The sequence below is a fragment of the Prunus avium genome, chromosome 2 (genome assembly GCF_965620075.1).
Source record: "Prunus avium chromosome 2, drPruAviu1.hap1.1, whole genome shotgun sequence".
Taxonomy (NCBI): Eukaryota; Viridiplantae; Streptophyta; class Magnoliopsida; order Rosales; family Rosaceae; genus Prunus; species Prunus avium.
In genome coordinates, this window is record NC_142285.1 from 6,422,301 (window position 1) to 6,484,099 (window position 61,799).

Sequence of the window (61,799 nt, forward strand, 5' to 3'; positions counted from 1 at the left end):
AAGACGAGATAGACGATAGGGGCACATTGGAACTTTCAAAAAGTTTTGGAAGAATAAAAACCAAACCGAAAGTTGAGCATGAGGAGGACTGTTTAACTTTTTCTTTTACCTTTTTCCAATAAAACAAATATGTGTGAGGTGTGGTACGAAGCTATGACGCTTTCCACTGACGAAGGGCTGTTCATGCCCTTGGCTCACCACATGAAACTTTTTCCCCCCATTAGGAAAGCATTTAATACAGTTTTTTTGGACTAACTGTTATTATTTTTAAATACCATTTTTACACCCTTAAAAAAACTCTTCATATATTAACCTTTAATTATTAAAAAATTAAGGGTAGTGTTGGAAACTTAATAACTTTTTATTCATAATATTGCACTAACCAAACATGGAAATGGGAAATAGTTTGATTTCCTAGTCCTCATTTCCCACCATTCCCAAACGTGGGAATGAACATCCTCCATTCCCATCTCGTGGGATTAGATATAAGAAATTTATTCCTAAGAAGTACAATCGTGAACCAAATGGGCCCAAAGGTGACTGTGTCTTTTGGATTTTGCTTTTGTTAGCCTTCGGCTTATTCATACTCATTCACAAAATAATATCATTTCACTATTAAACTTATATCGACGAGCCCAGCACGGCCCGTTTATTAAATAAGCTCTAAACAAACTGGGCCGGTCCAACACGGCCCATTTGACACCTCTAATTAAACACCTATAGAAACTCATGATCTACTTTTGTAACAATTTCTATTAATTTAACCACGCACACAAGACATGGCTTTCTTTTGAGAGACTTTTTTTGTTCGTTCCTCCACTAAACTCAATCCCTATTCGCAATTCCTTCTCTGGTCACCATTTCAAACAAAGACGAGATAGACGATAGGGGCACATTGGAACTTTCAAAAAGTTTTGGAAGAATAAAAACCAAACCGAAAGTTGAGCATGAGGAGGACTGTTAACTTTTTCTTTTACTTTTTTCCAATAAAACAAATCTGTGTGGGGTGTGGTACGAAGCTATGACGCTTTGCACTGACGAAGGGCTGACGATCCTAGTCAAACAAAGGGAGCATTTTTGCTCACCACCCTTAACTAGAGGTGTACCCTCACCACTACCTCCAAAGGGTGACACGTGTCCTATCATTAACCTTAGTTAACTTTTATGTGGAAATCTGAAAAAACAAATCAATAAGGGGCCCACAGCCTTCTCTCCCCTTCCTTCCTCCTTTTCCCCTTCCTTTTTTTTTTCTTTTTTTTCTTTCAGCCTCTCACGACCCAGTCTCTCTTCCTTCCTCCTTTTCCCCTTCTTTTTTTTTCTTTTCTTTCTTTCAGCCTCTTCTGACCCATTCTCTCTTCCTCATTCTGTATCTCTCCCTCTACCGACGCCGTACCCGATCCCAAACCATCCCTTCGACTCCACCGTCTCGCTACGGAAGCTCAGGCGCTTCAACTACCTCATCCTCGTCTTCCGAATCGCCTCCTTTAGCTTCTCTCTCGCTTCCTTCATCTTCATGCTCTCCACTTCTCGCGGCCCCAACTCCCCTCACCATTAGTTTTCCGTTTTTTTTTTAATCTCTCACTTTGTTTGGCTGCCGAGAAATTCACTGCAATTCCAAAAGAGAAAAAAAAAAAACAGAAAAGGTGAAAGAGATTAAATTATCATTTATATTTTTGCAAAGAGTGTAAGAGAGGGAGAGATACAGAATGAGGAAGAGAGAATGGGTCGGAAGAGGCTGAAAGAAAGAAAAGAAAAAAAAAGAAGGGGAAAAGGAGGAAGGAAGAGAGACTGGGTCGTGAGAGGCTGAAAGAAAAAAAAGAAAAAAAAAGGGAAGGGGAAAAGGAGGAAGGAAGGGGAGAGAAGGCTGTGGGCCCTTTATTGATTTGTTTTTTCAGATTTCCACATAAAAGTTAACTAAGGTTAATGATAGGACACGTGTCACCCTTTGGAGGTAGTGGTGAGGGTACACCTCTAGTTAAGGGTGGTGAGCAAAAATGCTCCCGTCAAACAAATGCTGTTGTGGCCAATATGATTATAGGATAGGACATCCATGTCCTACAGAATCAATTACACAAAACAAATCAAGCATAGTACATGGTTGGTTGTGGCCAATATGATTATAGGCCCCAGATAATCTGTAGTTCGACGACCAAGTCATTATACCTTGATTGGCTCGCCTAAATCTCGTGGATTTTGTCTAACTCTATTTTTTGCTTTTGTAAATATCTAACCCTTTTATTATTTTTACACCAATAATTCCTGTGGAGAAATTCATTTGATGACTAAAAAATATATTTAAGACTCATTTGACAAATGAAGACTGTATAGAAAAATTATTGTACTGTCTGGTTTTGTTCTTAATCAACTGAGTGCGCCGTACAACACTTTTTTTTTTTTAGTACAGCGCCGTACAACACTTTAACTTTTACTAACGAATGCTTTTTTGTTTGGTTCTTTAAACAAAACAAAAAAAAATGATTGAATTATATGTTTCTGAAACGTATTTATCACGATGTCATGTTCATGTCCTTGTGTCTTGCTCCTTTTTCCCCTCTCTGTTTTTATATGATTTACCAGTCTTTCTCTGCTAGGCAGAGGTGAGGTTTGCCTTTACCTACAACAAACTAGCTACCTTCGTTGGAGAGCATAAGACTCCTTCTTCTTTGTTTTTTTTTGTCTTTCAATTATATCTGAGTCTCAGAAAATGGGAGAAAAGAGAACTCAAACTGATTCAGGAAGCAGATCGTCAAGCATATCCATTTTACAAGATGATCAAGAAGGCTTTTCACCAACCTCATCAAACGCACTGGTACTTGTCCAAAACGCACCAATTGTCTCCTCCTACAATGAGAGAATCCGCCCCATGCTTGATGCCATTGACAAGCTCCGCAACCTCATGGTTATGGATGAAGGCATCCAGCTGCCCACCATTGTTGTTGTGGGAGACCAGTCATCTGGCAAATCCAGTGTTCTTGAGTCCCTCGCCGGCATCAGCCTGCCGCGTGGACAAGGCATCTGCACAAGGGTTCCTCTCGTAATGAGGCTTCAGCACCACTCTGATCCTGAACCAGAGCTTACACTGGAGTACAATGGCAGAGTTGAGCACACTGACGAGGACAACATTTCTGAGGACATTGTGAATGCCACCAATCTGATTGCTGGGGACAGTAAGGGAATTTCAAACACCCCATTGACCTTGATGGTGAAGAAGAATGGTGTGCCTGATTTGACCATGGTTGACCTCCCTGGAATCACTAGGGTTCCAGTTCGTGGCCAGCCTGAGAATATCTATGATCAAATCAAAGATATAATCATGAAGTATATCAAGCCCGAAGAGAGCATCATTTTGAATGTTTTATCTGCTTTTGCTGATTTTAGCACATGTGAGTCAATTAGTATGTCGCAGAGTGTGGATAAAACTGGTGAGAGGACTCTGGCTGTGGTTACAAAGGTTGATATGGCACCAGAGGGACTGCTGGAGAAGGTTACAGCTGATGATGTGCATATTGGTCTTGGCTATGTCTGCGTAAGGAACCGGATTCGAGATGAAACGTATGAGGAGGCGAGGGCTATTGCGGATCGATTATTTGAAACTGATCCTTTTCTTTCGAAGATTGATAAGTCTATGGTTGGAATTCAGGTTTTGGCTGACAAGTTGGTCCAAATTCAAGCTGCTAGCATAGCTAGAAACTTGCCTGATATTGTAAAGAAGATCAATGACAAGCTGAATTCTTACCTTTCAGAGCTCAACAAAATGCCGAAAAAGCTTTCATCTGTTGCTGAGGCCATGACTGCTGTTATGCAGATCATTGGAACATCCAAAGAATCACTTAAGAATATTCTTGTGAGGGGAGAATTTGATGAGTTCCCGGATGACAAACACATGCATTGCACGGCTAGGCTTGTTGAGATGCTCAATAAGTGCTCAGATCAGCTTCACGAGTGCAACAAGAGTGACTCCAAAAGTAATTTCTTATTGGAGGAGATTGCGATTTTGGAGGAGGCAAAAGGTATCCACCTTCCCAATTTTGTTCCGCGCAATGCTTTTCTTATAGTTTTGCAGGGTAAAGTTGAGGGGATTTCGAGCATACCTATTGGGTTTGTTGAGCAGGTTTGGAATTATATTGAGGGTGTGGTTTTGTCTGTGTTAATGAGAAATACAGAAAACTATTACCATGTTCAATTGACTGCCAGAAGAGCAGGCCCTAATCTTATTGAAAAGAAGAAAGAAAGATCGATTAATTGGATGACGGAGATAGTGGAAATGGAAAAACTAACTGATTATACATGTAATCCGGAATATCTATCCGAATGGCATAGGCTCATGACTGGACAAGAAACATTCATCCAAAACGTCTTGCGTGGCGCTGAGATAAACATAAATGTAGAGGGAATTGGGATGGTTAAAGTTGGAGGTCTAAGGAAGTACCCACATGTCCTATTGTCTCAAGCTTTCGACTTGAAAATGCGGATGACTGCTTATTGGAATGTTGTGCTGAAAAGGTTGATTGATATCATGGGTTTGCATTTGCAGCTAAGTGTTTCATACCTTGTGAACAAGGACATGGAGATGGAGATTATGAATGAGCTACTGGGACCGGGTGGGATTGAGAGGATGCTGGAGGAACCTCCATCAATGGCAGTGAAGCGCCAGAAGCTCATCAAGAGCATCAAAAAGCTCAAGTTGTCTAAAGAGGTTGTGTGTAAGATCATGGACGACCGGTTTACTTATGCCGATTACCTTGTGTGATAGATAACTAAGGAGTCCAGTTAAATTATGGTATGTTTCGTGTGAAAGAAGGCTTTTTGCCAATGATGTGTGGTCGATCTGTTTGTACTTAATTAAGGATCTGCATTTTGTTTATCATGTACCTGATTGGTTGATGTTCTTGTATGGATGATCTTTTTTCTACTTAATTATAAGCACATTCTATTTTTGTCTTTTGGGTTGCTAAACCTTCCTGGAATAGGAGGAAATTTATATCCTCTGTTCCTTCCTAGATCTCTTAATTGATGACACTGTGGGTGATGGTAGAAACACCTTCCTTTGCCATGATCACAATTTGAACCCTTTTGGGGGCTTTTCTCTTTGAGTTGGGACCCTTGTAGTCTTCCATTTGGTCAATGGGAATCTATTGGCATTTGCTTTTGCCAAGCTCAATGGGAATAATTAATCACTTCCCAATGGAGCTCTGGCCTTCTAGACACTTATTCTTTATAATGTTAAGAGCATCTACAATCATGCTCCCTATTTTTTAGTTAAAATTTAGTTAAAAACACACAAAAGTTATTTTAGGAGCTCTCTATAAAATTTGAACTCCAATCATATTGCCTAGTTTAGGGAGTCATAAATACTAAATTTATTTTTTAATTCAATATGATTGGTCTATCTCTATAAAAATTAATATAAAAAAATAGTTAACATTTATTAAAAGTTTAAACTATGCATAAAACAAAGCAACGTTAAATTATAGGGAGCCACTAGGAGTCCTTTATCTCTCCTTAGATTTAGGACCTCCTAGAGGTCTCCCTATTTTAGGAGGTGGATAGGGAGCATGGTTGGAGTTGTATTTTTCCAATTCCTCCTTAAAATTTGTCTAAGGAAATGATTTAAGGAGCCCATTATGGATGCTCTAAAGGCCCTGTTTGATGGGCCGGATTGGATTAGATAGATTCAATTAAAATGAATATGGATTCTAACCATTGTTTGGTGGACTTAAAATATATCACAGACTGGATATGGGTATTGGACACCAATCCAGAATAAGAGCGGCTCCATAACCCATCACCAGAGTGAAGACTTTTAGACCATCTCCAAAGGTAAAAGACTCAAACCCCAAATTTCACCTCCCAAAATACAACTTTTCATCTATACATAGGACTCAAACAGTATTACAACATTATGTATACACTTTACAAGTTTATGGAACGTTGATGTCCAAAGCATTGTGATATGTTCCTTAATATTGTAAACCCTTGTGTTTACAAGAATAACGACCACCTTTACTTCTCCAAGGCCAACTCTTTCCTCAGCCTTGTAATGGGGATCCTTTCTATTGTAAATCATAGTATTACAAGATTATAGATACATTTACAAGTTTGTGGAATGTTGAGGTCTAAAACATGGTAAAAAAAGGTCCTTAATATTGTAAACCCTTGTGTTTACAAGAATAAGGACCACATTTACTTATGTAAGGTCCACCATTACTTCTACAATTACCAAACTTGTATTTGAACCCAATTATTTTATAAGTAAACCCAACCAAGTAGACATGTTAATGGATCGGATTTTGAACCGAATCCAATGTGAATTTGATGTAATTAATAGGAGATGGATTGGACTTCTCAATCTGATAATTTGATTACAATCCGAATCCAATAATCCGATTATAAATGGATATGGATATGGATTATAATTAATAAGAACTGATAATAATCCGATATGACTTAGTATGAAGTATAATTTAGTTTTTCTAGGCTTTATATATTAATATTTTATATGTGTAAATGAGTAATTTTAGTTTTATATGCACTAATAATACACTTAAAACTAATTTTTATGATAAAATATCACAAATTGACATAAAAAGTAGATAAATACAATAAAAGAACGAGGCTACTAATAAAATTTTGATTTTGTACATCACAAAATAAATTAGATAATAATTCGATATGATCTGAATTCGATGCGTAACAAATATGAATTGATAGGTGCAATTCGCTAGTCCAAAAAAGATATGAATTCGATAATCCGATTATAAATGAATTTGAATTTAGATCAAGGTATATCTGATCCGAATCCGACCCGTTTACAGGTCTACAACCAATGTTTCTTTTATCCCAAAAAATATATATATATATATATATAGTGTTTCTTTTTGAAAAAAAAAAATTACATATTCGTTCATTATAAAAATATTGTTTTAAAATTTTCAGTATTACATTAATTTTATAAAAAAAAAGAAAAGAAAAAGGAAAACCACAACACCATGGGACTGTGAACAGTTGCGTGACGTTCTATGGGTTTGTCTTAAGTTCTTTTAGTTTTTTTTTTAATTTATGAGTAATCAAAATAATTATTTTATACCCAACAAATTTGTAGTTATTATTGTTTTTGGTTACAAGTTAACCACAAAAAAAAACAATTTGGTTGATTGGATTTATATATAAAGTTTTAAAATTTGATTGGGTTAGCTTATCTAAAAATTGAATAAGACAGTTCGGCCATAAAATTATGGGATTGTACTTTCTGGTTCTGGTCTTAATCAACTGAGTGCGCCGTACAACACTCTACCTCTTCCTCTTACTAAAGAATGCTTTGCCTTTTTGTTTGGTTCTTTAGACAAAAAAAAGAAGATTGAATGAATGAATTATATGTTTCTTAAACGTATTTATCATTATGTCATGTTCATGTCCTTGTGTCTTGCTCCTTTTTTTCCCCTCTGTTTTTCTATGATTTACCAATCTTTCTCTGTTAGGCAGAGGTGAGGCTTGCCTTTACATACAACAAACTAGCTACCTTCGTTGGAGAGCAGAAGACCCCTTCTTTCTTTTTCTTTTTTGTCTTTCAATTATATCTGAGTCTCAGAAAATGGGAGGAGAGAGAACTCAAACTGATTCAGGAAGCAGATCGTCAAGCTCATTCATTTTACAAGATGATCAAGAAGGCTTTTCACCAACCTCCTCAAACGCACTGGTACTCGTCCAAAACGCACCAATTGTCTGCTCCTACAATGAGAGAATCCACCCCATGCTTGATGCCATTGACAAGCTCCGCAGCCTCATGGTGATGGAGGAAGGCATTCAGCTCCCCACCATTGTTGTTGTGGGAGACCAGTCATCCGGCAAATCCAGCGTTCTTGAGTCCCTTGCCGGCATCAGCCTGCCGCGTGGACGGGGAATCTGCACAAGGGTTCCTCTTGTAATGAGGCTTCAGCACCACTCTGATCCTGAACCGGAGCTTTCACTGGAGTACAATGGCAGAGTTGAGCACACTGATGAGGACAACATTTCTGAAGACATTGTGAATGCCACTAATCTGATTGCAGGGGACAAAAAGGGAATTTCAGACACCCCACTGACCTTGTTGGTGAAGAAGAATGGTGTGCCTGATTTGACCATGGTTGACCTCCCTGGAATTACGAGAGTTCCAGTTCATGGCCAGCCTGAGAATATCTATGATCAAATCAAAGATATGATCATGAAGTATATAAAGCCCGAAGAGAGCATCATTTTGAATGTTTTATCTGCTTCTACTGATTTTAGCACATGTGAATCAATTAGTATGTCGCGGAGTGTGGACAAAACTGGTGAGAGGACTCTGGCTGTGGTTACAAAGGTTGATATGGCACCAGAGGGACTGCTGGAGAAGGTTACTGCTGATGATGTGGACATTGGTCTTGGCTATGTCTGTGTAAGGAACCGAATTCGCGATGAAACGTTTGAGGAGGCGAGGGCTATTGCGGATCGATTATTTGTAACTGATCCTTTTCTTTCGAAGATTGATAAGTCTATGGTTGGAATTCAGGTTTTGGCTGACAAGTTGGTCCAAATTCAAGCTGCTAGCATAGCTAGAAACTTGCCTGATATTGTAAAGAAGATCAATGACAAGCTGAATTCTTACCTTTCAGAGGTCAACAAAATGCCGAAAAAGCTGTCATCTGTTACTGAGGCCATGACTGCTGTTATGCAGATCATTGAAACATCCAAAGAATCACTTAAGAAAATTCTTGTTAGGGGAGAATTTGATGAGTTCCCGGATGACAAACACATGCATTGCAAGGCTAGGCTTGTTGAGATGCTCAATAAGTGCTCAGATCAGCTTCGCGAGTGCAATGTGAGTGACCCCAAAAGTAATTTCTTACTGGAGGAGATTACGATTTTGGAGGAGGCAAAAGGTATCAACCTTCCCAATTTTGTTCCGCGCAATGCTTTTCTTATAGTTTTGCAGGGTAAAGTTAAGGGGATTTCGAGCATACGTATTGGGTTTGTTGAGCAGGTTTGGAGTTATATTGAGGATGTGGTTTTGTCTGTGTTAATGAGAAATACAGAAAACTATTACCATGTTCAATTCTCTGCCAAAAGAGCAGGCCATAATCTTATTGAAAAGATGAAAGAAAGATCGATTAATTGGATGACGGAGATAGTGGAAATGGAGAAACTAACTGATTATACATGTAATCCGGAATATCTATCCGAATGGAATAGGCTCATGACTGAACAAGAAACATTCATTCAAAAGGTCTTGCGTGGCGCTGAGATAAACATAAATGTAGAGGGAATTGGGATGGTTGACGTTGGAGGTCTAAGGAAGTACTCACATGTCCTATTGTCTCAAGCTTTCGACTTGAAAATGCGGATGACTGCGTATTGGAATGTTGTCCTGAGAAGGTTGATTGATATCATGGGTTTGCATTTGCAGCTGAGTGTTTCAAACCTTGTGAACAAGGACATGGAGATGGAGATTATGAATGAGCTACTGGGACCTAACCATGGTGGTGGGATTGAGAGGATGCTGGAGGAACCTCCATCAATGGCAGTGAAGCGCCAGAAGCTCATCAAGAGCATCAAAAAGCTCAAGGAGTCTAAAGAGGTTGTGTGTAAGATCATGGACGACAGGTTTACTTACGCCGATTACCTTGTGTGATAGATAACTAAGAAGTCCAGTTAAATTATGGTATGTTTCGTGTGAAAGAAGGTTTTTTGCCAATGATGTGTGGTTGATCTATTTGTACTTAATTATGGATCTGCATTTTGTTTATCATGTACCTGGTTGGTTGATATTCTTGTATGGATGATCTGTTTCTGCTTAATTATAAGCACATTCTGTTTTTGTCTTTTGGGTTGCTAAACTTTCCCAGGCTTGTTCCTGGCATAAGAGGAAATTTCTATCCTCTGTTCCTTCCTGGATCTCTTAATTCATGACACTGTGGGTGATGGTAGAAACACCTTCCTTTGTCATGATCACAATTTGAACCCTTTTGGGGGCTTTTCTCTTTGAGTTGGGACCCTTGTTAGTCTTCCATTTGGTCAATGGGAATCTATTGGCATTTGCTTTTGCCAAGCTCAATGGGAATAATTAATCACGTCCCAATGGAGCTCCTTTTAGGCACTTGTTCTTTAGAATGTTATAGGCCCTTTTTGGTGGCTGGATTGGATTGGATAGATTGAATTAAAATGGACATGGATCCTAACCATTGTTTGGTGAGCTTAAAATATATCATGGATTGGATATAGGTATTGGACACTAGTCCAGAATAAGAGAGGCTCCAGAACCCATCACCAGACATGGGTTTATAACGAGTTTTTATAATTAAAAAAAGCCAAATTTTGACCCTTACTTTCTCAAATGTCAGTTTTTATATATATATAAAATTCAGATATAGCAAAAAACCCATTAAAAAGACACAAATATCCTCAAAATTAAAACTCACATAAACCTAAAAGTAAATAAATAAATCTCTTACCAGACTTGACAAGTTTTGTTGATCATCTCAAAATTAATACATTTTTCTTGCATATAAATTGCTTATGTTTGATCAAGCAGGCTTTTGGCTCATTTGTGTGGATTTATAGGTCTTGTGAGTAATATTTGTGCCAAACAAAACTCACCACTCAGACATGTCAGAAGGGATCCCAAGGAGTCCACCACTCCCACCACAACTGTCTTCAAGGTCGGCATCATAACAAGTAACACTATAAACAACACTCACATCAACACCAAGCTAATACCCATCCTCAAGAATCCAATTACCATGGTCATTACTACCACAAACAAGGGTTTAAACGTAGGGATAAAAAACTCATTGCAGTGAAATGATTTGAGAAGCTAGTCAAAGAAGGTAGGAAGGAGTTTCGTGCGGAGATGCAAGCAATCGATTTTACTTTGAAACTTTTTAGGTTTATGTGAGTTTTAATTTTTAGGGTATTTGTGACTTTTTAAGTAGGTTTTCTGTTATATTTGAATTTTTTTTTTTAATTGAAACTGATATTTATGAAAGTATGAGCCTAATTTTGGCTATTTTTGATAAGAGTGCTACTAAACGAACCCTAAAATTAATTGAGTACACCCTACTATCAAACTATTTATTGAATTACTAATTTACCCTAATATAAAATGACCAAAAAAGATATATTGAATTATGAAACTCCGCGTCGTCTCCTCCACCAGAGATAGCAACGCTTTCTTCATAACATCATCTCCTCCACCGTCACACTAACACCGTCGTCGCATCCGCTTCTCCACCGTTACAGCAATGCCGTCGTCGTACCATTATACTAGTGTCGTGGTCGTCTGATATTGGTAAATCTCATTTTGATTTTGTTATCAAATGGGTTATACTATCTTGATTTGTTCTTCACTGCCCACAATGTTTCGTAACCTTCCTCTGGAAATTGGTTTTAATTTGTTCTTCAAATGGAGCAGTTTCTGGGTTGTTTAATATTGATGATTTGAAGAGATCCACGACCATGTGGGTATGTTGCAGACTTGCTACAAACATCGGAAATGCCTTTATAGATTTTCTGGTTTAGATTCAAATAATATGTTGAGGGCCCATGAAAATTCCTTCATATAACTTGTGAAATCAAATAATAAGTTCAATGTTTGTGTCTATAAATTCAATACATTTATAAATATAAACATAGGGCACAAATTCATGTAAAAAGAGAAATTTGGTTTAGGACTTGTATTAAGGTGTTGTGTGATAGAGTGTATAGGTGTATCATGGGTATTTTTGGCAGTTAAATAGGGTGTACTTAGTTAATTTTATATTTTAATTAAAATATTATAGTGTACTTAGATCATAGGGTGTACTCAGTTAATTTTAGGGTTTGTTTAGCAGCACTCTTTTGATAAATACTCATTTATAACGAAATCGTCGTCTCTTTTTCAACACAAAGTCGTCTTCTCTGGTTTGCCTTATTCGTCATCATTGATTTTCCTTCTTCTCCTCTCTCCTCTCTTCTATTCTCTCTCTGTCTCCTGTCTTTCTCCCTCCTCTCTCTCTCTTTTATTCGGCTCAAACAAGCTTCAACTCTCTCTCTCTCTCTCTCTCTCTCTCTACTAAAAAAAGCTTTCAGATTTCTCTTTGAGTCTTTGTTTTTGATATTATTGTTAAATATTTTTATATTTTGATGATTGTTGTCTTGCTCTTTTGGGTTAGATGCCGAATGATGTATTTTTTTGTTTATAATTTTTTTTTATTGACCTCAGATTGGAAACTAATCATTGATATGAGTTTGAGTTTCTGGTTTAATTCTTGCAAAAGTTGGGGTTTTTCTTCAATTTGAGGCAAAAGGTTAGGAATTTGCATCTGATTCTTGTGAAGAAAAAAAAAATTGAACTCAATCCCAGTATGTTGTTTGGTGCAAAATTGAATGGGTACTGGACTTCAAATCCAAGCCAGCCCAGTCTAATGTTTCAAAACCCATCCTAACCAGTCCAAGCCAGTCTACCAAAAGGAGCTTTGTTAGCCATCAATCAAAGGTAGGCTAGCCACTGTAGACAGACTTTATGTGTTCTTTGTAATTCTTTCCTTGAGTTTCATGAACATTTGTTCTTTGTATAGAGGCTCACTCTGCAATTTTTGTTGCACAAAATAGTTAAAACTTATTTATTATAAAATACGAAAATTTAATTTGTAAAGAGACAAAATTTTGAAAATTTTGGTATTTAAATTGGCCGTTGACATCAGCTTGCCCAGGCAAGTCTTGCCTTCGGGCTTGCCCAGTTTCCTAGGCCCACTTCTTGCCAAGACAACTTTTCCTTTGTGGGGGTTGTTTTTGGAGCCTAGGCCCCCTTTTTACTATGGCAAAAGGCGATGGGTGGAAGTGCTCTAACACACCTGTAGAAGAAGAAGACATGACCGACCAAACACAAGCAAGCCTTCTACCCTCAATAAACCAAAATGCCCAAAGTATTAAATAGGGTTTAGCCACAAAATTCTCTGAGCTAAGACTTTTCTCAATATCCATACACATAATACCTACCTCGTTTTCTCATAACTATATTCCTATATTCATATCTTCTAAGATTCCTTGTTTTCCATATCTTCTAAGATTCCTACCTACATTAAAGTGTCTCATTAAAAAAAAAGATCAAACAAACAAAAAGGAATAGCCGTAAACTATGGTCTGTGTTTCACATTGTGCCCTTCAATTATTCTTTTATACAAGCGATGTTGGGCTTCAATTATTTGTCTGATCAACATGAGCTTGAGAAGTTTTTATTTGCCCTTTACCATTTCTATTAATTTAATCACGCACATAGCTTTTTTTTTAGTGACATTTTTGTTCATGCACCTCCACTTAACCCAAACCACAATTACAATATCCCTCTCTGCATCTCTCTCTCTACTTCCTTTCTTTTTCTCTGGTCACAATCGCTATGCGATAGGCCATCTACATGAAATATATATGCATCCTCATCATTTCAACAAACGGGTGAAATACAAGACGTACGAGGGAACATTGTGTTGGAAAAAATGGCTCACCTAAAAGGATACAAAGTTTTTGGCGCTCAAAGGATGATTTTGAATCTGCCTAAAAGCGACCGGTCGCTGGACATTTGCGACCGGTCGTTTTGAAGCAGATTCGAAGTCTCGTAAGTAATCGACGAGCGACCGGTCGCTAGTTCTTTGCGACCGGTCGCAGGAACACGAGCGACCGGTCGCTAGTTCTTTGCGACCGGTCGCAGGAACACGAGCGACCGGTCGCTTGACATTTGCGACCGGTCGCTTAGAAGCAGATTCAAAGTCTGGAGGGAAAACTTCTGGCGACCGGTCGCCCATTCCTGACGACCGGTCGCTCCAGTCGTGCTGTGACGTTTCCTTACGTGTTTTCAACTGTGTTTTCGATGGCTATCGCTTTCCACATGATTTCAGAAGCTTTGTGGGTCACTTCTGAGTTAATTGAATGTTGACTACGTGCTGGATAAGTTGGGAGAGCACTCATAGCTAGTTGGTTATCTTATTTCAAAGATATCACTCTCCATTTTCTGGTGTAAGTGGGAGGTGGCTGAGTTGGATTCTATTTACCTACTTGATCTGACATTTAGTCTAAGTGGTGACTAAAGGGAAGAACGTGGAGGACAAGCTGATATCTTATCTCTTGTCTATTGGCTTGTGTAGGAAATGGGGTGAAGTAAGATAACACAAGAGGAGAAAACAAGTTGGATAATTAGGAAGTGGCTGGAGCAGAAGCAAGAGAGTTTTCTTTAGAGAGCTTTGTTCAGAAAAACCAAGGTGAGAGCAAGAGAGTTCTCTAAGTGTATCAAGGTGTTGAGCAAGGGTGTGAGAGAAACAGATTGTGAGGGTAGTGTTCTAAGGGGGTTTCCTTTGTAAACCAAAGTTGTAACCTATCTTCATTAGTGAAATTTCTCAAGGTGATCACCAAAGAGGATGTAGGCAATTTGCTGAACCTCTATAAACACTTGTGTCATTTGTGCTTGGTTAATTTCTGTGTGTGTGTGTAAGACTCATCCATCATTGAGTTCTTTGTCTAAAAGTCCATCAACAACAAGATCTTAAAAGGGCAGTGAGTTAGTCATTATAATTCTCAACAAGTGGTATCAGAGCTGTGTTTGGCAGCTGGAGCTAGTTCTTCTCTTGGAGTGCTAGTGTGTTGAAGATGGCAAGTGACATGGAAGCTGAGAGTGGTAGCAGTTCACAGCATATGAAGCCACCACAGGCAGCAAGTATGAAGGTGGAGTTAAAGCCTTTCACAGGGAAGGAGAACTTCACTCTTTGGCAACGAAGGATGAAGTCAGCTCTTACACAACAACAGCTCCATGTTGTGTTGGTTGGCAAGGAGAAGAAGCCAGCAAGCATGACGGATGATGAGTGGGGAGTTCTTGACGAGTTAGCCAGAGGAGCTATCGAAAACTATCTCTCCGATGAGGTGCTCATCAACGTGATAAAGGATACAGCGAAGCAAACATGGGAGAAGCTCGAAGAGATATTTGCAGGGAAATCGTTGTCCAACAAACTCTTCCTCAAGGAAGAACTCCTGAATCTTAAGATGGAGGAGGGAGGAAATCTAATGGAACATCTAAGTAGTTTCAATAGATGTGTTGCTGACTTGCAGAGAATGGATGTGAATTATAGTCCGGAGGATAAGGCTCTCATGTTGTTGACATCCTTACCTTCGTCCTATAAACACTTCCGAACCACTCTTATGTTCGGAAAGGTTACTCTTGATTTTGAGCCTGTGGTGCAAGACATCATGACACACCATAGGATGACTCAACGTTCGGAGAAAACTCTCAAGGTGAAGGTCTAGTTGCAAAGACCGGAGAGAGAGGTCGTTCAAAGAGGCGTGAAGGCAAGAAAGGCAATAGAGGAAGGTCCAAATCCAAGGCGAAAGATGGTTGTTTCGAGTGTGGGTCAAAGGAGCATTGGAAAAAGAATTGCCCCATATGGAAGGAGAAGAAGAACAAAGGGAAGAATGCAGCAAACACAGCGGAGGATGTCACGGAAAGTGATGGTGAGCTTTTGTGTGTTAATAGCAATGTTAAAACAAATGCATTGGCTAATTCTTCAAGGTGTTCCTCTTCCGATTGGATTTTGGATTCCGGATGCTCATATCATATGTGCTCAAACAAGGAGTGGTTTGACACGTATGAGAAAGAAGATAGCAGTGAAGTGATGATGGGGGATGGCTCAATGTGTAGAGTCAAAGGAACCGGTACAATCAAGGTGAAGATGCATGATGGGGCTGTTAGGACGCTTGGAATGGTAAGGCATATTCCAAAGTTGCGTAAGAATCTCATTTCCCTTGGAACTCTTGATAAGAATGGTTATTCATTCAAAGCAAATGGAGGGAAACTCATAGTCTCAAAAGGTTCACTTGTGATTATGAAGGGAGAGATTCAACCTAATTGTCTATATAGGTTGTGTGGTACAACAATCATAGGTGGAGCAGCTGTATCTACAAGTAAGGACTCGGAAGATGAAACTCAGCTTTGGCATTTGAGGCTAGGGCACATGAGTGAGAGGGGCATGCAGGAACTACACAACAGAAAATTGTTGAAAGGTGTTCAAAGTTGCAAGCTTGAGTTCTGCAGATTTTGTACCATGGGAAAGCAATCAAAAATAGCTTTCAAGCAGCGAAACAAAGAGGAAGAAAGCACGGGTGTGCTAGATTATATTCACACGGATGTATGGGGGCCATCACCAGTTAAATCGAAGGGTGGAGCTCGCTATTTTGTGACTTTCTTGGATGATTTTTCCAGGAAGGTTTGGGTCTACTTCATGAAGGAGAAATCTGAGGTCTTCACCAAATTCAAAGAGTGGAAGGCGGAAGTAGAGAACCTAACCGGAAGAAAGATCAAGATCCTAAAGAGTGACAATGGTGGTGAATACAAGGACAGCAAGTTCCTTGAGTTTTGCAAAAGTGAAGGCATTAAGAGGCACTTTACCGTGAAGAAGACACCCCAACAAAATGGAGCTGCGGAGAGGATGAACCGAACTCTCATGGAGCGTGAGAGATGTATGAGAATTCATGCAGGGTTGCCCGAATCTTTTTGGGCAGAAACGGTTAACCACGCTGCCTATTTGGTTAACCGATCGCCTTCAAGAAATCTTGAGTTCAAGTGTGCAGAGGAGGTATGGTCTAAAAGGTCAATTGATTATTCGAATCTTTAAGGTGTTTGGGTGCAGTGCATATGCACTTATTCCTAGTGATGAAAGATCCAAGTTGAAGCCAAAGTCTCTTGAATGTATTTTCATCGGATTTGAGAGTGGTGTGAAGGGCTACAAGCTGTGGGATCCAGTGAACCACAAGAAGATACTCAGCAGAAATGTTGTGTTTGATGAGAAGACCATACCTATGAACAAAGTCAAGAATTCAGAGGCAAAAGAGGATGTTGTTGAGAAAGAAACAACCATTGAAGTTCCACTCAAGAAGGTGTCAAGAAAGACTTCACGGAAACAGCCAACTGAAGACGTTCAGGAGGAGGTGGAGTCTGACATTGAAGAGGAAGAAGCTGGGCAGCATCAACAACACACTCAAGAAGAAGAAGAGGCTCAAGAACAGGTGGAGCCATCATCTATAGCTCGGTCTAGGCCCAAGAGAACCATCAAACCACCTCAAAGGTTTGGATGGGAGACGGATGCAGTTCACTATGCCCTAAATGCTAGTGAAGAAGAACCAACCACGTTCCAAGAAGCTGTTGAGAACAAGGAACGGGAAAGTTGGATGGAAGCTATGATGCAAGAGATGGAATCTCTACACCAAAACTCAGTTTGGGAGTTAGTTCCTAAACCCAAAGGTCGCAAGGTTATTGGCTGCAAATGGGTGTTTAGGAAGAAAGAAGAAATGCATGAGAAGGGTGCCACCTTATTCAAAGCTCGGTTGGTGGCAAAAGGATTCTTACAAAAGGAGGGAGTTGATTATGATGAAATCTTCTCTCCGGTGGTGAAACATACTTCTATACGACTACTACTCTCCATAGTAGCACAAGAGGACATGGAGGTGGAGCAAATGGATGTGAAGACTGCTTTCCTTCATGGTGAATTGGAGGAAGACATCTACATGAGCCAACCTCAAGGGTTCATTGAAGCAGGGAAGGAAAATCTGGTTTGCAGGTTGAAGAAGTCTTTGTATGGGCTGAAGCAATCTCCAAGGCAGTGGAACAAGTGCTTCGATTCTTACATGATAAAGATTGGGTATAGAAGATGTGAATCTGATTGTTGTGTTTACTCTCATGCATTCAAGGATGGTAACTTCATCCTTTTGCTTCTTTATGTTGATGACATGCTAATTGCATGTAAGGACATGTCAAAAATCCAGAATTTGAAGACATTGCTTGGAAGGGAGTTTGACATGAAGGATCTTGGTGCTGCACAAAAGATCCTAGGAATGGAGATAAGGAGAGACAGAAAGGAAGGCAAGTTGTGGCTGTCACAAAGCAAGTACATTTCCAAGGTACTTGAAAGGTTTAATATGATGGATTGCAAACCGGTGTCTACTCCTTTGGCGGAGCATTTTAAGTTAAGTGCAAAAGAATGTCCTTCTACAAATGTGGAGAAGGAAGAAATGAGTAAAGTTCCATATGCAAGCTTGGTAGGGTGTCTCATGTATGCAATGGTGTGCACACGCCCCGACTTAGCCCAAGCCGTTAGTGTGGTGTCAAGGTATATGGCGAATCCTGGAAGGCAACATTGGACAGCAGCAAAATGGATTCTCAGGTACTTGAAGGGCACCAAAAGGCTTGGGATATTGTTTGAAAGACAACAAGGAAATGCATGTGTGTCGGGGTATGTAGATTCTGATTATGCAGGAGATTTAGACAAGAGGAGATCCACCACAGGATATGTCTTCACTTGTGGTGGAGGACCGATTAGTTGGAGAGCAGTGTTACAATCGGTTAGTGCCTTGTCTACTACGGAAGCGGAGTATATGGCGTTAACGGAAGCTTCAAAAGAAGCGGTATGGCTGAAGAGATTGGCAAAGGAATTCGGGATAGCTCAAGACTTGGTGGTGATTCTAAGTGACAGTCAAAGTGCTATTTGCTTAGTAAAGAATCAAGTGTTCCATGGGAGGTCCAAACACATTGATGTGAGATACCACCGGATAAGGGATTGGGTGAATGATGGAGACATCACAATAATGAAGGTTCATACAAATGAGAACGCTTCAGATTGCCTAACAAAGCCAGTCACAGCAGCAAAGTTCAAGCATTGTTTGAGCTTGCTCAATCTTGTTACATGCTAAAGATTGAGGTGGAGTTCTTGAGAGTTATCAGGGCGATTCTCAAGACATTACAGATGTCCTGGAAGGCAATGATGTCCACAAGGAGCATTAGGCTCACCATGGTGGAGATTGTTGGAAAAAATGGCTCACCTAAAAGGATACAAAGTTTTTGGCGCTCAAAGGATGATTTTGAATCTGCCTAAAAGCGACCGGTCGCTGGACATTTGCGACCGGTCGTTTTGAAGCAGATTCGAAGTCTCGTAAGTAATCGACGAGCGACCGGTCGCTAGTTATTTGCGACCGGTCGCAGGAACACGAGCGACCGGTCGCTTGACATTTGCGACCGGTCGCTTAGAAGCAGATTCAAAGTCTGGAGGGAAAACTTCTGGCGACCGGTCGCCCATTCCTGACGACCGGTCGCTCCAGTCGTGCTGTGACGTTTCCTTACGTGTTTTCAACTGTGTTTTCGATGGCTATCGCTTTCCACATGATTTCAGAAGCTTTGTGGGTCACTTCTGAGTTAATTGAATGTTGACTACGTGCTGGATAAGTTGGGAGAGCACTCATAGCTAGTTGGTTATCTTATTTCAAAGATATCACTCTCCATTTTCTGGTGTAAGTGGGAGGTGGCTGAGTTGGATTCTATTTACCTACTTGATCTGACATTTAGTCTAAGTGGTGACTAAAGGGAAGAACGTGGAGGACAAGCTGATATCTTATCTCTTGTCTATTGGCTTGTGTAGGAAATGGGGTGAAGTAAGATAACACAAGAGGAGAAAACAAGTTGGATAATTAGGAAGTGGCTGGAGCAGAAGCAAGAGAGTTTTCTTTAGAGAGCTTTGTTCAGAAAAACCAAGGTGAGAGCAAGAGAGTTCTCTAAGTGTATCAAGGTGTTGAGCAAGGGTGTGAGAGAAACAGATTGTGAGGGTAGTGTTCTAAGGGGGTTTCCTTTGTAAACCAAAGTTGTAACCTATCTTCATTAGTGAAATTTCTCAAGGTGATCACCAAAGAGGATGTAGGCAATTTGCTGAACCTCTATAAACACTTGTGTCATTTGTGCTTGGTTAATTTCTGTGTGTGTGTGTAAGACTCATCCATCATTGAGTTCTTTGTCTAAAAGTCCATCAACAACAAGATCTTAAAAGGGCAGTGAGTTAGTCATTATAATTCTCAACACATTGGAGCTTTCCAAAAGTTATGGAGGAATAAATACCAAAGTGAAAGTCTTAAGGTTAAACTGGAATATGGTTCTTTACTTTGGCCCCCCCCCCCCCCCCCCCCCGCGAAAAAAAAAAAAAGAAGTAGAAGAATATGGCTTTTTACCGAAAAAAAAAAAAAGGAATATGGTTCGAACACTATGATACTTTGCACTAAGAGCTTCCACAGTGGGAAGGTGTTCTATGGGGATAATGAACTGTACTCCCACATGTCTACTAAACACTATACTTGTCATATATGCGAAAGGTAAGTAAGCTGTCTTTTACTGAAAAGAATGCTATGTTTTGATTGTAATATAAAATAAGTTTAAGCTCATATGAGATCCTATGCTGATCAATGCAGGCAGCATCCTGGACAGTATGAATATTATAAGAATTACGATGACCTGGAGGCAAGTTATTGGTGATTTTGTTATTTATTTATTATTTATTTTGTTTGTGGTGCCTTGTATGAGTTTTGAATTTTTTTTTCATTGTTGTATTTGTTAACCGGCACAAATTAATGTGCAAACAACTAATTAAAAATACCTGCAAGTGCACGAATCTATTGAGGTATAGATTATGTAAGTACGGGGTCGATCCCACGAAGAACTGTCGGCTTCCTATAAGTTCTAATTTGAGTACGTAAAGAACACTAATTTAACACACCACACATGCACAAATGCAAATTGGAAACTAAAAATTGAGTAAAGAAAGGTAAAAGAAAAGAGACAAAATAAGAAACCAAGGAAAAACACACACAGTAATTTCTATCACCATTTTATCACCACTGTATCGCATGTTTATCACCTATGAACAATGATGCGAATAGTGAAATGACACAGTGACGACCGGTCGGTGAACAGTGACGACCGGTCATTTTTTAACAGATTCTTCGACGACCGGTCGGTTAATGGTGACAACCGGTCGCTTTCCCTTTTTTGCAGTTCCGACCTCTGTCCAGTTTTTAGCCCATAACTTTCCAACCGTGTGTCGAAATTTCTCGTTCTTTATACGGTTGGATTCAGCACACAAAAACAAAGAACACAGCATGGATCAAAATCCAAACACAAGCACAAAAATAGACAAAAAGCGATGACAAAAATACACCACGTTTCAAACATATGTAAACACACAAACACATTTTTTTTGGTGGGGGGAGGGTGGTGGTTTGGTTTGGTTGAAGTGACCTAATTCTAATGCATGAAAGTAAATGAACTTTAAATTTAAATGAGAATGGCAGAGATGAGTTATCAAAGTGTGAAAGTACAAAGTAACTGTTCACCCGTTTTGATTTGTTTCCTGTGATGGTAGGGTAAAGTTCCCCATTAATTCAAAGACCCTGGTTTGGTCAATAAATTAACTTTCTTTATGTGTTGAGCGTGCCACCGTTAGCAATTTTTCAATCCTAACAGACTTTGAGAGTAAGGATAACTTGCGCCCCAAGCTATTGACTCTAAACAAAACGATTGTGAATTTGGGTAAGGAATATCTCCCAAGTAAGTTCTTTTCTATGCCTTAGACAGCTAAGGACTTTATGATTTTTCTCAATATAAAACCGGTAGTTCTGGCAAGAGTAGATGGTAACAGATTGAACTAATTTCAGGCAGAACTAACCTTTACAAGGCTCAAAAAGAAAAAACTGACTATACAAAGATAAGAGGAGGGTTGTGCTTCCATTTCTGTCTGGGTAGTTGCCTCTGTTCTGGGCTGGACTGGATGTGTCTATGCTGGATTGGACTCTTAACAGCTTCAAGTGCTAGGCTTCAGTTGCAAATCGATACCAAGTTTGAATTTGGCAGAGCTTTAATTCATTTCAAGCCCTGGAAGGCATTTGGACGGGCATAACTGGGATTTCTCCGGTCTGAAAGGGACAGAAGTGGCTGGACGTGAGCTGGAGGTGTACTGTGGTACCTGTGCTGCTTAGTCAGGGCTCTCCATAAATTTGTTGAGGTTTTCGTATTTGAGAAAAACTCAAACTCTGCTTGTCTTGGCTTTTGCTGAACCAAATTTGTAACGAGAGAAGTCTCGTTATTGTTGACTTGTGAACTGGGATTCAAATCAGAAGCAGTATTCTAACTATCTTTGCTGGGAAAGGTAGGATGATTCTGCAAGCTTGTTGAAAAGCTTTTGAATATTGAAATGCTTCAGACTCTGGGTCTATTGGACTTTGTTTGGAATTTTTGTGATCAAGTGATCATTTTGAGTGTTTGTCTTTTGGCTGAGTTTTTTGTTGTGTTGATTGATCCTTTGCTCTGTTCACCCTCTCTCATATATATAAGAAATGTTCTTGAGTGGGAGTTTTTGATTCTTTTAATATTGGGCGGCAAATAATCTCAAAAGATCTTTAATTTTTTTTAAAAGAGAAAATAGGGGTTCTATCCATTTTTTGGCAAGCAAACACTCAACGATCAGTTCCTGAAGTGACCATTTTTCTGTATTTTGATGGGGTGTCATGCCCTTCTTCCTCTTCAACTGCTCTTGCAAGAGTCTGAAGTTTAAGATGGTAAGTTTTCAGTTTTTGAACAGCTCCCTGTTTCCTGCTTATCTTCTTTTCACAGAGGCTGAGTCTGCTTATCCCTTGAAAATGGTGTCTTCTCTGGAACAAGAAAATATCTTTTGAATAATTAAAACAGAGTTTGATCTCCTGGCAACAGAGTTTTTTCAGAGACGTCCTTCTTTATACCTGCCTCTTGTTCAATCTTTAATTTCAGCCGAAGTTATTGACTTTTCCAAGTCAGGGGTCACATGGGTCTATTCCTTTTGTGGTTTTTTTCTCTTTTTAATTAAAAGCTGCCAAGCCCATTTGTTCCTTTGGCTCAAACCTGTTTTTGGCTTCTTTCGAGGCCCAAGTTTCTTCTTGATCTTTTCCAGGCTTCTAGCGCTTTTGGGCCAAGTGATATTGCTTTGGCCTGTTTATTTTGTTTAATGGGCTGGGCGTGTTGATGGGCTGAGGGCGTTGAGGACGTCATTCTTAGCTCCAAAATAGCAGTCCAAAATGATGTTGGTTTTTATCTCTGGACCAGCCGCACCAAATTTAGGCCCAAACAATGCCCCCATTAAGTCTGAATCGTTTTTAAACGGTTTTCAGGCTTAATGTTTTTCGGCTATTTAATTTGTGCGCGCCAGTTTCAAGTTGTCCCACGCCTGTCACGTCCACCCACCACGAACTAGACTTCGTGGGGAACTGGTCAGTTACTAGCTAGTTACTAGCTTGTCATTATCAGCTATCAGGTGGCGTCTTGTCCTTCTCTTCCCTTGATTTCGAGTTTTTTTTTTTAAAAAAAAAAAAAGAAATTCAAAACTTCCTGTTCATCTCAAAACCCCAGCTTCCTTAGGCTTCGATTTCTTCGAATTTTCGCCAGAATCCTTCCTCTTTTCTTTGATTTAATCTTTTCTTTGTTTCTGGTCTGGACAAACAAAAATGTCTTCTCCAAAAACTCGTGCTCAAAGTGCTTCCTCCTCGGTTCCCCCAGATTACATTACTGGGGCTGGAATCGATGCTCATGCCATGGAGGTTCGAAGCAGACTCCATCCTTTTGTCCAGAAAAAATTGGATGAGAGCGTCCTTCATTTGTTCGAGAGTACCCTAACTCTGGGGCCTCGCTGGTTTGGTTCTGTTCCGATTGAGTTGGCGGAGCTGATGAAAAGGGATGCCATAGCTCCCTTGTGTTTTGAAGGCACTTCTGCCCTAACTTCTCATTCTTGGGTCAGCAAGAACCTGAGCCGCTCATTTCCATCCAGTGAGGTGAGGAATAGTTCTGTGAAGTGGGCAGACTGGATTGACAAGCTTCTTCCCAAGAATGGAGCTCATTGGAGGAGGGCCGGGATTTATGACGCAATCCTGATGTCCAAACAATCCATCAATCGGGATGAGAACCTGTTTGCTGCTGCTGCTTTGTGCTTCTGGAATTCTGCCAGCAATACTTTTGACTTTCGTGTAGGCCCAATGACGCCAACACTGCTGGATATGGCTCAAATTTTTGGGTTCAGGCCCCATGGAAGACCTGTTGATGCCGTTGGTGATTATCATCGAAGGAAGAATCAGGAGAAATTGGCCAAGCCCTTTACTATTTCTCCGGCCCTCATCAACCAGAACTGTTCTTTCTCCAATTATTTGAGAAAATTTAGTACAGAAAAAGACAAGGATCAGCAGCACATGCTGTTTCTTTTGTACTGGCTGAACAGATTCGTGTTTCCGAATCATTCTTCTGCAGTTCTGCTGGAATATAGGCACTTGGCCGAAGCTCTGCATAACCACACTGATGTTGGACTTGGACCGACAATTCTGGCTCATCTTTTCAAGAATCTGCACACTACCACCTTGGAGAATCCTCTGAACTTAACTGCTCCTGGCTCATTCTGGATGATCCAGGTTTGGCTGCAGGTATATTTTCCAGAATTCCGGTTTCCTGATATAGTTCTGCCTGATAATCAAGTTATGGCTCTTCCCCTGATGTCGGCAGAAGTGCCCAAGCGCTCCATTGAGGAGTACCTGATGTGGTTCAGGCACTGCACTAAGCGATCCGCAGCTCAGTGGCAGGTGGTGATCAGAAGGACATACCCTTAGTTCCAGCCTGGATATCGGCTTTTTGAAAAGGAGCCAGAAGATGAAGCTGCCAGGACAGAGTTCAAGAAGATATCTCTGGGTGTATTCCTGTTGAGAGATCTGCCTCATGGAGGTGGAAAGCCTCCAAACTATCATCTGGGGGCAGAAGTTTACCATCCCAACTTCTGCGCAAGACAACTTGGCTGTCCCCAGGTTATTCCGTTCAAATTCTATAGAATCTGCAACCGGGCCTTTTCCTGGAGGGATTCAGACAATCTCGAGGTGCACAAGGATGCTCGGTGCCTCCTGCAGTTATGCTGACTTTGACGCTTGGTGGAAGGCCAGATTTTGAGGGCTGCCTGCCTCGGTTACTGCACTCAAGGTGCTTTTTGATGGCTGGTCGTGTGGGAACGTGTTTGCAGAGGCGGAGGCCAAAGGTTTCACAATTCAGACCATCCAGGATGTTAATGATCAAATCATAGAAGGTAGATTCTTCATTCTGTCTGCGCTTTATCTGTTCTGTCATTTATACGTATCTGATGAATATATCCTATTTGCATCAGATCCTTCTATGAAGAAGATTATTGGTGGACAAACGGCCCATGCTGGAGCAACGTTTGGTAAGCTTTTGTTTATCTTGTTCCTTCCATTTTCTTTTGCTGGATTTACTTCTGACCTTATATTTCTCTTATGCAGTCAGTTCTGTCATTGCTGCTGGCGATTTGGAGCCTCCTTCTAGTGATGAAGAGGATGAAAACTCGACAGAACAGCTACCTGTTGAGGCTGCCCCCATGGCTGGAAAGAAAAGAAAGGAAAGCACCTCTGCTCGGGGCAGAGTTGACCAGTCCGAGACCTCTGGTAGGGTTCTGGTATTCAGTTTTTATTTCTTTTGATCTGTTCTGTTCTGTCCATGCTCTTCTAATTTTTATTCACTTCGTGAGCTGAAAGTTCTCCTCCTCCCCCTCTTACTAGGTCTAAAAGACTTAGGAAGAGGAGTGAGATTGAGTCTGATGAGACAGAGGAGTTTGCTGCCAATCCAACTGAGGCCTCCGGTACTGATGATGAGCTACGAGAGGCCTTTGAGGCTGTTGAACAAGAGAAGCAGCAAGAAACAGCAACGGGAACTCCTTCGAAAAGGAAAGGGAAAGCGTTTGAAGAGGAGGATATTCCGGATGAGGTGATAGCAGAAAGCATTGCTTTGGCTCAGAAACAGCACGCCCTCCCAGGGACAGAACTGACTAGCTCGGAACTGGCCTTATTTGAAGATACAGAGGCTGCACACTCCACCGCAGCTCCAGCGTCTGAGGAGCAGCCAGAGCACTCTGTATCAGGGCCTGTGGAACAGCTAGAAACTCCTGCCGCAGTTCCGACCAGTCAACCTGTATTCGGACCTGTAGAGCAGGCAGGACCCCCTGTTGTAGCTCAAGCAAAACAACCGGCATTGGGTTCTGGGGAGCAGGTAGAGACTTCGGCTGTTTTGGAGCCTGTTGCGCAGGTGGAGCTTCCTGTAGCGACCTTGGTGCCTGAAATGGAAGTAACTGCAGCTGTTTCTGATCGTGTGGTAACTTCCTGGTTTGCTCCTTTCTATTTTTTCTGCAATTCTTTCCATTCTGGTATATTTAACCCTTATTCTTTCCAGGTGGAAGTGCCCAGAACTGCAGGAACTGTGGGGTCCATGGAGGTTATGATCAGCCCTCTGAAACCCCTCATTGTAGCTGTAAGTATCTTTGTGTTTTTTGCCCTTTTCTTCCTAATTCCGCCTGCTGCTAATTCGTTCTTCCAAATTTCAGATGCCTATCCAGTCCCTTCCTGGTTCAACTACCACAGCCTCCTTTGCTGATCCAGAACTGGCTGAGTTCGAGGCTATGGACTTGGATGCCCAGTTGGATAGGCTGGAGAAGCTCAGTTCTACCCCGAGCAAGGCCAAGTTCAAAGCCGTGGATGAGGCCATGGAGAGGGTGAAGGTCTGGTAGTCTACTGAACTAGAGCTGGATGAAAACAGGGGAGCTGTTGATCAACTAATGAAGGACCTGGACCTGCTGTACAGGCAGAACATGGCTCCTAAGCCCATACTTCAGATAAGCCTTAGCCTGGCTAGAGACGTACTCAACCTTCATGATCGCTATGAGGATCTCAAGCCCACCTTCAAGACTTCTGAAATCTGCAAAGCTACACATGATGCCAACTTGGCTGACTATGCGAAACAAAAGGCAGAACTGGACCAGATGGTTGCAAGGTACAAAGAAGCCAAGTCCACCGCAGATAAGCTGGAGAAGCAGATTGAAGAGCTTCAAAAGCAGCTGGTAGAACGCAGGGAGGTGCAGCATAGGCTGGGTGCTGGACTGAGTTCCAAGACCAAGGCTACCTTCCTTATGCAAAGCGTGGTTTCAGCTTCTAGGCCAGCCTTGGAAGTTGCAGAAGCTTCAATTCATCAAGGGATGCTGCTTCAGAAGGAGCTCTCCATCAAGAAGACTAGTCTGCAGGAGACCCTCAAAAAACTAGGATTGTAAGTTTTGAAATCAGAAATGTAATGAACTGCTTGGTTACCGAGGTGACTATTAAAATAAAAGTTTATTTATTTATCATTTTTTTCTTGATAGACTGAGGAGACTACATTAACACAAAACTAAAAACTAAAATGAAATCAAGCAACAGTTTCAAGTTGTTGCTTTTCTATCCCGGGATCTGTCTGTACAGCTTGTGAGTCCCACATAGTTGGATAGAATTTCTTTAACCACTTGCCATTGATTGGTGCAGCATGGACTTCTCCATCTCGATCCTGTAATCTGTATGCCCCTAATCCCAGGATTTGGTTAATTATAAAAGGGCCTTCCCAAGTTGGTGACCATTTTCCATAACCAGCTATGTGTGTTCCAAGGGGCAGAACTGCCTTCCAAACTATTTCACCTTCTTCAAAACTCTTATTTTTAACTCTCTTGTTGTAGGCTCTTGATACAGCCTGCTTTTCTGCTAAGAGGTATCAATCCTACTTGCATCCAATCCTTCCAGTTCTAGCAGCATGGCTTGAGTGTAGTCTTCCCCAATCAGTTTGTGTTGATGGGCAATTCTGAGGGATTGGTCTGCTATCTCCATAGGCAAAATCGCATCATGACCATAAGTTAGAGCATATGGAGTCATACCAGTTGCTTCTCTTTTCGAAGTCCTGTATGCCCACAAAGTTTCTGATAACTTCTCATGCCATTGCTTTGGATTTTTCTCAAGCATTTTTCTGATAATATTGATTATCACCTTGTTGCTTGACTCTGCCTGTCCATTGGCTTGAGCATAATAAGGAGTGGATTGGAGTAGCTTAAATTTGAATGCTTCTGCCATGTCTAGCATATCTCCAGATATGAAAGAAGATCCCCTGTCTGTAGTGATTGATTATGGAATGCCAAATCTCTGTATGATCTGTTCTTCTATGAAAGTGATGATTTCTTGAGACGTGGTAGACTTAACAGGCTTGGCTTCCACCCATTTGGTAAAATAGTCCGTAGCTACAATGATGAAACAATGCTGTTGACTGCTGGCCGGATAAATCTTTCCAATGAGATCCATTGCCCATCCTTTGAATGGCCATGGCTTGACTATTGGATTCATAGGAACTGAATGAGCTTGCTGGATTGGTCCATGCCTTTGACAGGCTTCACATCCCTTGGAATAATCAATGCAATCTTTCATCATGGTTGGCCAGAAGTAGCCATACCTTCTTATTAACCAACACATTTTTCTTCCACCTTGATGTGCTCCACAGATTCCTTCATGGGTTTCTCCCATGACCTTCATATATTCTTTCTTCCACAAGCATCTTAGCAATATCTCATCCTTGCTTTTTCGAACTAAATCTTCATTCCACATAAGATAGTTTGAGGCCATGATTTTGAATTTCTTTTCGGAGGGCAAGGTTGGGTATTGGAGGTAGTTCATGATGGGAATTCTCCAGTCGTCCTCAGTGATTATGGCAGAATTGACATCTATCTCCATTCCTCTGGTCAGAATAGATGGTAAGCTCTTTTTCCCTACTTTGATAATCCTTTGCACATAGTCTTCCGGCATTTGTATTCCTGTAGCTATTTGAGCCAGCTTGTTGGCTGCAAAGTTCTCTTCTCTTGGGATGTGTTCCCAAGTGGCCTCCCTGAATTCTGTCAAAAGATTCCTGGCTGCTACTAAATAGACAGCTAGAGATGGGTTCAAACATTTGTATTCTCCAGCAATCTGTTTTAGCACAAGCATAGAATCTCCCAAGATTTCCACAGACTGGACTCCGAGCTCTACCAACATTTCGAGGCCAATGATTAGAGCTTCGTATTCAGCTCTGTTGTTGGTGCATTGGAAATCTAACTGAAAAGAATAACAGTGTCTGATTCCCAAAGGTTCCTCTAGAACAATCCCTGCGCCGGAAGTTAAGTCAGTTTTTTTGTCCATCAAAGTACAGCTTCCATGGTGTGAGATGAATCGAATAAATGGGATTGTTAAGGCAAACATGAGCTTTTGTTAGCAGATCTGCATTTGCTATGTCCAAAGAGTCCATATTTTCAATTTCTTCTCCTGGATGATCGGCTAGGAAATCTGCTACAGCTTGTCCCTTGACAGCTTCTGAGGGACATATTTGAAAGCAAATTCTGTCAGAGCCAGAGTCCATTTCCCAATTATGCCTCTCAACATTGGCCTTGTTAGCATGTATTTGATTAGGTCTGTCTTGGCAATGATGTAAGTGGTAAATAGCAGCATGTAATGTTTGAGTTTTACAGCAGTGTAGTACAAAGCTAGACAAAGCCTTTCGATTGCAGAGTAATTCCTTTCTACTTCTGTCAGAGTTCTACTCAGATAGTAGACTGCTTGTTCCTTTCCTTCTTTGTTATCCTGAGCTAACAAGCTTCCAACGGACATTTCTGATGTGGATACATAGAGCTTGAGTGGTCTGCCCTTCTTTGGTGGAGACAGAACTGGTGGATTTGAGAGGTAGTGTCTGATTTCTTCAAAAGCTCGCTGGTGTTGCTCCTCCCACTTGAAAGTCTGTTCCTGTTTTATTCTTAACAAGGAAGAAAAAAGCTGAATTTTTCCCGCAGAATTGGATATGAATCTTCTTAGAAAGTTAATTTTTCCTAGAAGACTCTGCAGCTCTTTCTTGTTCCGCGGTGGTTGAGCTTCTATGATGGATTTTGCTTTATTTTTGTCAATCTCTATGCCTCTCTGATGTACCAGAAATCCCAAGAAGTTCCCTGCCTGTACTCCAAAAACACATTTTTTAGGATTCATTTTCAATTTATGTTGTCTCATCCTTAGGAATGCCTTTCTTAGGTTTGATACATGATTTTCTGCTTCCGGAGATTTAATCATCACATCATCTATATATACTTCTAGAGAATGTCCTATCATATCATGGAAGACAGAATTCATTGCTCTTTGATAAGTGGCTCCTGCATTTCTTAAGCCAAAAGGCATTACAATGTATTCAAAAGCACCTAGATGTCCTTGACACATGAAGGCTGCCTTGTGGATGTCTTCTTCTGCCATCATGATATGATTATATCCCGCGTTGCCGTCCATGAAGGATAACATCTGGTGGTGAGCAGCTTCGTCTACTAGCATATCTGCCATTGGCATAGGATATTCATCCTTAGGGGATGCTTCATTAAGATTCCTGTAATCCACACAGATCCTTACTGCCCCTGTCTTTCTTTTCAGAACCGGGACAATATTGGCTAACCAATCAGTGTAAATGGTCGGCCTGATGAATCCTGCCTTGAGCAACCTTTCTAGTTCTTCTTTGACTTTTAGTTCTATCTCCATGGACATTCTTCTTCTGGCCTGTTTGACTGGAAGGTAGCCTTCTTTAATAGGCAACTTGTGTTCTACCAATTTCCTGTCTAATCCCGGCATTTCGTGATAATGCCAAGCAAAAAAATCTCTGAAATCATGCAAGAGTGCGATGATCTTACTTCTGAGTGGCTCTTCTAGTAGTGCGCTGATGAAAGTAGGCCTTGGCTCTTCCTCTGTCCCTAGATTAATCTCCTGTAATGGATCTTTTACTTCTGGTAAGGAACCGTCTAATGCTGCTGGTGCAGAGTCTAGTATTTCCTCCTATAAACTCTCTTCCTGTTCTTCGATGCTCTCATGCGTGAACTCTGCCATATTAATGGCTGGATTCTGTGCAATGAGTTTCCTTTCTTCCCAGTACGTCAATAATCTTTTTGTAATGGATCGGATTATTGCAGCTCGATCCTTTTCCTGTTGATTGAGACTAAACATCGGAGTTATGGAGGTTCAGAACAAAAGGCCTATTCCAGTCTTCTAGAGAACTGGCCAGACCGTCTTCAATGAGCCTCTGGGCCGTGACACCGTGAGGGCGGTCGTTCTGGTTGACTCCAAAGAAGGTAAAAGGACCAAGGTCATCATGATAATATCTTGCTTCAAAACACATGGCAGAAGGCAGAAATGGCCGTGGGTCGGCCTCTACTATCTCCATATAACCTTCTTCATTCCAAAAAGCTAGCTGCTGGTGCAGAGTAGAGGGAACGCAGAGGCTTTGGTGAATCCAGTCTCTTCCGAGCAACGTGTTGTAGGTAGTAGAAGTAGTGTCTACCACAAAGAATGCAATTTTCAGCTTTTTGGTTCCAACTATAACATCCACATCCAGGATTCCATGAGTTTTAGTGATGCCGCCAGCAAAGTTGGTGACGGTCAGATGTGTGGGAATTAGATCCTTCTCTGTTCTGCCCATTTTGTTCAGCAGTCTGTGTGGTAAGAGATTAATGGCTGCACCTCCATCTACCATTATTTTGGAAATAGGAATACCTCCAAGGTTTGCAGTTATGAATAGAGGCCTGAGGTGATTAGCCATTTCCTTGGTTGGTTTGGAGAAACAGAGCTGTTCTGTGACTGATTTCATGGTGGTTCCGCCTGTTTTGGTAGCAGGTGCTTCCTGTTCTGGCGCCTCTTCTACTTCTGCCAGCTTGCACTCAAAGCTTTCCTGCGAGAATACGTCTCCCTCCAGAGTGCTTCATTGTCCTTCCACTGCCCTGAATTTTTTCGATAAGATGAACACCATGTTAATGCCTAGATCACCCTGTAATAAGTTCTCTAATTCTGCACCAAAAGCCTCGGTTTCTTCATCTAATCCTCCATCATATTCCATCTCTTCTGTCCAGTCTTCTTGTTCTTTCATCTCGAGGAACCCAGTTTGGTCCTCTGCAGATGGCTCATAGTCCAACTGTTCTTCCTCGTTTTCTTCAGTCCAGTCTTGTTGCTCTTCTTCTGGAACAAGTTCGGGTCCAGCTTGTACTTGTGGAAGTTTAGTTTGATCGACTGAGGATGAGGTTGAATGGATGGAGGGCTTGTCTGGAGATTCTGTCTTCATCAGCTTTTGCGGTTCATATCCTGCTTGTTCTGCCTGAGGAGTAGGTTCTGGATTCTCTCTTCTTCTGGCAGGATTTGACTCTGACAGTTCCTGTGTGTCTTTCTTGTTTCTAAGGAAGGTGCAATATTGCCTATGAACTCTCCTTTTCTGGGTTCTGGTTAATTCCAGAGTTGGTCTGCCGCTTTTTCCAACGGAATACCATCTTCCCTCTATGATAGTTGCCAAAGGCTTGTCAATTTCGGGCATCCTGATTGGTATTTCTTTCTTAGGCTGCTCTGGAATTCTTCTGTCGTGCTGAACCAGCCTAAGGTAACCCCTTTGTCTGGCTTCGTCTCTAGAGGGAGTCGGAGCTAGGTCCTGTTGGCGCGAGGTTCCAATCCGGTCAAACACGCTAGGTATGGGCTGGTTCTGCCTGTCTAGAGTTACTTCTAACTCGCTTTCACACTTGCATTTGCTGCATAGTACTATCCCAGCCGAGATGGTCGCCTTTGGCCTTTGGAAATCCTTCTTTGTAATTCTGCTGCTTCTGCTGGAGTTGGCCTCTGCTATTGGCTTCTTCCCTCTTCTTTCTGGCCAATTTAAGTTGACCATGTTGACTTGAGGCTGGGGAAAAGGATCTGTCGTAACTGAGGGGGGTTTTTCTGCCAGTTTCAATCTTCCTGCCGTTATTCCCTCCTGTATGACATCTCTGAAAACAACACAACTGTTGGTGGAATGATTCCAAGAATTGTGCCATCTGCAATACTGCCTGCCCTTGAGTTCTTCTGGTTTGGGCAGCTTATGAGGTGTCTCTATCGCCTTTTGCGCTAGCATCTCATCAAACAGAGCATTAACTTTGGTTAGATCGAAAGAGTAGACCTTGTTCTGTGTTGGTTTGTTTGGAACAAATCCTTCTGTGAATGGTGGTGGCATCTGGTCTTTCGGCGGCTTTGTAAGAGCTTTGCAGCTGATGGGATGTTTTAATTTTGTCATTTCTGCCACTGCAACTTCTCTTTCCTCCGAGCCCCCTGTGTCTTCTTCTGACTCTACTTCAATCAAATGGATTGAAGAAGAAGGGGTCTTGTAGTATGTGCCTTTGGAAGAGTAACTCTTCTGCTGTTCTTCCCTTAGCAGTTCCTCATATTTGGATGCTTTGTCTGCCAGTTCTGCCAGATCTCCGAATAGCATCCCATCAAATCTTTTTCTCAAAGAAATCTTGAGGGAGGTTTGAGCCATTTGAATGAAGTGTCTTTCTTCCATAGGGATTCGGCACTTCATCTTGAGCTTCTTGAATCTGGTTATAAAATCCTGGGCAGGTTCGTCTTCGCTTTGCTTGAGAGCGGCAAGATCACTGATGGTGACTTCTGGCTGGATTCTGAAATAGTAATCATGGAAAACGTTTTCCATTTGCTCCCAGGTCTGAATAGAATTAGCTGGTAGACTGGTATACTAGGTGAAAGCTTGTCCGGAGAGAGAATTCCCAAAAAGCCTTAACTTTAACAGGGGATTATTCTCTATTGCTATGCATTGGACAGAGAATCTGCCTATGTGCTCTACTGATGAAGCATGAGGATCTTCTCCATTAAACAAAGTGAAGTTTGGTACTTTGAAACCTGGGGGTAGAGGAATCTGGTCTATATAAGCCGGATACGGCTTTTTGTAGGTAGGCCTTTCTCCTCACCTGGCTTCTGGCTCCATCATCTCCCTGATCATTCTCTGTAATGCCCCCATGTCATTTAAGGCATTGACAGGATGTGGATTTCGTCCCTGTTCTGGCTGATGATGATCAAACCTGTGCTCCATTCTGTATGGTCGGGGCAGAGCTTCTTCCCTGTGTTCTTCATCTTCTTCAGCCTTTGGATGGTTCCTCCAGTTTGCCCCTGGTCGGTTTCTGTCATTATTGGCAAAAGGGTTGATTCCCCCTCTGCCTCTCCTGCCCCTTGCTAGCGGAGGAAATGGATTGGGGTCCATTCTTCTTGGTCTATAGGGTGGCACAGCTGGTGCCTCAGGCAGAAGTGGCAGGGGTTGATCTCGTGGGGCTACAGGTTGTGGAACAGGTAGTTCTGGAACCTGAACTGGTACAGGACCCTCTGGCCTGACTGGAGCCTCATGCTCTTGGGCGAGAGGGGCTTCTCCCCTCTGTGCAGTTTGGATTTCTTCAGGCCATAGTACTCCAACTATCTGTGCAATAAGAGGATTCTCTTGATATGGCCATATTAGTCCTGGTGGAGGACCGTAGGGAAGGTCTAGCTGCTGAACCATAGCATCAGGATTTGGAATTCTGGCCATGGTGGCCTCGCGGTCTTTCCTGAACTGCCTGTTGACTTGCCACTGCATCATGACTGTTATATTATTCAAAGAATCCTGGCTTCTTTGTGTTGTAGCCTCCTGTCGGAACACAGCTTCCTGTATTTGATTTAGCCTCCTGGAACCAGTTCTGGAACGTTTGCTTCCTGTACTGCCATTAGCTGATTGTCTTGCATCGCTTTCTTCTGATTCTGGTCCTTCTCGAAAAGCTGCTTGGTCTCGTTCCATTATGTGGCGTGGATTCTGGCTAGAACTTCCAATATACATATACTTTCAAAATATTTAAGAGTATATGTAGTGAGAGGTCCCACTGGGCATGCCAAATTGTTCACCCGTTTTGATTTGTTTCCTGTGATGGTAGGGTAAAGTTCCCCATTAATTCAAAGACCCTGGTTTGGTCAATAAATTAACTTTCTTTATGTGTTGAGCGTGCCACCGTTAGCAATTTTTCAATCCTAACAGACTTTGAGAGTAAGGATAACTTGCGCCCCAAGCTATTGACTCTAAACAAAACGATTGTGAATTTGGGTGAGGAATATCTCCCAAGTAAGTTCTTTTCTATGCCTTAGACAGGTAAGGACTTTATGATTTTTCTCAATATAAAACCGGTAGTTCTAGCCAGAGTAGATGGTAACAGATTGAACTAATTTTAGGCAGAACTCCCCTTTACAAGGCTCAAAAAGGAAAAACTGACTATACAAAGATAAGAGGAGGGTTGTGCTTCCATTTCTGTCTGGGTAGTTGCCTCTGTTCTGGGCTGGACTGGATGTGTCTATGCTGGATTGGACTCTTAACAGCTTCAAGTGCTAGGCTTCAGTTGCAAATCGATACCAAGTTTCAATTTGGCAGAACTTTAATTCATTTCAAGCCCTGGAAGGCTTTTGGACGGGCAGAACTGGGATTTCTCCGGTCTGAAAGGGACAGAAGTGGCTGGACGTGAGCTGGAGGTGTACTGTGGTACCTGTGCTGCTTAGTCAGGGCTCTCCATAAATTTGTTGAGGTTTTCGTATTTGAGAAAAACTCAAACTCTGCTTGTCCTGGCTTTTGCTGAACCAAATTTGTAATGAGAGAAGTCTCGTTATTGTTGACTTGTGAACTGGGATTCATATCAGAAGCAGTATTCTAACTATCTTTGCTGGGAAAGGTAGGATGATTCTGCAAGCTTGTTGAAAAGCTTTTGAATATTGAAATGCTTCAGACTCTGGGTCTGTTGGACTTTGTTTGAAATTTTTGTGATCAAGTGATCATTTTGAGTGTTTGTCTTTTGGCTGAGTTTTTGGTTGTGTTGATTGATCCTTTGCTTTGTTCACCCTCTCTCATATATATAAGAAATGTTCTTGAGTGGGAGTTTTTGATTCTTTTAATATTGGGCGGCAAATAATCTCAAAATATCTTTAATTTTTTTTAAAAGAGAAAAAAGGGGTTCTATCCATTTTTTGGCAAGCAAACACTCAATGATCAGTTCCTGAAGTGACCATTTTTCTGTATTTTGATGGGGTGTCATGTCCTTCTTCCTTTTCAACTGCTCTTGCAAGAGTCTGAAGTTTGAGATGGTAAGTTCTCAGTTTTTGAACAGCTCCCTGTTTCCTACTTATCTTCTTTTCACAGAGGCTGAGTCTGCTTATCCCTTGAAAATGGTGTCTTCTCTGGAAGAGGAAAATATCTTTTGAATAATTAAAACGGAGTTTGATCTCCTGGCAACAAAGTTTTTTCAGAGACGTCCTTCTTTATACATGCCTCTTGTTCAATCTTTAATTTCAGCCGAAGTTATTGACTTTTCCAAGTCAGGGGTCACATGGGTCTGTTCCGTTTGTGATTTTTTCCTCTTTTTAATTAAAAGCTGCCAAGCCCATTTGTTCCTTTGGCTCAAACCTGTTTTTGGCTTCTTTCGAGGCCCAAGTTTCTTCTTGATCTTTTCCAGGCTTCTAGCGCTTTTGGGCCAAGTGATATTGCTTTGGCCTGTTTATTTTGTTTAATGGGCTGGGCGTGTTGATGGGCTGAGGGCGTCGAGGACGTCATTCTTAGATCCAAAATAGCAGCCCAAAACGATGTTGGTTTTTATCTATGGACCAGGTGCACCAAATTTAGGCCCAAACAGTAACAAACACTAGGGTTTCGAAATCCACCCTAAACAATCATACTCAAGTTCATGAATACTCAAATGATGAACTCTAAACGTGTTGATGAAGATGTTCGCAATCAAGACCGGGTTTAGTGGCTCAAGATGCATGATTCTCTCTAAAATAAGTAGAGTGCAGATTTCGTGCTACAATACTCATGCTCTCCCCATAACCGAACCTAGGTGTATTTCGTACTTCGATTCAATTACAAGGAAAACCCATTAAGTTCAAAGAGAATATGAACATTCACTACTACAAAAAAGGCAAAGGACGACGGGAATTCACCGTTGTGTATCCGGTTTTCAAACCGTCGTGAAAATCGACCGACATCTTTTCCAAAATAAAACCACGGCAGTAAGTCCCCGTTGTTGTTATAACAAACAATGTCATTAACAAATAACAACCGACGTCTGTATACTGAAAAATGAGCCAAAAAAATTGTCAAGGATAAGAATAGACGAACTATTTTAACAAACAAACGTTGTTTAAATAAATAAAAGAAACGTGAAATACAGTTATGTCGTCTTTAAATAAATAAAAGACGACGTTATTAATACATACTACGTCATCACTATTTATATAACCGTCGTGAAATAAATTTTCCACTTCGTTTTTTCCATTAATATTGACGTGGAAATAGCGGTTATGGTAATTACTTACGACACATGTATTTCTATAAACGACGTTATATTTAATAAACAACGTCGTCCACAAATAAAAGACAACCGTGTTTCAGAATTTATACGTCATCTTTAAAAACACAACCGCCGTCTAATATATTTTAAACGGTACAACTTTTCAGTAGATCACCGTATAAATTTATATTAACGACATGATCTGAAAATAAACGATGTGGAAAATATGTTAGGGTCATGACTTACGACACATTTATTTCTATAAACGACGTTGTATTTGATGGACAACGTCGTCATTATGTAAAAGACAGCCATGTTTCTAAATTTATACGTCGTCTTTACCAAAATGACAATTGTCCAATCTATCTGAGACGGCAAAGTTTGTCAGCCAAACGCCGTGGAAAATATTTTTAACGACATAAGAATAAAAAAGAGACGCGGATATTCCCATATAACGTTGTTTTTGTAAAAGAACGACGTCCAAATATCACTTTACGTCGACAAATTTACCTCTGGATTTCAAATAACGTCGTGAATTGTTCTTTCATAACAAGCGACGTGGTGAAATTTAAGACGACGATTTTTGAGTTGTTGCGGACGAGTTCATGATCTAAGACGTCGTCTTTTGTAACGTTCAAGTTCGATATCTCGCCTTTTAGACGTTGGTATTATGGTATTGGAGTCGTGTTATTTTAAATTACATGTCGGCTCTTTATGCTTCTCCGATGTGATATCATTAATAACTGTTGCACAATACCGTCGTGGTTATTCATTTTTACGTTGCTTTTAGACGTTGGTAAATACGTTGCCGTCGTTGAATGCTCCAAAACGTCGTTTTTTATTGACAATTTTATTAAAACAGATGTCTGTTTTTCACAGTTTTATGAGGACTGTCGTTTTATAATATTGAACCAGTATTTTATGTACCGATTGTTTTGTGGCCAAAACCTGCATAATGAAAGTGAAGAAAACACATTACAATTTATTACAAAATTAATGTCATACAGTAGTGCCGTTTAGGGCATAAGTAATTTCATAAATTACAAGAGCATCATTCAATCCATATATCTTCACACCCATCTCGAATATTTTGACTCCCAAACTCACTCACTAGTTCATAAAATGTGTCAACATTTGGCATCCCTCTAGTAAATGGCTCACACTCAATTCTCACATCACCTAAGACATCATCACCAATAACATTATTATATTCTCTATTAGGCATTGATAACACTACCGACCAACCACGATGCATCGGGTCGTCAACAAAAAATACTTGTTTGACTTGAGAAGCCAAAACAAATTGGTCATTCTTATGTCCAATTTTACTCAAATCTACAAGGGTAAATCCAAGTTCGTCGACTACAAGGCCGGAAGTACTATCTATCCAATCACACCTAAAGACTGAGATTGTAAACTTTTGGTAGTCAAGGTCCCAAATTTCTTGAATGACACCATAAAAACCCATATTTGAGAGAATTGGGTTTTTATCCTTGGCACTAGCAACTTGCATGGTATGTGCAAGTAAATAAACTCCACTATTTTGAACTGTCTGCATATCATCTTGTGCCTTAATGTTAAATTTAACACCTTTAATAAGATAGCTCCTATATGATGGCACTGCCATGTTTGGACCAGCTGCTAGCCACCTTAAATTTTCTGATACGCCATGATTGTCTCCGTCATTAAGTTCACTTTGAACCTGCAAATTAATCATATCTTAATTCAATCTAACATAGAAAGATGAAAATTAAAAGTCCAATATGTTATTGAATAACATATACCTTGAAGCGTAGCCATTGAATGAAAGTGCTATTGTGCTTATCTTGCAGCCACTTTGTTCTCTTTCTAAATTTTGAATAAGCGGTCTTGAAGTGGATCATGTGTTCCCTACATGACATGAAAAATTCAAGCATTACGGTCCCAAACATATAATATAAACATAAGGAATAATTTAAAATGGAAACTTAAAGAATAAAACTCATACTTGATATAAGGTAGGACTTCCTCCGTATTCTCCAAGACATATAGATGTGTTTGGTTCAACAGGTCCCGATCAACTAAGCTCACTGTGCAACCTAATAATGGCTTTGAAACTCCTATCTTCTGACTTGATGGCACTCCAATTGTACTAATATCAGATAAATGTTCGGTGCAAAATTCTACAACTTCTTCAGCTATATAACGCTCAGCAATGCAACCTTCGAGATGAGTACAGTTCTGAACATACCCCTTTAGAACTTTCATATATCTTTCGAACGGATACATCCATCTAAAATATACTAGCCCACATAGACGAACTTCTCTGACAAGATGTACTACTAGATGAACCATGATATCGAAGAATGAAGGTGGAAAGTATTTTTCAAACAAACACAAAGTAACTACTACATCTTCTTCCAACTTATCTAGCTTGGAAACATCAACCGTCTTTACACATATAGTATTGAAGAAGAAGCACAAACGAGTTATTGCACACCTTGCAGGCTTCTCCAAAACAGAACGAATTGCCACAGGGAGCAATTGTTGCATTAAGGTATGACAATCATGTGATTTAAGGCCAAGAAGTCTTGAATTTTGTAAAGATACAAGATTTTTTTTTTATATTTGAAGAATAACCTTCAGGGACCTTCATACCATAGAAAGAATTGCAAACCGCTCTCTTCTCTGCTCTTGACAAATTCCAAGGCCCTGGAGGCAAACGAGTACGTCTTTCTCCATACTCGGGTTGCAAATCAGTTTTGACCCCCATGTTCAATAAATCTAACCGAGCAGCAATCCCATCTTTATTTTTTCCAGGGATCTCCAGCAATGTACCAATGATACTATCACAAACATTCTTCTCAATATGCATAACATCTAGGACATGCCTCACTGGAAGGTATTTCCAATATTCGAGATCAAAGAATTTTGACTTCTTCTTCCAACAAACTATGTCACCATCATTTTCACCTCCACCTCCCCCTTTTTTCGAGCCCCATATGTAATTAATATCTTCAACCATATGCAGCACTTCTTCTCCAATTAGTGGCTCGAGAGGCTTGCCATATTCAGGTTTCCCATTAAAAGCTGCACATTGCCTCCTATATGGATGATTGATTGGTAACTATTTTTTATGCCCAATGTAACAAATTTTGTGGCCATTTTTCAACCTGTGACTAGGTGTATCATCGCCGCATATTGGACAAGCTCTATATCCTTTAACAACACAACCAGATAAGTTTCCATAGGCGGGGAAATCATTAATTGTCCACAGTAATGCAGCTCTGAGTGTAAAGTATTCTCCTATATGTGCATCATACACGCCTCTAATCCCATCCCACAAAGATTTTAAATCATCAATCAAAGGCTCCAAGTAGACGTCTATATCATTTCCGGGTTGTTTAGGACCGGAAATCAATAAAGTCAACATCATGAAAGAGCCAATCAGATGACCGGAAATCTATATCTGCTACTTAGAGAACTGTGGGGATTGAATCCATCAGATGAAAGAGCCAATCTCAAGTTTCTTTGCTCATTACCAAACTCGGGCCATTTATCATCAACAAGTTTCCAAGACGGGGAATTCGCCGGATGAGACATCTGACCGTCAATTGATTTTTTAGCAGCATGCCAAGTCAAACTCTTAGTTGTCTCATGTGATTGAAACATCCTTTTAAACCTTGGAATTGGAGGAAAATATCACACCACCTTCGCTGGCACACCCTCTTTCAAGATTGAATCTTTACCTTCCTTCCACCTTGAGATACCACAAGTAGGACAATTAGTTGAATCTTCATACTCCTTCCTATACAAGATGCAATCATTGGGGCATGTGTGGATTTTCTCATAACTCAACCCCAATGCACACAATGTCTTTTTTTCCTCATACATAGAGGCCAATATTATATTTCCTTCTGGAAGCAACTTGCCATGAAGTATCAATAATTCTGTAAAACAGACATCACTCATCCCATGTTTTGCCTTCAAATTATACAACTTCACTAATACCAATAACTTGGTGTACTCTCTACAACCAGGGTACAATGGTTGATCTCCATCCCCAATCACATTAGCAAACTCATAAGGATCGGATCCAAAATCACTAAAATCATTATCATCCATCTCTATTTCTTCAGACACAAAACTGTACCTACTATGGTCATCATCTTCTTCAACATTTCTACTAGCATTAGTAGTTGCTTCCCAAGGTTCTTCGTGAAATGTCCAATTCTTATAGCTTTGGTCAACTCCATTAAAGTATAAGTGATCCCTTATAATTCCAACTCCAAACAATTTCAAATTCACACATTTAACACATGGACAACGGATTTGCGTTGTAGTTAGAAGATTTTCTACAGAAAATTTCAAAAATGCTTCCACCCCTAACTCATATGCATTCGATCTTCTATCCGAGTGCATCCATGACTTATCCATCTCCGACACGATACCCTATTATCTATAATAAAGTGAAAAGACAAGCAATGACCATCACTATAGCAGATTATATAGGGTTTTAATAGCAAGTAATATAGTATACAGACGACGGTTTTTAAACAACAACAGACGTATTGGACATATATAGACGACGGGTTTTCAAAAAACGTCGTCTAAAGCTAGCAAAAAACAGGGGCCAGCGAAATTGAACCACGACGGTAGTTAAATAAACCATCGTGTATAAAAATACAGACGACGGTTTGTTAAATCCCCGTCGTCGTATGCCTAAAAAAGCATTCTAAATATCGAAATCCTAGTTTATTTTCAAGAACCCAAAATATATTAAGAACACAACATATACATTAATTTTTATGTTGGGTATTAAGAACACGTATACTAAGCATGAAACCAACATATACTAAGCATGAAAACATTAAATCCATTCCCGATTCATAATAACAGAGAGTGATTAAGAGATCTGACAACATTAAATCCATTCCCGATTCATGAAAACATTAAACATTAAATCCATAAACCCATACCTCCGACAACATTAAAAAATCACAAAACATATATCTAAAACCCTTTACCATAGAACTGAATATCATTCAATGAATTTACAAGCATGAGATTAGGGTTTGTACTTACAGGTAGGCAGAGCTCACAGATTATGGCCAACTTGGATTCGACGGAGCCTGGAGAGCCCAACTTTGAATTAGAGTTGAAGTGAGAGAGCGGAGTGAAATGTTTTAGGTCACAGACTATGGCCAACTTGGTTCAGGGTTACAAGTATAAGAGTTAGAGCAAAATCTGAAAATTTTGGGTCGCGGTGAAATTTTTAGAAAGTGCACTCTTTAAAAAACATCGACGGAAAAAAAAAAAAAAACAACCGTCGTTAAAATTTCAACCTAAACATGACGCTTATTACATTAAAGACGTCGTGGTAAATATCCTTACGACGCAAAAACAAACTACTGTCATTAAAATGTCAAAAGAAATATGATGCTTATTAAAATAATTGCGTCGTGGTATCTCCGTACGACGCAAAAAAAAAAAAAAAAAAAAACTGACGTATTAGAACCTAAGTATTTATGTGGTGTTTGGTTTTGCTGGGATTCGAACTCGTGTGCGAACGGGTTTAGGGTTTAGGGTGGAATGAACAGAAAATTAAATAGACAAATATACCCTAAACCCTAAACCCTAATAAATAAAACCTAAATTATATATATATATATATTTAAAATAATTTTAGAAAAGGGATTAGGGTTTTAGGGCCTAAAATATCTCGTCCATAAAACCCTAATCCCTAATCCCTTTTCTAAAATTATTTAAACCCTAAACCCTAAACCCTAAACCATTAAAGTATAAGTGATGTTGTGACTCATGAAAACATTTTTCTTTTTGGTGGTCATTTTAAATTTGTATAATTCAAACTGCATTTTTTTAAGCTTAAGGGGGAAGAAAATATCTCAATGACTTCATAGGAGTTGACATTGCATTTTTTGGATTTATTTTAAATTTATTATGAATATTTCCAATACAAACTTAAAATGTAACTAGAAAGAGTTTACAGATTTTGTGAAAATGGTGGGAGCTCAAGGTCTTCAATGGTGGAAATCTCTTCCACTTCTTGCTTGGTTGCCCTTGTCTTCCTCCTTGAGCTCTCTAGCTCCAAGCTCCCAAAAATCTTTGCAAATTGTAGAATGATAGAATGCCAATCAGATTGCACTCCCTTTGCTCCTTTGCCCATCCTTCACCTTGCTTTTCAGCTTTACTTTTAATATAAAACTACCACCTTTGTTAAAGCCTTAGCCTTTGTCCCCTTGCCATGATGGGGTTCTTTTGTTCTTGTCTTCTCAAATATGCTCTTTGTTTCAGATAATATCTCTCAACCAAAGTAATTTCTTGTTACCAAATGGTATGGTAACAAGAAGAATCAAGATGAAAGTTATGGAGGTAAAAGCTGGAGCAAGACAATTCTCTAGAGCTGCTGTAACATGTAGGATCAGTTGGATAGGCTATACTTGTCCAATGAAGCTCAAATTTGGATATGTTGTAGTCCACATCCATTGGAACAAGTTTCATGAAGATCTTCACCTCATTCGAGCACCAGAGCATGCTGATCCAAGGCCAAGAAGTTGACCTACGAAAATGAACAAAATCAGAATTTATAACCAATAATGCACTTTTAGCTCATTTTCATTCTAACTAAGGTAAAACCTATGAAAACACAAAAAGGAAGTAAAAAGCTATAAAATGTCAAGAACTAACTCAAAATAATAGGTGAATAACATGATAAATCATGTGTAAAAATGAACCGAACATTCATGTCATAGATGCACTTCCGCCATGGTCATTTCCTATGTGAAGATGAGTCCTGCCTCGCCAAAAAGTTTGTTGTCTTTCAATCTGAGGCAGAAATGAAGGTGAATTTTTAGAACGTGAGATACACTACTACAAAAATTGAAATAGACGACGGGAAAACATCGTCGTCTTTTTCTTTTTCAAACCGTCGTTAAATCGACTGTCGTCTTTTTGAATGTCAAACTACGACGGTAATTAACCGTCGTCTTTACATATAATAGACGACGGTTTTTAACAGAACCGTCGTCTATTATATGTAATAGACGACGGTTCTTTCATAAAACCGTCGTCTATTATATGTAATAGACGACGGTTCTGTTAAAAACCGTCGTCTATTATATGTAAAGACAACGGTTTCTTGAAATATTGTCATTTATTAACTCTAAGACGACGGTTATTAACTATAAAACTGACGTAATTTTACATTTTAGTTTTTTTTTTTTTGTTTCAAATGGTATCAGAAATATATACTCAAATATGCTATTACACATGCCATACATATATATACTCAAAAATTGTTTATTTCATAAACAGAATATCAAGAGTACAGTAGAACAAAATAAAATCTAAAAAATGAAAGTACTCTAAGGCAGCTAGCTGCAAGCCTAATTATAATAATACACCAAAATTCCTATACCTAATTATCCTTCAAGTCAAGTTCTCCATATGTATACAGAGCTATACATTCATCATCACCAATTTTCCTCTGCATTTCTTCAACTTTTACCACTATGAGTAGCTTCTTTAGTACAATTTTCTCCTAACAAGACCTACATCTAGGACTCCTCATCCAAGCCTTCCTCTCATCCAAACATACAATTGATGCACAATTGAAGTCTACTCCATCATCCCTGTAAATAAATCAAAATAACAAAGAAAAAAAGGCTAAGATTACACAAGCCAAAAATATAATAAAACAATTTAAACATGCCCAACCTTGTTAGCAGGCCTTGAATTTTCCCAAATTGAACAAATGAAGAAGGTTAGTATTATCATCTAATCTTAGTCCTAGTTTTAAGGTATTTTATCATCTAAACTTTGTTGATTGAACAGTAGAAATCTATACTATACATAAAACAAGAATGATCAGTTAACAAAACAAAAACCCAAAATAGATCACATAAGTTATACCTGTAATTTCGTGATGTCCCACCCAAAAAGTAATTTAAGCCTACAATTGGAGATGTGCCAAACATTAAGTAGAACTTCATTCAAGGCCATAAGCACTAAACAGAAGGCAAACAAAAGGAAAAGAAAAAAGCAATGTACTTTGAGAAGAAAAGGAGGACCAGGATAAATAAGAAAAACTTGCACAGAAAAAGGCTAAGACATATTCAAAGTACCACAATGATCGGCTATGAACTGTGAAAAAGATATGAAAGAAAGCTATCTCAGATAGACAATTAAGCTAAAGAAATCCAAAATTAATGTGCTAGGCTCAGTTCAAGTGTACCATAGTAACCATAATATGATATATCTCACTTTTATCTTCTTCTTCTTTTATTTTTTATTTTGGTTGTTAACAGGCAGCAGAAAAGTGAAAACAAAAATACCCAAAAATTAGAGTGGGTTTCCGAATGCAATTCAAGTGTACCATAGTACCATAATATGATACCATTTTTCTCATTTTTTATAAAAAAATTTGAACTTTTGTTTTTAACAAGCAGCAGAAAAGTGAAAACAAAAATACCCAACAAAGAAAGTGGGTTCTGGAATGCAAACTGAGTACTTGAAAATGAATCTAAAGACAGAAAAATAGGGAGAGAGAGAGAGAGCTTACAGATAAGGTCCCCAAAAATGAAATCATATTTGACTTCTGCTAATAACGAAACCAGCAAACAAAGGGAACATGAATGAACAACACTCAAATAAGAGAACAGGTTATATCTACATGTGCACATACCCACACACAACAAAAGACTCCCTATCCAACTTGCTTTCCCAAATTCATGACCATGCATTTTCACGGGAATTCCATTATTTCTGCTGCAATTGATGCAGTGTGACAGGTAGACAAAGACACAAAAAACAGGACTTTAAAAGCTTCAGACAGAAAATCAAAACCAAAATCTCAATCAACAACAACAGAAAGGGGAAAGGGAAAAGGAAAAGATCAACAGATTTTGTGTTACAACCTATGAAGATCCATACTCTATGAAACAAAAATGGCAGGAAATAGAAAACAATTAAAAAAATAAGCAAAATAAATAGATATAAATATAAAAAACAGAAGCACATATACACTCACAACATGACGTCGCCAGACTTGGACCCAAGAACAGAATCGTGATCACACAACGATGATCCAACTCGTAACCACCACCGATAAGCGTCGCTTGCAAATCTCTGAAATCGCCCAAACAAAAGTCAAAAAAGACCAAAACGAAACCTCAAATTTACCGGAGAATGGGTCGACAAAGAGAAGGCGAAGCCTGGAAGAGAAGAGCTAGTGGGCTCGAGAGAGGGGAGATCGCGAAGATTGTGGAGGTGTCCTTGTGAAGATCGTGAGGGCGATACTTTTGGCGACTTCGGTAACCTGGACTCAAGGGATATGACGACCTTAGGATTGGGCTGGATGCCGAGATCTGGAACCTGGATGGCAAACTTAGTGACCTAGACGGCGCGATGAAGATGGTGTTTCAGCGATGAGAAAGGGAGTTGAGAGAGAGAGGGTTTCTAAAGGTCGTGAGAGACGGGTTTGAGATAGAGGGTTTCTAAACTGAAGTGAAACTTAAGTGAATTATTTGTCCGCCGCGTTTTAAAGCACGACCGTTTTTAATAACGAACTGTCGTAATTTTTATGAGGGCCTTTTAAAACACGACGGTTTTAGATGGAACCGTCGTGGTTTTTTGTGGTTTTTAAAAATACGACGCTTTTTAGTTTTACCGTCGTTAAATAAGTGTCGTAGTTTTCCATTTTTGTAGTAGTGATATTTTTTGTGTTCCTGCATCTTGTAGCATTTAATTATCTTGACTTCGCTTTATTTTTTATTTTTCAGAGGCATAATACGATTGAACATGGAGGGCGCTTGTCTCGTTCTAAGCGTAATGCTGCTTTGCAGGTAAGTATTCTTTTTTTTTTATCTTGTCTTGCATTTTTCATTTTGCAGCTAGGCTGAGTACTTCTCTCATCTTTTTTATTTATTTATTTGTGAAGATACCAACCAGCTTCCGGTATCAACAAGATCATCGACGTGGAAGAGGTGGAAGAGGTCGGACATTTCGTCGTGATTCTTCTGAAAACCAACTTTCTATGGCTATTCAAGCAAGTCTGGAGACAGCTCATGCTGAAAATACATTCCATGATCCTTCATCCTCCAGTGGGCAAGTTGCTCCACATCTTGGAGATATAAGCGATATTGATCCAATCATTGACCCATTTGAATCATTAAGTACAACGGATATCGAAGCATCTTCTAGGTATCGTCAAGCCTTGGGGCATAGTTCTAGTAATGCACCTTTGGAGGAATCTTCCTTTCCTCCCCTCTCAGTGGCACCTAATAACACCATGGCAGCACATCTTCGCCGCAAGAGCAACCGCAAGGCGGCTGTTAATAGTTCTTGTCAGGCTTGGCCAGCAGCAAGGCATGGGCCTGTAGTACAACCTACTAGCTCAGCTCAGGCTTGGCCTACAACAAATGTTTCCCCTATAATATCTCGTGCTTCTGGTCAGAACAATGGGCCCAGGCCATCTAGTTATGCAAGTTCCGCTCAGGCTCAAGTCGAGACTAGACAGACAACAGTTTTGCGCGGTGCTGGTCAGAACAATGGACCCAGACCATCTAGTTATGCAAGTTTCGCTCAGGCTCAAGTTGAGACGAGACAGACAACAGTACATGGGTTATCATCATCTGGTTCTTTGTGGGATTCAAGCAAAACCAAGTCTGGTAGGATCAGCCACTCTACATCAGCTCCGAATTTGGTTGAAAATGGATCTGTTCAACCTTCAGTTTCAGATTTCCTCCAGTTTCTGCAGCACAAGTGCGTAAGTTGCCCGCAACTAGCCAGGCTGTATTGAAAGTGGGGGATGTTCAAACTGCTAATAAGTCTTTGGTGGAAAAGATTCGTGCCGCTCTTGAATTTGACGAAGACAAATACACTATCTTTAAAGACATATCTGGACAGTATCGTCAAGGTTTAGTCGACACAGAAATATATTTAGATTTTGTGCGGCAGTTCGGCTTGTTGCATCTTGTCCTTGACTTGGCTAGACTCTGCCCTGATGGTCAGAAGCAGAAAGAGCTGATTGATGCCTACAATGCTAGTATTTGAAACAATATTGCACAAGGCAATGGATGGTCTCAGGGCAGTGTCCCCTTGAAAGAGGGTAATAGCAATGTTTTCAAAGGCGAGGCGTATAGGCAAGGCGTTTTTAGTAGCACTACGTGAGGCGTAAGCCTTGAAGCATTGAGGCGTAAGCCTTTTGAACATTAATTTATTTTAGTAAGAAAAATTTATGAACAATACAATACAATTAAATTGTATAACTAATTCTTATTGAACCATAATAATCTTTTAAATATAATTAAATATAATTACTAATTGTCATTCAAAGCATAATAATCAATCCCAAAACATAAAATATTTATTCAACATTAGAACAAAAACATAATTCACTCATCCCACTCCTCAACACTAATATCATAGCTATAAAACAACACCATTAATATTTCTAAGATACAAGTATGATGCTTATACATCAAATTTCTACTATATCACATAAACGAATAAGATAACTAATATATTTTAAAAAAAATTGAAATTTTTTTTTACGGAACTTCAAATTACAGTTGCGAAGAATTAGAGAGAAAAACAAAATGACTTACTTACAGTCGAAAAATGAAGAGAATTCTTGAAATTGATGGAGATTATCTAGTAAGGATAGAAATTAGGGTTGTACTATATATATATATATAATTCCATGTGTTAATATATTAATTTAGCAAACAAAAAAAAAAAAGGGTAAGTAGAAAAGCTACAGTCGGCTGGAGATAAGAACCTATTAATTCTTCTTGCTTTTAGTTTATTACAATAAAGGAATGAAAAAAAAAACAGAAACTTGCGTGTTTTCTCTTTTTCAAAACACTCCAAGTGAAACGACGTCGTTTCACTTTAAGTTTTTTTTTTAAAACACTTCAATCGAAACGACGTCGTTTCATTACAATTAACCTAAAAAAATAACCACGCGAGTCGTCTTCCTCGCAGAGCCGCAGCCAATTTGCAGACTCGCAAAAGTTTTTCCAGTTCAGAGTGCCCTGCCTCGCTGCGCCTTGAAACGCCTCTTCACACCTTCCCCGCGCTAAACGTGCAAGTCACGAAACAAACGACGCCTTGAGGCGATTTGCTGCCGCCTCGCTCCGACGCGCGCGAAGGCATGCCTTTGAAAACACTGGGTAATAGTTCTAAGAAAGGTAAAGGGAAGATTTCAGAGGCTGAAAACAGCATTTCTAAGAACACACTAGCAGATAGCTTTCTTAGCTCTGTACAGGAACTTCAATCAAACTACAGGCCTTCTGAAGAAGCAGTGGAGGTGTTGCCAAAGGATGGGTACCGTGCTGCCAAAGAAAAATCAAAGCTGTTAGTTAATGAGCACCAAGAGGAATTAAACTCCCGCAGTCAACCTCTAGTGCAACTAAGGGGCGAAAAGGATTCCCAGACAACTGGTGGTGGACCTAATCCAAATTTAGGGAATGGGGGTGGAGGGAGTAAGCAGCGTAAGAAATCCTCAAAGTTTCATAGGGTCCGCCTGGGTGATGGCTCTGCTGCAGCGCTTTTAGATCTCAGAAATTCTGATCCGCAGCCAGATGCTGGTAATGAGCGATTAGATGGGAGCAGTAACTCAGCTGGAGGATTGCCTGTCCAAGGTGTCTGGCGAAAGGGAACTCAGAAACTCTTTAGTTAGAGGAAAGAGCTAAGTTATCAGATTTTTTGTTAAAGTGTCCTGCGTTTACAAATTGAACCAGTAGTACATGGAAAAGAGTTCGGAGGTGGTGGTCATATTTAACCGACTGGGTTTGCATGTCGTGGCAATTTTGAGGTTTTTCTTGTTCTTTTGAAGGATCTTGCGTGATTGGGCTTTATGCGTTCACATGATCACATCTTCATATTTGTCATCATTATGCAAGTGTTCATATATACTCTTTGGAATGAGAATGCAAAGGTTTGAGACTTGATACAGTTTTGGTTAACGTTTCTGTACTTGAAATTGGCGTGATTTGTGTTATTTATATGTAAAGGTCCCAAAACTATAATTAACTGAAAAGTGCAATCGCGTGATTTTATGGAAGTGCTTTTTTTAATGTGATTCTTCCCCTTCCAATCTCAGCTTGTGGAGTTTACCCTTCTGCCACCCAAAGTAAAACTAGATTTCCTTCTCTGAACTCCCTCCCATGAAGCAATCTCGCCTGGACGAAAGCAGAGACAAAAGCCTCTCCCACCATTTGTTTTCTGTTCTTTGCAAATACCTTTAGTGTGGTTGAAACTGTGAAACTTTTAAGATTTGTTGCCTAATAAAGCGATTTTCAGAATGTCCTATAGCTACCAAATTACTTGATCCGAATTTGATGTGGTAGACATAGGATGAATGTGTTGTGTTATTTCCTCTTCTAAGAGGGTCACTAACTGAAGATTGCACATAGAACAATAATGACTGTCCCTGCTCATAAAAATGCTTGACATGTAGACAATTACTAACTCTGGATATTTTTAACATTTCAAGAGAAAACTATAATGCAGAGACACGGTCCAAACAGGGAAACGTATGGAAATTAGGGGGAGTGAGTTTGCAGGAATTTACAACAAATTAGCATATCACCCATGGTTTCCTCCCTGCTATACCACATATAAGAAATCCAATCATTTTCATGGAAGGTTTTGTTGATGATTAGCTCTACCCATTGAGATATGGGGAAAAAGGACAACATAGCAGCCAACGAGATGGTGTTCAATGTGATGCAAGGCACCGCAAAGTAAATATATAGGACAAGTTGGAACAAATGTGCAAGTCGATATTTCCAATAAATTGTTCCTGAAATGTGCGCTCCTTCGGATGGAGCACCTAAACACCTTTTAATTGATTAATCAAACTAATTTAGAAATTATATGTTATTATATCAATTTAGTCTAGATTTCGAAACTACCTATCAAAGTTATTTGAGATGGGCAATTCCTCCAATGTTACATGCAAGTTTATGTTAAAGGGCCTCTAAGTTACATGTAAATGTGTAAATGTAGAGACCCTTCAATATTTATATATGCCCATAAAACAAGAAAGAATTCAATTTATTTGCATGATAACAAAAGAGTCGTACGGTTCTTGTGGTGGATGTTCTATTAGTTTCATCCTCTTTGGTTAGCCATCAATCAAAGGTAGGCTAGCCACTGTAGACAGACTTTATGTGTTCTTTGTAATTCTTTCCTTGAGTCTCATGAACATTTGTTCTTTGTATAGAGGCTCACTCCGTAATTTTAGTTGCACAAAATAGTTAAAACTTTTTTATTACAAAATAATAAAATTTAATTTGTAAAGAGACAAAATTCTGAAAATTTTGGTTTTTTTTAGTTACTTTTTTTGTGTATTTAAATTGCCCGTTGATGTTAGCTTGCTCAGTTTCGTGGGCCCACTTCTTACCAAAGGCAACTTTTCCTTTGTGGGAGTTGTTTTTGGAGCCTAGGCCCCCATTTTACCATGGCAAAAGGGGATGGGTGGAAGTGCTCTAACGCACTTGTAGAAGAAGAAGACATGACCAACCAAACACAAGCAAGCCTTCTACTCTCAAAAAACCAAAATGCCCAAAGTATTGAATAGGGTTTAGCCACAAAATTCTCTGAGCTAAGACTTTTCTCAGTATCCAAACACACAATACCTACCTCGTTTTCTCATAACCTATATTCCTATATTCCTATATTCATATCTTCTAAGATTCCTTGTTTTCCATATCTTCTAAGATTCCTACCTACAGTAAAGTGTCTCATTCAAAAGATCAAACAAACAAAAAGGAATGGGCGTAAACTATGGTCTGTGTTTCACATTGTGCCCTTCAATTATTCTTTTATACAAGCGATTTGGGCTTCAATTATTTTTTTATCAACATGAGCTTTTGAGAAGTTCTTATTTGCCCTTTACCATCTTCTTTTGTCACAATTTCTATTAATTTAATCACGCGCATAGCTTTTTTTTGAGTGACATTTTTGTTCATTCACCTCCACTTAATCCAAACCACAATTACAATATCCCTCTCTGCATCTCTCTCTCTCTCTCTCTACTTCCTCTCTTTTTCTCTGGTCACAATCGCTATGCAGAAAGGGCATCTACATAATATATGCATCCTCATCATTTCAACAAACGGACGAAATACAAGACGTACGAGGGAACATTGGAGCTTTCCAAAAGTTATGGAGGAATAAATACCAAAGCGAAAGTCTTAAGGTCGTTAAACTGGAATATGGTTCCGTACTTTGGGAAAAAAAAAGAAAAAAAAAAAGAAGAGTATGGTTCTTCAACCGAAAAAAAAAGGAATATGGTTCGAACACTACGATACTTTCCACTAAGAGCTTCTATAGTGGGAAGGTGTAAATTCGGGGTTGTAAAGCCGCCTTTACATCCCATTTACACGTCTCCTGCATATGTAAATTATGTTTTTGCTCCAATGGGTGAAATGTAAATCTAAAAAATGTAAATTTAATTTTCTTGTTTTGACTCGTTTTTTAGTAAGGGTGGATATAGGGCTGACGACTACTCTACAAAATGTTGTTGTCTCTATAGTTGCCACGTCTATTTTCTGACCTTATTTCTTTTGGTCAATAGTGATGAAGTTTCCATTAAGATGATGAAAAGCAAACACATAGACTTCAAATGAAACCAGGAGTGCGTAGGCTAAAAGACATATCTAAAAGCCCCGAGACATAAAAAGAAAAGCAAACACATAGACTTCATAATTAAGTACAAACAGATCACCAAATGACAGAATGCCTTGATTAACAAGAAACAGACCATAATTTAGCTATATCTATCACACAATAAGTTAATTGGCAAAAGTAACGATGCCATCCATGATCTTACACACAACCTCTTTAGACTCCTTGAGCTTTTTGATGCTTTTGATGAGCTTCTCACGCTTCACTGCAATTGATGGAGGTTCCTCCATCATCCTCTCAATCCCAACACCATGGTTAGGTCCCATTAACTCACTCACAATCTCCGTCTCCATGTCCTTGTTCACAAGGTTCGAAATACTCAGCTGCAAATGCAAAGCCATAGAATCAATCAACCTTTTCAGCACAACATTCCAATATGCATTCATCCGCATTTTCAAGTCGAAAGCTTCAGACAATAGATCATGTGGGTACTTCATTAGATCTCCAACTTCAACCATCCCAATTCCCTCTACATTTATTTTTATCTCAGTGTGAGGTCCAAGTCCTAGACCATAAGAATTACGAAGTACCTTTGTGATGAATGTTTCTTGTTCAGTCATGAGCCTATGCCATTCGGATACATATTCCGGATTACATGTATAATCAGTCAGCTTCTCCATTTCCAAAATCTCCGTCATCCAATGAATGGACCTTTCTTTCATCCTTTGAATAAGATTTTGGCATGCTCTTGTGGCAGACAGTTGAAGCTGATAATATTTTTCTGTTTTTCTCATTAACACAGACAAAACCACATTCTCAATATAATTCTAAACCTTCTCAACAAACTCAAGAGGTATGCCTGAAATCCCCTTCACTTTTCCCCGCAAAATTTTAAGAAAAGCATTGCGTTGAACAAAATTGGGAAGGTTGATACCTTTTGCCTTCTCCAAAATCGCAATCTCCTTCACTAAGAAATCACTTTTGGAGTCACTCGCATTGCGCTCGTGAAGTTGATATGAGCACTGATTAAGCATCTCAACCAGCCTAGCCGTGCAAGGCATTTGTTGGTCATCCGGGAACTCGTCAAATTCTCCCATCAAAAGAATCTTCTTAAGTGATTCTTTGGATGTTCCAATGATCTGCATAAAAGTAGCCATGGCCTCAGCAACAGTTGACAGAGTTTTCGGCAAGTTGTTGAGTTCTGAAAGGTAAGAATTCAGCTTGTCATTGATCTTCTTTACAATAACAGGCAAGTTTCTAGCTATGCTAGCAGCTTGAATTTGGACCAACTTGTCAGCCAAAACCTGAATTCCAACCATAGACTTATCAATCTTTGAAAGAAGGGGATGAGTTTTAAATAATCGATCCGCAATAGCCCTCGCCTCCTCATACGTTTCATCTCGAATCCGGTTCCTTACACAGACATAGCCAAGACCAATATCCACATCATCAGCTGTAACCTTCTCCAGCAGTCCCTCTGGTGCCATATCAACCTTTGTAACCACAGCCAGAGTCCTCTCACCAGTTTTGTCCACACTCCGCGACATACTAATTGACTCACATGTGCTAAAATCAGTAGAAGCAGATAAAACATTCAAAATGATGCTCTCATCTGGTTTTATATACTTCATGATCATATCTTTGATTTGATCATAGATATTCTCAGGCTGGCCATGAACTGGAACTCTAGTAATTCCAGGGAGGTCAACCATGGTCAAATCAGGCACACCATTCTTCTTCACCAACAAGGTCAATGGGGTGTCTGAAATTCCCTTTTTGTCTCCTGCAATCAGATTAGTGGCATTCACAATGTCTTCTGAAATGTTTTCCTCATCAGTGTGCTCAACTCTGCCATTGTACTCCAGTGAAAGCTCTGGTTGAGGATCAGAGTGGTGCTGAAGCCTCATTACAAGAGGAACCCTTGTGCAGATACCTTGTCCACGCGGCAGGCTGATGCCGGCAAGGGATTCAAGAACACTGGATTTTCCAGATGACTGGTCTCCCACAACAACAATGGTGGGCAGCTGGATGCCTTCCTCCATAACCATGAGGATGCGGAGCTTGTCAATGGCATCAAGCATAGGGCGAATTTTGTCGTTGTAGGATGAGACAATTGGCGCGTTGTTGAAAAGTAGCTGTGCTTTTAATGAGGAAGATGATAAGCCTTCTTGATCATCTTGTAAAATGGATGAGCTTGATGATCTGCTTCCTGAATCAGTTTGAGTTCTCCTTCCTCCCATTTTCTGAGATATAATTGAAAGCAAATCGGAGGAGGAAATCATGTTCAAACCGAGAGAGGAGAAAAAATTGAAGGGGGTTGTTTTAGGCAAACTTGACCTCTGCCTAACAGAGAAATCATGGATAAATAGAGAAAAAAGATACATGAACATGACATGCACAATGTGAAAGATGCAGACATAGGAATCTTTCACCTTAGTATGGGAATTTATGCTTTGGTTTTTGTTTTACATCGCTAGGAACCTTATGCGTTTGTACATCAAATAGTGACTGAAACTGCACGAACCAGTCACTTCAATAATGCATGACACTGACAAGTTACAACACAAAATGGTGTCTACACCATCAAAAGTATCAGTGAAGTTCTCTTCAGCGTTCCCACTATCACACGAATTTAAACGCAGGAATATAAGAGTGAAGACTTTTATACCATCTCCAAAGGTAAAAGACTCAAACCCAAAATTTCACCTCCAGAAATACAACTTTTCATCCATACATAGGACTCAAACATTTTTTTTTCCTAATCCTATAGACTCAATCAGTTTTTCGGAAATCTTAAAGCCACCAATTAATAAACCAAGTTATTGATACCAACTATATTTCACATGACATGGCGATCTCATCTATTCTAATCACTCAAATTTGAACTCCTACTATTTTGAGGCCTTCACATTTGAAGGCCATTACTGTAGATACACCAGTCCATTTTCTGGCGCAATACTATCGCCCGCTTGCACAAGGGCGAAGCCACAGCAAGGCCTGCCATGGCCTGGCCCCTCCTTAAAATATATGATATAGCAATATAATTACTGCAATTAGATTAGTGTTGGCCATCTCAGAAAATGAAAAACCTATGTGTAAGTGATTTTGTAATTTTGGCCCCTCCATGCTAAGAATCCCAACTCCGCCACTGCACTTGCATATCACATTTCGTGTTCTAAAGAAATCTGCATATTATATTCAAGAATCAAGCTCAATCGCATAATAGTAAGAAAAGGAAAAGACTCAATATTTAGAGCACACTTGGAGCCCTAAGTGGTGTGCTCTCCAAGAGCATAGCATTTCAGGGCATGATCAAGCTGATCATCTAGTTTCATACAGGACTTGCACTCTTGCTTGTTTGAAGCCAAAAGAGAATTCTTATTAGGATAGACACAATTCGTATTTACATGGTTAAGAGCACAACAGAAAACGAGGGTGCATTTGTCGTTGACATCTTCAACGAGAGTGGAGATTTTATCATAGGAAGCGTCACCTTGGGTAGTGCAAAGCCCTGCCTATGTAGCATTGAGTCATCCCTAAAATAATAAAAACTCAACTAAGTAATGAAGAAGAGTGAAATTGTCACTACAAGAAAAAAGGTCTTTCGCGACGAAATCTTTTGCGACCAATCCAGATTTGGTCGCCAAATAGGGTTATGGGCGACGAAGTTTTTTAATTCGTCGCCAATAATTTTGTCAGATTTATGAACTAATTGACCATAAAATTTGTCCGAATGGCGACCAAATCTTTTGGTCGCCAGGAGAGGAATTGGCGACCAATATTAAGATTGGTCGCCTTTAAGCTTGAAAATTATTGGCGACTAAAGTATTTCGTCTCTAAGATTGCTTGCGTCGTCTCTAAATTTGAGATGCCGCGAAAATATTTTGTGAGATGCCGCCCAAATATTTTGTGAAACTTGGCGACCAATTGTTTTGGTCGTGGTTCCTGTAAAAAAGAATATAAAGTATTAAAACTGTGTCGTTTTCCTTATTTGACGGCTGCCGACCAAATAGCTTGGTGGCTGATTCTAGGAGACTATAAATTAAAAACATCTCCCTAACCGATTACTTCCCCCAATTTACTTCTCTCGTATCCACTCTCTCCATCTTCCACACCACCGATGCCTTCAGCTCCGTCCTCCACGGACGCTCGCAATGAAATCTTCCAACGATGCCGGCCAATCACTTATATACCCACTATCTCTTCGTCCCTCTTCAGATTTCTCATGGCCTTTATTTCTCACTCTCTTTCCCAAAATCATCCTTCATTGATGCCAACCACTTGCTGCTACGGCAACATATACTAGAGGTTCTCTGCAATGTGCTCAGCCACATACCAACTCTGATTCAAAGGTGCTTTTATTATTTATTATTTATTTAGCTAATTTTCTGTAATTATTTTATTTTCATTTTGTAAAAATAAAATTTAGTTGGTTTTTGTCTTAGTAACGAGGTGGTCGACGACCCCTCAACCACTTCTCATCTGCTGCCTCTATTTTAGGTATGAAAACTTCTCTAAATATTTTGAGTTACGAGTTTGGAATCATGGAAATGTTAAGATTTACCCTTTTTTTATAAAGATTTCTTGTGCTTGCGTTGCCTGGTAGTATCTTGTAATTGATGCTTGGTTTCTTTGTGGGATGTTGCAATGATTTAGCATTTTTCAGATTTCTTTGTTAAGCCTTCATTCTAGAACTTAAATCTTCAGGTCTTTTAATATTTCATTTATGTAAACTGTGAGAAGAAATAAAAGAGAAGCAACCTTGATTGAGCACTGCCATTTGAAAATTTTCCATTATAGATAATTGTAGCTATTAAAGACTTGAAGGCCCCTTCAAACAACCAAGAGACCAACGCTAGGCTGTGAAACTATTGTTGCAGATGGCAGGTTTGAGCATCCTTTGTTTTCCTTCTCTTTATTAGAAATAAAAAATTGTGCCACAATTTTATTTCTTTGTTGTGCCTTTTAAAAAGTCTTGTTTGGCTCATATTCTTTTGAAACTTAATTTTTAAAGACCCCTGCATTATAAAAAAAATTTCCTTCTCTTTTCATATATCAGAGGACTTCAATGAATTCACTTAAATTGATAAGGTCTCTAGTCTGCAAAAGATATTTGGTTATGTACTGTGAATAATTATCTGTTATCATTTTGTATTCCCCTGTTTCCATTTTTAAAAGATCTCTTTGCCAGTGTTTAAAGTTCAACTTAGAAGAAGTGAGTATTCTAAAGGTTGCTGTTATACATTATACATTTGTCCGTTGGTTGAGTTTTTCTAACATGACTAGGATTTTGAAGTTGGACATTTATGTTTTTTGCTTTCCTGCTTGTAGGAAAATGCCTTAGAAAAGAGTGGGTCTGACATGACTAGGATTTTGAAGTTGGACTTGCGTATTTGATTTTCAAACATCTGAGATGAAATTTTACTCTCATTATTGGCTAGTGGAGATTGTGAATTGGTAATCAGGTTGAGGAGCTATTTAAAAACTTACATTGCCTATTTGATTTGGATTATCTCTTTTTCTCTTTTTCTCTGGTTTGATATAGCAGTAGCCATTTTAATTTGGCTAGAAGATTTAGCTATAAGAAATTGCTTTCTGCTTTTTGAAACCAAACCAAATTCTCATTTGAAGCAATAAGTTTATAGGAATCTGTTATACACATGAACTTATTTGATGACTGCAAATACCTATATTAATTTCTTGGATATTGACTTTTTTTTAAATCAGTATGAAATGCTTGCTAATTATGCATATCTAACCCCAGTGTTGCACAATGGGCTGCGATGTAACCCACAAAGCTTACTATTGAATGAAAAACAAGACCCTCTTTATTTTGCTCCTATTGTTCTACTATATGGAGTTTCTCCTGTTATGTATACTAAGGTAGCAGATTGTACTCATAGATTTAGAGATAGTTGAGTTTATTTCAGAATAATTCACTAGTTGTGGTTTTCTTTATTGCAGTTGTGTATTCAAACAGCTCCAGAGTTGGAGAACCCATTCCTGCCACATACCTACCAAATTGGTGAGTTCCTATGCATTGGCCTCAAGCACATTTTTTCTTGTTTTGTTTTTTAAATATTTGAATTACATGTCTTGTTCAACTTATTAGATGAAGCATAAGATATAAGATCTCCTCTTATATGTCTTTATTCCTCCTTATATTAGAAAGCCTAGATTTTCAATTTGAGATTTCATCAGTTCTATTGAGACTCTTACTATGAATTAAACACCTGATTTTCAGTTCACCCATGTTGAAGATTTGTAAACAATTAGTCTTTGCCTTTAGTGACATATTTTGAGTATAATTTGGTCTCAACCTCTCCCAAACTTAAGTTATTTGCCTTGTTTTGCTTTCGTAAAATCAGATCTAGGTCCATGTTTTTATTTTTCCATGTATGCTTCTAGCTGTTCCATTTTTGTGTACTTTTTAAATGATTATACTAGACACTTGAATCTCAATGTACATACCTTGTTCTTTAGCGGGCTAGCTCCTTTTTTGTTTTCACATTTAACTGAAATGAGATGATTTCTTTGCTAGTTTCTGCAATTGCAGAAGTGTATGTTTGTCAAGTCATGTTCTCGAAGAAGTTATTGGTTAATCTTGAGTCTCCAGGATTATGAGAAATTGATGGGCTTTCTCAGGGATTTGGTTAGCAGGCCATGCTATCGGTAGAGATTGGACAAATTAGATGTATTTCTTAAATAAGATCTCTTAGATTTCTATTTTGGTTAACTGGTATTGCAGCTTGTATTCATTTTACCTTGTTGCTGCCCCTTTGGTCTACAACATAATTTTTTGTTTTGAGCAATCTGATATATCATTGTCCTTGTGTTTTTATTAATTTTTAACACTAAAAGGAATCAGATTTTAAATTAAAGCTGGTCCTAAACCAAAATACCTTCATAGCTCTACCAAGGACTTCTGCATACTATTATTGTTATTGTTATTAGTTCACTAAACACGTTGAATAGGATATGGGATGCTTCCTTTTTGAGAAACAGGTCTGTAGCCTCTATGTATTGTCATGGGATAGTAATTTGATTCGAAGTTGATGAAATCAATTTCAATATATGTGACTTGTGTGGTAGTTATTTTGATTGGAGCATGCTGAGGTGTGAAAAATAAGTAAACCATGTCTTTACTGTTATAGACAGTTAAGTTCGTTCTTTTTTTCACTTTTGCTTTATTTTTCTTTCATGGATTGATATTGCACAGCACTAACTAAGTTATATTCTATTCAAAGTCTAGCAGCTCTGAGATAGTTGTGTAAAATAAATCAAGGAGCTATGAGAAAAAGCTAAACCATAATCCATGTATGTAATGTTATAGGCAGATAAGTAATTACGAGATTTAAGGATATTATCTTATATTAACTTGTTTACTTTCTTGCTAAGTTTTTAGGAATATGAATTGTTATTTTGGACTGGCAACATGTATTGTTCCTTCTACATAAAGATAATGCATTTTCCAATTACAATTCTTTCTAATTCCTTCTACATGAATTTATATTTTTTGTTTTTTGTTGTAAAGGAATATCATGGCTGAGTTTGAGAAGATCAAGCAACAATTGGCAAAGTGCTTGGGAATTCCACGAGATCATATCACGGTCCCTAACCCACAAATGTTAGAAATCATGACAACAAAACTTGGGGTTACAAAGGGCATAGGATGCATGATTGGTCTCTAGTCTTAGTGTATAGGGAAATAGTGACTGCAAAACTGGGTTTACAAAGGGCAAAAATATATGGAGTTGGGCCTCCACTCGTTCATGTTTACTATTTTTAGATATATGGCACCTTTATGTGTACTTGAAGGACTTTTGTACCTTTGAATGGGAAAAACTTTTATTTATGTCATTTTCTATTAGTCTATTTACCTAAATTTATTGTTCTTTTTTTAAATTTCAATATGTTAATGAACAAAAGGTTAATATTATCACAAAACAATATATATATGTATCTATAAAAACAAAATTAAATACTTAAATTATGCATGTTTTAGCGACCAACTAAGTAAGATTTAGCGACCAAATCTCATAGTCACCAGAAACTATCGGCGACGAACCAATCTCTTTGGTCGCCCAATCCTTCCACAGTTGGCGGCATATTCTGGTATTTTCGCGGGAACCCGTCTTTATAGGCGACCAATTGTTTACTTGAAAGCGACGAAAAAATTGGTCGCGAAATTGTTTTGGCGACGAAAATCATTATTCGTCGCCTTTTGTCATTTTTACTTTCAGCCACGAGCTTTGGGCGACCAATCTAGCGACGAAATTATTTCGTCGCTAAAGGTTTTTGGCGACGAAATATCAACTTTTAGCGACCAAAGATGGTGGTCGCCAAAAGGGTTTTTCCTTGTAGTGTGTGTTCGGTGACGATTCTGTTTGTGCAGACCTAGACAAGGCTAATAGGAACTTCCTCTGGGGTAGTACTGTGACTGCTCGTAAGGTGCATCTGGTGAACTGGAATATTGTGTGTAAGCCAAAAAGGCTTGGAGGGCTTGGGATTAAAAGGTCTACCTCGATGAACCAAGCGTTGCTGGCCAAGGCTAGCTGGAGAATTACCAATAACCATGATGGGCTTTGGGCTAACATGATGAGAAAGAAATACTTGAAGGGGACTACGTCCTTTGATAACTATAATGTGAACTCTATTTGTGCATCCAGCACCTGGAAGGGCATTCTATTTGGTGCTGAAATCCTAAGTGCGGGCAGGAAGTGGAGAGTGGGAAATGGGAATAGAATTAATTTTTGGACAGATCCTTGGGTTTTGGATGGCATCCTAATTGACTTTACGCCTCTCAATATTGAGGAGATTGATGTCCATGAAGTGGTTGCCAATTATTTTACCCAATCTGGTTGGAATATTCCCAAACTCCTTGAAGTGTTACATGTTGATATGGTCCAGAAAATTATTAGCACTCCTGCTGACTTTGATGGTTCTTCTCCTGACACACTTGTTTGGGGTCCTAGTCCCAATGGGGAGTTCACGGTTAAATCTGCTTATAATATTTGCTCCAGCTTGTCTCAAGGGGTTGATGATAGCTGGTATTTTATTTGGAAGCTTAGGATTCCTCCCAAACTAAAAGTGTTTCTGTGGCTACTATCCCAAAATAAAATTCTGACCAATGTACAGAGAACAAGAAGAAAAATGACAAATAATTCAGCTTGTCCGTTTTGTCATTGCCATATGGAATCGCTTCAGCATGTGTTCATCCGTTGTCCTCGAGCTCAAGCAATATGGAACTCCTTATCCTTACCTGATTGTGTTAAGGTACCCTTTGCTACTGACTTTAATTGTTGGTTGCGTTTAAACCTAAAA

General features: G+C 39.5%; 2 long non-coding RNA genes and 4 pseudogenes across 2 annotated transcripts; 4 read left to right on the plus strand and 2 right to left on the minus strand.

Annotated features, from left to right (window-relative positions):
- The first annotated feature begins 2,413 nt into the window (after positions 1-2,413).
- Positions 2,414-4,941, plus strand: LOC110764136 (dynamin-related protein 4C pseudogene; annotated as a pseudogene).
- Positions 4,942-7,371: 2,430 nt separating this feature from the next.
- LOC110764140 (dynamin-related protein 4C pseudogene) lies at positions 7,372-9,832 on the plus strand (annotated as a pseudogene).
- A 10,218-nt stretch (positions 9,833-20,050) lies between these two features.
- On the plus strand, positions 20,051-49,789 carry LOC110764144 (uncharacterized; annotated as a pseudogene).
- LOC110766299 (uncharacterized) lies at positions 44,123-45,861 on the minus strand. The gene is made up of 2 exons (XR_002528138.2): positions 44,751-45,861; positions 44,123-44,470 (listed from the first exon to the last, which is right to left on the minus strand). It is a non-coding gene; the product is annotated as an uncharacterized LOC110766299 (long non-coding RNA).
- A 2,735-nt stretch (positions 49,790-52,524) lies between the features above and the next one.
- Positions 52,525-54,820, minus strand: LOC110764138 (dynamin-related protein 4C pseudogene; annotated as a pseudogene).
- A 1,706-nt stretch (positions 54,821-56,526) lies between these two features.
- On the plus strand, positions 56,527-60,335 carry LOC110768376 (uncharacterized). Its single transcript, XR_015833522.1, has 3 exons — positions 56,527-56,827; positions 58,440-58,500; positions 60,010-60,335. It is a non-coding gene; the product is annotated as an uncharacterized LOC110768376 (long non-coding RNA).
- The last annotated feature ends 1,464 nt before the right edge of the window (positions 60,336-61,799 follow it).